This window comes from Vanessa cardui, chromosome 29 (assembly GCF_905220365.1).
Source record: "Vanessa cardui chromosome 29, ilVanCard2.1, whole genome shotgun sequence".
Lineage (NCBI taxonomy): Eukaryota > Metazoa > Arthropoda > Insecta > Lepidoptera > Nymphalidae > Vanessa > Vanessa cardui.
In genome coordinates this window covers 1,567,038-1,624,864 of record NC_061151.1, presented here as the reverse complement: position 1 = coordinate 1,624,864, position 57,827 = coordinate 1,567,038, and the positions used below count along the sequence as shown (strand labels likewise).

General features: G+C 33.8%; 2 protein-coding genes across 3 annotated transcripts in view; one reads left to right on the top strand and one right to left on the bottom strand.

The window, feature by feature from the left end:
- LOC124542029 (acidic fibroblast growth factor intracellular-binding protein) overlaps nt 1–6,844 on the top strand; it is a 10,991-nt gene extending 4,147 nt beyond the window's left edge. Inside the window, exons 5-11 of the mRNA XM_047119986.1 lie at nt 711–856; nt 1,851–1,950; nt 3,867–3,994; nt 4,953–5,021; nt 5,559–5,645; nt 6,094–6,192; nt 6,745–6,844. Coding sequence (XP_046975942.1) covers nt 711–856; nt 1,851–1,950; nt 3,867–3,994; nt 4,953–5,021; nt 5,559–5,645; nt 6,094–6,192; nt 6,745–6,823 — 708 coding nt within the window. The 3' untranslated portion in view covers nt 6,824–6,844. The remainder of the gene's footprint in view (nt 1–710; nt 857–1,850; nt 1,951–3,866; nt 3,995–4,952; nt 5,022–5,558; nt 5,646–6,093; nt 6,193–6,744) is intronic.
- A 3,638-nt stretch (nt 6,845–10,482) lies between these two features.
- On the bottom strand, nt 10,483–44,312 carry LOC124541827 (choline/ethanolamine kinase). Of its 2 annotated transcripts, none has more exons than XM_047119736.1 (9): nt 44,160–44,312; nt 33,550–33,671; nt 27,620–27,779; nt 26,001–26,153; nt 25,163–25,348; nt 24,412–24,541; nt 22,594–22,904; nt 18,882–19,073; nt 10,483–12,237 (listed from the first exon to the last, which is right to left on the bottom strand). In XM_047119736.1, exons 1-9 carry the CDS (start codon nt 44,166–44,168, stop codon nt 12,127–12,129), a joined length of 1,374 nt encoding a protein of 457 aa, XP_046975692.1. In that variant the 5' UTR covers nt 44,169–44,312; the 3' UTR covers nt 10,483–12,126. The 2 variants fall into 2 exon arrangements, with proteins under 2 accessions (XP_046975692.1, XP_046975691.1); XM_047119735.1 differs by lacking the exon at nt 44,160–44,312 and adding an exon at nt 43,354–43,615.
- Nucleotides 44,313–57,827: the final 13,515 nt, after the last annotated feature.

The following is a 57,827-nucleotide window of genomic DNA, read 5'->3' as shown; positions in this document are numbered from 1 at the left end:
TGATAATAGAGATTCTAAACATGATACCAACGCGTTAACGATATTTATATATGTTCATACAAGTCCGTCTTAAGGGCAATAAGCGTTCGGAAATAAGTATTGTTCTGAAAATATTCTCTCCCAAAAAAGAAGAGGTTTTTTAGAGATGTTCTGTTCTTGTTTAGGCTGTTGATGGTTACGTTTGTACCATATCAGTGAGACCCTTCGCTCTGCACCCTTGGTTAAGAGAGGCCTATGTGTATGTGTATATAATGCCATAAAAGTATCCCAATATTTTCTTTTATTAATTACTGTAAACGAAGAGAAAATAATGTTGACTCAAATCAGTTAGTTAGATTTTTTTCCAACTAAAGTTGTAAATTTCCCACAGTTGGGTTAAGGTCTACACCACCACGCTGCTTCAAAGCGGCTTGGTCGATACATATGTGAATTTCATGGAATTTTGACACTTGCATTTGTCACGATATTTTTCCCTCATCGCTGACTCGTACTTCATAACTTGTTACTCATGTCTTTTATGGGAATGGAAGATCTTTGACCGATGTTTATACGCAAAGTAGGTGTCAGCAGTTTGGTCGATACGATACACATATTAATTTCCTGAAATTTAGGCACCTGCATTTATCGTGGTGCGATCTTCCTCATCGTCTCGGCGATGTTGAAGTGGTACCTCATGTCTTGAATGGGTATGAAAGGTCTGAGTATGTCAGGTGGCGGAGCGCTCCGGGGCTCCGCTGCGCTGCTGCCGGCGGCAGTTCGACAACGTGCGTCGCGTTTTCAAGGCCGTCGAGGAGATGCCTGGGAACGTCGTGGCGAACATACGTTCAACGTTCCTCATATCCGAACCCCTCGCTAAGTATGTATCCAATCAGGATTTTTGGGTATATCTATATTATAACATTAAAATTGATAGCTGTTACCCAAGGCCGAGCTTGAGTCGAGATGGCCCAGTGGTTAGAACGCGTGCATCTTAACCGATGATTACGGGTTCAAACCCAGGCAAGCACCGCTGATTCATGTGCTTAATTTGTCTTTATAATTCATCTCGTGCTCAGCGGTGAAGGAAAATATCGTGAGGAAACCTGCATGTGACAAATTTCATAGAAATTCGGCCACATATGAATTCCACCAACCCGTATTGGAACAGCGTGGTGGAATATGTTCCAAACCTTCTCCTCAAAGAGAGAGGAGGCCTTTGGCCCAGCAGTGGGAATTTACAGGCTGCTGTTGCTGTACCCAAGGCCGAGCTTAAAGCAAACGCCTTAAGGTGTACTATAGACCCCCCCCCATGTAAATTCCAACGATATAGTTAATTTATAATAATATTACCTATTACTGCAAAAGTATTGACAAATTTGGCTGACAAAAAGGAAAGTGTTCTACTACACTCATTGTAGCCCAGAGTATCTTATGATCCTCACATTTGGTCCTACTTAATTTTCCTCCCATTTAGATGCAAAGGTTGTCCTAGAAGGGATGACAATAGATCATAGAGAACTCACGATTTTTTACAAGGGCGCGTTAATATTGACGCTTGAAATACATTACATTAACAGTCTGTAAATTTCCCACTGCTAGACAAACGCCTCCTTTCCATTTGAGAACGTTTGGAACATATTCCAAAACGCGGTACCAATGCGCGTGGAATACACATGTGACAGAATTTCGTTGAAATTAGACACATGTAGGTATCCTCATGATGTTTACCATCACCGCCGAACTCTATATTATAAACACTAATTAAACATATGAAAATTCAGTGATTAGAATCCGCGATTATCGGTTAACATGTAAGTTCTAACCACTGAGCCATCTCCGGTCTTGAGACACTGAGATATATTACGTTTCAGAAAATATGGAGCGGTTGTCTTCATAGCTTGTATGAGATTTGAAACGACGAAACGCAAACTCCAGTACCTCTGCTTCAACGATTTCTTCCACTGTGCACAAGTGAGTATCATTAGTATTGACAAATTGTATTTTCCAACCACAAGATGACTGTAGTCCAATAAACATTTGATCAGTGTCGGCTTTACCAATAGGCTAAGTAGGCTGGAGCCTAGGGCGACAGATCACTTGGTGGTAGGGCTTTGTGCAAGCCCGTCTGGGTAGGTACCACCCACTCAACAGTTATTCTACCGCCAAATAACAGTACTCAGTATTGTTGTGTTCCGGTTTGAAGGGTGAGTGAGCCAGTGTAACTACAGGTACAAGGGACATAACATCTTAGTTCCCAAGGTTGCTGGCGCATTGACGATGTAAGGAATAGTTAATATTTCTTACAGCGTCATTGTTTATGGGTGATGGTGACCACTTACCATCATGTGGAACATATGCTCGTCCGCCAACCTATACCATAAAAAAAAGATTTAGAGGGGCGGCAAATTTAGCCCAAATTTGTTATTATCTTACAGAAAAAAAAATTTATAACTATATGTATACACATTACGCCCGTAATCCGTACACTCGTCACTACATAGCGGGTTGGAAAAATAATTAGTAACTGACAGAAATATCACCTAGTTTATAATCATACTAATAACGGGAAAAAACCGACGTAATGGGAACGATAGAACACAAATCGTAAATGTTGCAAGAAAAGTAGGGGCGGCAAAAATTGAATAGCCTACTAGCTTACTGGCGGCAGATTTGTAAATCCGCCACTGCATTTGACATTGAATATTTGTGTGTAATAATGTTTGTTTCAAGCCTTAGGCCGTATCTTTTGTCTAATTTTGCTAGTTTAAGTTTTTTACTACCTGTAGTAACACACTTCAACAACAACAGCCTGTAAATTCCCACTGCTGGGCTAAAGGCCTCCTCTCCCTTAGAGGAGAAGGTTTGTAACATATTCCACCGCGCTGTTCCAATGCGGGTTGGTGGAATACACATGTGGCAGAATTTCTATGAAATTTGTCACATGCAGGTTTCCTCACGATATTTTGCTTCACCGCTGAGCACGAGATGAATTATAAAGACAAATTAAGTACTTGAATCAGCGGTGCTTGCCTGGGTTTGAACCCGCAAGCGTCGGTTAAGATGCACGCGTTCTAACATAATATATAACAATATTCCCGACCACTTAAAGGATTTACCATTTACTATGTTTAAAAAAAAGGTATTTGATTTGCTTTTAAATAAATTGTACTATAACGTTAATGAATATTTATGTGACAAAAATTGATGAAAATATTGAAACTATTTGTATTATTATGTAATCCTTATTTTTGTAATCTAAATTCTTTATTCCTTAATTTTATTTTATTATTTTATTTTATGTTAATGTGATTGAATTTATGGTAGTCTTGCTTTTGTTAATGTTATATAAATTATTATTTATAGCATTTTTAATATTTTGCACACCGATAAATCGGTAGAATATGAGAATTTATATTAATGAACACCTGTATTGTGTACCATATTCTTGCAAATAAATAAATGAATTATGAATTAACCACTGGACCATCTCGACTCCCTCAACACACTTCATTTGTCTGATATTTTGTAAATATGCCGCTGGTGTTTTAAATAAATAAATATAAGTAAGTCTGACGACCTCCATGGTCGAGTGGTGTGTACACCGGTTTTCATGGGTACGCCACTCTGAGGTCCCGGGTTCGATTCCCAGCCGAGTCGATGTAGATTACCATTAGTTTTCTATGTTGTCTTGGGTCTGGGTGTTTGTACTGTCGTTACTTCTGATTTTCCATAACACAAGTGCTTCAGCTACTTACATTGGGATCAGAGTAATGTATGTTATGTTGTCTCATATTTATTTATGTATATAAATATTAATTATCTACGCAGAACCCTGATTCTCAGCATTTGGTCTTAAAATAAAAGATAAATGTAATTGTTGTTTCCAGGCCATAATGGGAAGCTGGACATACAGCTGTACAGGTCCAGAGTATTACGACACGGAGATGGATCGAGAGTTCCTGCTGGAACTACGAGAACTGAGGATTCTTCTCGATAAAGAGAAAGAACATAAACAGTGAGTTGTTTTTCTTTTACTTTGTGGTAGGGTACCCCCCCCATTTACATATCCTGCCTAAACACCAAGGTCAGCTACTTTTTGGAGTGCTTGAGAATTTGCTGACAAATAAAATTTTAGTTTTTTTTTTATGCTATAAGTTGGCGGACGAGCATATGGGCCACCTGTTGGTAAGTGCTCACCATCACCCATAGACAATGACGCTGTAAGAAATATTAACTATTCCTTACATCGTCAATGCGCCACCAACCTTGGGAACTAAGATGTTATGTCCCTTGTGCCTGTAGTTACACTGGCTCACTCACCCTTCAGACCGGAACACAACAAATACTGAGTACTGTTATTTGGCGGTAGAATAACTAATGAGTGGGTGGTGCCTACCCAGACGGGCTTGCACAAAGCCCTACCACCAAGTCTAGAGGAGGAGGAGTCTAGGGAATATTTCTTGGGTATAATTAGGAATAGTTTTTAATCGTTTGTAATTAGTCAGTAATAGTAAAAATTACTGACATTTTCGTTGTAAATGTAGTCAATTTCTTGTCAATTTCCCAATGTTGTGCTAAGGCCTCCACTCCCTTTGAGGAACACAAATTAAGCCAATGAATATTCAGTGGTGTTTGCCTGGGTTTGAACCCGCAATCATCGGTTAATGCGCGCGTTAGAACCAATAGGTCATATCAGCTCAACATACTAACATAAGACTCATATATTCATACATTATTAATGTAATTATATATTGCTTTTATGTATATACATATATACATAAAAAAATGATAAAAAGATTCCTTCTAGGGTGTAGAAATCCGATTAGAATGGATTTCCCGAAACTACTAAGGGGGTAAAACTCTTAGAAGTTTGTGTTTCATAATAACAGTAATTCAGAAATTATGTTTTATAATCTGTGAACTAAATAATTAAAACTGTTTTTTATGTTTTTTTTTTTAAATTTATTTTGCAGTTTGATATGCATGAGATTAAAACCGAAGTTGTTGGAGAAATCTTATCAAGAATTGGAGCTCAATTTTAGGTGAGTTTTTATATTTGTAACTAGCGACGCGCCCCGGCTTCGCACGGGTGCAATGCTGATACTAAATATACTACAGAATTTGTTTATATACGACATTACATTAGAAATATATAAAATTGTCAGTGTTTCGATACTATATTGTCCATTTATATACAAAAACCTTCCTCTCGAATCATTTTATCTATTAAAAGAAATCGCATCAAAAAGAGTAACTACTGAGTATCTTGCCGATTCTTAGTAGAATCTACTTTCCGGTTGTAGCTTCATTTAATTGTTAAATGGCGATTCAAAAGTGCTTTTTTTATGGTATAGGTTGGTGGACAAGCATATGGGCCACCTCATGGTAAGTGGTCACCATCACCCATAGACAATAATGCGGTAAGAAATATTAACTATTCCTTACATCGTCAAAGTGCCACCAACCTTGGGAACTAAGATGTTATGTCCCTTGTGCCTGTAGTTACACTGTGCTTGTCAAAGCTTACTTGAATAGAGTATATTTTGATTTGATTTGATTTGGATGAAAATTGGTTACAGATTATACACGAGGGCGCTGGTAGGTTTGGCGTGTAACCTGCACAGAGGGCGCGAGCTGAGGTCTTTGTTTACGGATCTACTTGAAAGGTAAGCGTTCTGATATAGAGTTTAACTTAACTGTGTTTACTGAACTACTAAGACGATTGATGTTTAAATTTTAAACTAGCGACCCGACTCAGCTTCGCACGGGTGCAATACTGATACTTAATATACTACAGAATTTGTTTATTTACGACATCACATTACAAACTGGAGCCGAGATGGCCCAGTGGTTAGAATGCGTTCATCTTTTTTTTGGAATGCACATGTGTCAGAATTTCGATGAAATTAGACACATGCAGGTTTCCTCACGATGTTTTCCTTCACCACCGAGCACGAGATGAATTATAAATACAAATTAAGCACATGAATATATATAGTGGTGCTTGCCTGGGTTTGAACTCACAATCATCGGTTAAGATGCACGCGTTCTAACCACTGGGTCATCTCGGCTTATTATTACCTTACCATATGTTATTGTTTAATTGTCTTGCAGGTGCATCGAGCCTTTGAGGATGGGTGGCTGGCCCAAAACTGATTTGGCTCAATTCCTCTGCGCTTACGAACAGTGCGCTCTCCAAATGGACGTCTTAAGGTAAGTACGATAATGGGAAAGATGGTGAAAGTCCCACTGCTGGGATACAGCTTCTTATTGATGACAGTCTTAATCTAGTACGTATAGTACTTTTTTTTGTTAAAAATATTGGGCAACATCTCATACATTACTCAGATCCCAATGTAAGTAGCTAAAGCACTTGTGTTGTGGAAAATCAGAAGTAACGACGGTACCACAAATACTCAGACCCAAGACGACATAGACTTATAATAATTTATAAATGAACAATGTTAATTAATTTAAATAAAATGTTTGTGGTAGGGCTTTCTGCAAACTGTAGGTGAGTATCACCCACACATCAGATCCCCTACCGCCTAACAGCAATAATTAGGTGTGTTTGAGTGAGTGAGCCAGTGTTACAGGCATATCAGACATAACATCTTATTTCCCAAGGTGGCGCTTCGGATGATGTAAGGAATGGTTAAATCGCGGTGGTGACAGCTTACCATTACGTGGCCGATTTGCCAGTTCGCCTACCTATACTATAAATCATATATGTATGTATATTAATATAGTTATAATATTTTCCAGGGAAGCAGACTTGAAGAGCGTTTGGGAGCGATATATGCGTGTGGTCAGCCAGTGTTTATTGACAATGTATCATTTGTGAATATAAGACAAAGTTAGACAGGACCGGGTTTGATTGTGGAGCTCTGGTGCCAGAGGAAGGCAGGAGAAAACCCCCAATTAATACTTTAAAAATTACAATCATTAGTAACTTTTAAAATAGTACTTAATATTAGTAAATATTATTATAATGTGACTGTAGATATCTTAACGTATATTATATATTATGCACTCGTCACAATATATATTGGGGGGACCCCTCTTGAGGAAGCTTCGAGGCAGTTGTCCTGTCCAAAATTAGACCCAAAATTTAGATATTTAAACAATTATATGTTTTTGCCACTAAACTTACATGTAAATGTACTATTAACGTATTATGAAAAGTCATTTAAGTTTCTTGGTAATATACAGCGCCATCTATTGACTCCAAGCATACGCCTTTCTGCTCCAATGCATGTAGGAAAAAAGTTAAACAAACCTTTTATTCACGTAACAACAACAACAACAACAGCCTGTAAATTCCCACTGCTGGGCTAAAGGCCTCCATTCCCTTTGAGGAGAAGTTCCAATGCGGGTTGGTGGAGTACACATGTGGCAGAATTTCTATGAAATTTGTCACATGCAGGTTTCCTCACGATGTTTTCCTTCACCCCTGAGCACGAGATGAATTATAAAGACAAATTAACCACATGAATCAGCGGTGCCTGCCTGGGTTTGAACCCGCAATAATCGGTTAAGATGCACGCGTTCTAACCACTGGGCCATCTCGACTCTTTATTCACGTATTTCATGCGATTCGCTAATAACTCAGCTGTACTGTGCACTACTAAGAGCTTATGATTGATATATCTTTATGTATAACACAACACTATTGCTTAACTACTTATATATGCTTTAATTTAACTCCCAAAGTTCCCATAGCAAATTCGTCACTCCAAGTGGGCTCTCTTACGATATATATATATATATATCTTTGGGAATGGGATGTTTTTGATTGAAGGAAATATAAAAGAATCCATGGAAGACACATGGTGATAGATGGGATTGTACAGATAACTAATCAAAAATGGCGGCTGTAAAATGACGTATAATACGACAAAAGTTAAATGTAGCATCGGAAAATTCAACAAAACCGATTACTCCCGATTTACACCCAATAAAAATAACTCCCTATCGCGCCATTCGACGAATATATTGGGTCATATGATATTACAAGTTACGTTTGTGTAAAGATCATATTCACATGAGAAATAAATATTGATAATTTGGGATAGCGTACTCAATTCGGATGTTATATTCTTATTATATTCGGTTTTACGGATTTTGCCGATGCTACATCTGAGTTGTGTCGTACTATACTTGTGTAATGCGTATTCGACGTCACATATCATTATGTGAACCATATGTATACTTATAATTGACACTATGCCTTTTAGTAATCAATTAAATCAGTAAAATAATTATTTAATAGTTCTTGCCAAATTCTATTCAATTAATAACTTAATACAAGAATTATTAATATTAGGAATAATATGTAAATATAATAAAATAAACAAAATCATTGTATAATATTATGACCAAAGAATGGTAAAGATTTGACGAGAACGGTAGCATTTCCCCATTGAATTGCAATTCGGATTCCCTGGGGGGGAGTTAACCTCTCCTATAGAGAAGTTGAGGCAAGAACGGGGTTTTAAATCTTCTAGAATATATTTTGTAACATACGGCACAAACATAAAATCTAAATAGAGAATTCAGTATTTTAAATTTAGTATAACTACTAATATTGCTTTTTTCTTTTTTTTTTCGCATTGTGAAGTGTTTTGTATCTGTGCATAGTTTGGAATTGTTTTTTTTTATTGTTTTGGTTTTATATAAGTGAATTTGACAATCATTTTGGACGTTAATATATACTTTCGTTATGTATTTATAACCTGCAAATGTATTAAATAAATTATTAAACGATTTTTGAAATTTATTTTTGTGGTTTTATTATTAGAATATATTAATATTTTCTAGTTTAGGTTATTATGATCCCAACGACTTAATAATTTAAAAAATATGATATTCTCAAATTGACATAAAATATATACTTAGTAGTAGTTATTCTTTTTCAATTAGTTAATGACAGTTATATATGTTCGTAATACATGCCTGGAAGTCAACAGGTATTAATTCCACGCTTTTTTATCGTCTGTATAATCTCGTATTGAATATGCCTTCTTTCCAGTGTATTTTCAAAAAATGTTTTTAATTTCTGAAACGGCAAATTTAAAAATGTCTGCGGAATTTTATAATAGAATCGGATACCTTGCCCCAAGAAAGATTTATTGAGCTTGCGAAATCAGAAACATTTCGGTTTCGATTTCGCAAGCTTCGGGAAACCAGTTTTGGTCGGACTCTAGTATATATGTTAATGTGTTTAACGCCATTAGTCAGTTGCAAAATACTTCGTGTAAGAGAAATATCTAGCTAACTAGTTTATAATCATACTAATAACGGGAAAAAACCGATGTAATGAGGATGACAGAACACAAATCATAAATGTTGCAAAAAAGTAGGGGAGGCAAAAATTGAAAAGCCTACTAGACTACTGGCGGCAGATTTGTAAATCCGCCACTGGTTATCACTAAATCTCAGAAAATATAAAAACTACAAACTTGAATTTGGCAGATTAGTTCCTTGTAGGGTTCCTTGTAACCCACCCATAAGGGTGATAAGAAACTATACCCATAAGGGTGTATAAAGGGATTGGAAGATTATGTTTTAAAGGAGTCTGAGTTATAATTACAAGGAAATGTAAAAAATTACACGAAACAAACTTCTGTATAATATTATATTGAAAATCTATTTACAATAATTTCAGTAATATTGTTATTATAATTAATACTTAAAGTAAAGTTTATTATTATTGTTTTTTATATAAATATAAGTTTTACTATTAAATAACTAATTTAATATTATTACAGCAGTATTTGTATCATTTAAATTTTACGTATTTATAAATAACATATCTTTGGTTTTACATAAAAGATTTAACACAAAGATATAGTTTAATTTAGGAACGGAAATAGATATATATTGCCGTCCCTTTCTGATTTCCGATAAACCATAAATATATACAGACAGATATAAGTTTAATATCGAATATTTCCGAATATAACATCGAATTTATACAGTACATTGAACGAAACGCGTAAGCGACAGGAATTTCATGGCGCTGACGACGTTTTGGTCGCGGGTGAACTATCCTGATATCATCTAAAGCGATCTAGCGCTTTAAATTATAGCTTTGTTTGGATAATATAAAGCGGATTCAGCGCTGCAGCTTTAGTTCTTATTTTACCAGTGTTTGAACAAATTGTTTATATTTGAGCGTTCTTGTGGATATTATTATGTGTTAGAAAGAGGAAGCAACAGCAAACTATATGTTGTCTCTTTTCTTTATGCTGGTCTTTAAAATGTTCAGTATTACTGGAACTATTTGTTTTTTTTTTTGTGTTTTATACTAATAATAAAAATATACTATTTTTTTGTAATGAAATTATACAAGATTACATATTATCTGATCTAGAATGAAAATGTTTTATTTTTTTAAATTTGATAGTAGAATGGCCAAAGCCAAATGTATAGTATGTAAATGGTTATACGTATAAAACTACATATATCTGTCTGTGTATATTTGCTATAAATAAAAAAAAAATAGCTGCTTTCAATTTAAAAAAAAAATACCTAAACTAATCGAAATCACAAAATCGAGTTACACATAAGTACATACTACAAAAATGCTTTTTTTTTATAATTTTCTTCCTTTTGGGAATGTGGATTAAAAAGTTTTGAATCACTTTTCAAGTACTTTAGACGACGTTTACAGTATATCTGCCATTGTAAACGATTCAGCGACAATCTGACTGACTATGTATACAGTAGAATCCCGATTATCCGAACATCGATTATCCGAATATCCGATTATCCGAACACATTCGTCCCGGCTCTAATTATTAACAAATTAATTTAGACGTGTTACGACAAGTATATTTCCAATAAATAGACTTGTTGTAACACGCCTAAAATAAACTACATACAAAAAAATTAAATTCTAAATATTTTTTGATTTGCTTCGAAATCGATTATCCGGATTTTCGATTATACGGAATACCGGAATAATAATAATATATATATATCCGGATAATCGGGATTCTACTGCACTTGAATCGAGTGAGCCAGTGGACTGACAGTTACAAGGAACATAATATTTTAGAACTTTGGAAGAACATTGAAGATGACCAGAGGACTTCTAACAAGTATAATCAAATGGTCTTAATAAGATATACCTTATTCTTAATAGAATGTGACCAGTGACCAAAATATTTCTTAAGACCCAGTAACGTCACATATCAAAAATCCAAATTAGCAAATACTTGCGTTTTTTTAATTTATTATCAAAAATTTAAGTACAAATATCATATTACAGTATCGCCGTCTAAAGTTATTCGAGATGCCACAAAAACAACACAAAGACATACAAAAAAACAATAATTTAAATACGTATCCGTTACGTCACTAAGGTAAGTTTTAGCAAATACAATTTAAAAAAAAACATTAATCTATGTACAATTTTTTTTTTTTCGTCTAGCAACCTCCAAGGCACGTATTTTTCCACCTGGCAACTTTATTCAAATGTCATTTTCGGTGTAAACTCTTTAGATATGCGTGCATGTTAATTATTAAACATTTATAAATTCATTAATCGTTAAATATAAATAACAGTAAAAACTGTTTTACAATATAAAAAAAACTAGTAGTAACTCAAATTTAAATACATTTAAGTATTCTTTACATTATAACATTTTTTTTATGAGTATTTCCTGTTTTTTTTTTAAATCGAGGGAATGTTTAAAAAAACTTGTGCGGTAATACTGTATTATAAATTAACATATTTACAGACAGACAAATCATTTTCATTACGATTAATATTCACATCATACTTATTTATTTTTTTCATTAATATTCGAAGCAAAGATCGCGTGACGTATTTACAACACCTGTATATAGAAATTAAAAAAAAAAACAATTTACAACAGATCAGTGTGGTAAGATTCATACCAATAAATATATATATTATCAACTGATATATATACATAATGCACATACTATAACGCATATAGCATGTTTAATAATGTATACAAAAAAAAATATTCTATATACAGCGTGTTCAAAAAAATATGAATATCACAACAAAATCGTAATTAAACTTTCCACGACGATTTCACACACGCTGAATGATCAGTTCTTTCTGTCTCGCTCGCACCTCCGATTTTAGACAAGGACTTACTCGCACACAACTCAAATGTCCACCTCACAGATTTTCCTCTTCTGCGGGAAACCGTATTTATCTTTCTTCACGACCTCCTGCTTTAAACGTAGGTAGGTATCAAGCCTGGATAGCGCGTATTCCTGGTAAAGGAAAAAACGTACATCTTAATTATTTACACATTGTTGTAAGTACAAACATAGATGTATATAAGAAATAACATACAGTTCTTGATTAATATATATTTATTTATGATACATCTCTATTACACTTAACTATTTATATACACATACGTGTATGTAGATAATGTCGAAATTGCCCCAACAAATAAAAACATGGTAGGTAGGTATAACATTTTTAATAAATGCAATAATAAAAATCAAATCAAAATAAACTTAATTCAAGTAGGACTCTACAAGCACTTTTGAATCGTCATTTTACAATTAAGTCTAGTTACCACCGGTTCTGAAAGTAGATTGTACCGAGAAGAACCGGCAAAAACGCAGTAGTTACACTTTTTCAACATTTAAAAAAAATACAGTCATGTTAGTTAATACAAGTATTTAGATTATATCCTGCCAGGAAATCAACAGGTATTAACTCCACGCTTTTTTATCGTCTATAAAATCTTGTATCGAATAATATGTACTACTTTTTCTACCAGTGTATTTTACACAAACGATTTGAATTTACTAAACGGAAAAGTTAAAAATATCTGCGGAATTTTATTATAGAAACGGATACCTTGCCCCAAGAAGGATTTATTGACTTTGCGGAGTCGGAAACTTGGCGTTATAAGCTTATCCTTACTCCTAGTGCACATACAATGATTATCACTGATTTTATCAAAGTGGTCAATGTCACTGTGAATATACATAATATTGTTGTAAATATACAACTTGATGTAAGTTTTTGTGCACAATATTTTTATACATCACTCTAAGATAACCTCTGAGACCTCTTTAATGTAAGATCTGAACTGAGAGAATAAATAAGCGATAATCTAAAGTACTGTTTCTTATCTATACTAATATTACAAAGAGTTATTTATTTGTTTGCATGTTCGACGTAATCTCCGGAACTGATGATCCAATTAAAATAATGTTTTCACTGGTTGAAAGCTATATTTTTATACAACGCTAAACGGTGTCAATTATTTTAATATCATAAAATTTACATCATGAATAATAAACAATCAAAATATTTAGTATTTAGCCTCTATTCACCCCTCGCTCGCACACTATCGCTATCCTTTTTCCACGTTGACGTTTTTTAATTAAAAATAAAAACACTAAGTTTTATTTGAAATGAATGTTTAAAACAAGGTCTTAAGTGATAAGTGCTTTGAACAAGTCTATCTGGATAAGTACTAGGTACCGAATATTATACCGTCAATATATGGTCTATTAAAAGATTTATAGAGTGCGCCTATAATACTATGATATATCCTACGTAGTTGGCTTGTCAATGGGATAGTTAAAAGTCAAAAGTCTAACAAATTTGATGAAATTTGCTATGAAGCAAACATAAAGTACAACCTGTAAATTTCCCACTACTAGGCTAATGGCCTCCTCTCTGATTAAGGAGAAGGCTTGGAACATATTTCACCACGCTGTTCCAATGCGGGTTGGTCGAATGCACATGTGGCAGAATTTCAATGAAATTAGACACATGCAGGTTTTCTCACGATATTTTCCTTCACTGTCGAGCACGAGATGAATTATAAACACAAATTAATTTATTTATTTATTTATTTATTTAGTGTACAGGAAACAAACAGTGAAATAATTACAATAAAATAAAAAAAATATAAGACAATTCTTAAACCAAAACAGTTTCCATTTATAAATTAATCATAAGTAAGTACAAAACAAGACATTTTTTATATTTAATAGGTGCATGAAATTATATAATTCATTTACATAATTTAATTTAATATAAATTTAATTTTTAAATCAAGAAAACATATTTTAATAATAAATAATCAAATTATAATTAATTAATTAAAAAAGCATGAGTAAATTAAGGCTCTTCAGAGTATAATATTTCTTTTACTTGTAGTTTGAATTTTTTAAGGGAGAGATGAAAAATATCACATTCAGTAAATGTTTTATTGTACTGTTTAGATGATCTATTAACAAATGCATTTGCTGCATATTTAGTTTTTGTCAATGGAAAATCAAAAATAGATTTGTTCCGACTGCCAGGGCGAGGACACTTGATATTTATTTTAGAAAGGAGATAAGGGGAATCAAATATGTTGTGGATCAATTTATATAAAAACACCATATCACGTTCAAGTCGTCTCTGTTCAGTTGTCGGTATCTTTTCTATTTGATTCAAATTATTTATAGACGAAAATTTTAAATATTTTAAAAACTTTTCCTGAATATTTTCGATTAATTCTATATATTTACTATACTGTGGATTCCAGACAGTGCAAGCGTATTCTAGAATAGGTCTCACAAATGATTTATATAAAAGAGCAAAAGTTGAAACACGCTTAAACTCTCTGGAAATCCTCAGCACAAATCCTAGCATACGAAACGCTTTAGAAGTTATGGAATTTATGTGTTCAACGAAAAGAAGTTTAGAATCGAGTGTTATTCCAAGATCTTTGACCACTGATACACGTTTTATATCATCTTCCTTTAATCGGTAGTTGTAAATGATCACTTTTCTTTTTCTGGTATATGTTATACAACTACATTTCTTTATATTCAAAAACAGCGAATTGGTAGTACAATAATCGCTAAGTAAGTTCAAATCTTTTTGCAGACTAATACAATCATCAACACTCTTAATAATTTTATAAATTTTTGTATCATCAGCATATAACAGAAATTTAGATGATGCAAATACCGAAACAACATCATTTATATATATATTAAAAAACAGTGGTCCAAGATGTGAGCCTTGAGGGACTCCAGATGGAACGGGTAGAAAAGATGAGCAATACCCTTTCACAGTCACGGCTTGACTTCTATTCAATAAATATGACTTGATCCATCTAAGGAGGTCACCATGTACACCGATGAACTCCATTTTTGCTATTAAGATAGAATGAGAGATTTTGTCAAACGCTTTGGAGTAATCGGTGTACACAACGTCCACCTGATATCCTTTGTCCATTGCAGTCAAAACATAGTCAGTGAATTCACACAAATTAGTTTCAGTTGATTTCTTGTTAATAAATCCATGCTGCTGGTCAATAATTATGGGACGTATGCTTGGAAAAATTTTGTCATAAATTATACGTTCAAAAAGTTTTGGAATTGAACTTAATTTCGAAATAGGTCGATAATTTTTGATATCATGTCTATCTCCATTTTTAAAAATAGGCACAATATAAGACTGTTTCCAAATTGAAGGCATAGTACATGTATGAAGGGAAATACAAAACAATAAATGTAAAGGAACAGATATAGTCATATAGCATTTACTTAGAAAAAGAGGTGGTATACCGTCGGGTCCGCTACCTTTTTTATTATTTAAGGTTTTCAGATACTTACGAACATCAGCAAGTGAAATATCGACAGATGACAAATTAATTGTATTAGCATATCCACTATTATTTTGACTGTTACAGGAAAAATTGTTAAGATGTGTACTATGTTCAAAGGATGTATAGAAATATTCATTAAATAGATTGCTTATTTGCCGACCGTCACTTGTTGAGATATCGTTATAATATAGCCGCTCGGGTATGTCATTTGTGTACTGTTTGGTCTTGACAAATGTCCAAAAACACTTAGAGTTTCTCAAAATATTATTTTCCGCAAAATCAAGATAGTTATCATAGCATGTCTTTTCAACCCTTTTTTGTCTATCACGAAGTAATTTAAAAGTACTGTAATCACTGTAATTATCATACATTTTCCATTTTTTGTGATATTTTAGTTTTTCTTTAATAATTTTAATAAGTGCAGGAGAATACCACGCTGGATACTTACTAAGATCAACAACCACTTTAGAAGGAATATTCTTTATAATTATATCATTGATTATGTAATAGAATTTCTCGACGGATGTGTCAATATCATAGTAATCAAAAATAACCGACCAATCAATGTCAGCCAATAATTCATTAATTATTTTATAATCAGCTTTATGAAAAAGTTTAACAATACGAGGAGGGCTAGGAAAGCTACTAATGTTAATATCCATTAACATAATATCCAACGTGGGATGGTGTACATCTTCCTTTACTAAAGGTGTTTCACAGCGCATTACCCTACAATTTGAGTTACTGAAGACAAGGTCTAATTGGCGATTATTGATGTTTGAGACTGAGTTAAATTGGGAAAAGTTATTTAAGGACATGAAGGAAGACATTGCATTGACCATTGAGTTTCCAATATTCTCACAGAGCTCAGCGGATGTGGACGAAGGAGACCAAATAGCACTAGGAACATTAAAATCACCAACTATTAAAAATATGTCTTTCGGATTCAATATCACTAATTCAGAGATACGTTCATAAAAGTTCAACTGATCTTGAAATTGTGAACCTGACTGGGGAAAATAACAACAAAAAAATCTACAATTAACGGGCTTACCTTTTGTCCTTAAAGCTACGCATAATGAAAGAACGTCACAGGAAACGATATCGTTTGACGGCAAAAAGACAGGGTCTTTAACAACGAGTCCGTTACGCACCGCAATCAGTACACCGCCTCCCATTTTATCGTTACGTTCATTATAGTTACGATCACACCTATAGACCGAGTAGCGACTATCAAAAATTTCTGAATCAAAAATTCCAGGTAATAACCATGTTTCAGTTAGACAAATTATGTCATGTTCACAATTTAATATACTCGAAAAAAACTCAGAAGTTTTTGTTCTAAGACCTCGCACGTTTTGATACAAAATAGCTATTTTGGGTACCATTGCGAAATAACTAATTTACAAATCATATAAGACTTAAGAATTATACTGAATATATTCAAACTGATCATTTCATCTAAATTAATTATAATAATTCTCCCCTCTAAAATCATACAAGTAGAATAAACCTTAAACAGATTTAGTAGTTTCATCTCTCTCTCAAAGCCTAATAAAATTACAATTAAATAGAAAAGCCAACATAATTTGAGTAAATTTGTAAAGAAGCCAACAAACGTACTTATATATAATATGTTGGATAAATTAATTGCGCGTATTACAATTTTTTTAAATCACATTCGTTAAGTATATGAATCACAGGGCTAGTATCAGTTTTTCTAGCCATAATAGAACAGTTTTTTACCCAAATATACGTATATTTTTTATCGCGAGCTATATCTTTTGTTTTACGAAGAAGCGCCTTATTAGCACTTGTTAGATGATCGTTAAAGTAAACACGATTAGTATTTCCCACGTAGCCAAGGTCGCAAGCCCTGATATTCTTCTTTGCTCGTAATCTAGCAAGGAAATCATCCTTCTTCCATCTAGACAAAAATCGAATAATTACGGGTCTTGGTTTTTTAGAATCATTGTTTTTAGGGGCCACGCGGGTTATAAAATCGATGTCCGAATGACTGTAAGCTGAGTGATCCACCAGTTCCGATAACTTATTCATTGTTGTCATTAAATTTTCGTTTTTGGATTCGGGAAGGCCAATAATCTCAACATTAGAACGCCTGGACCATTGTTCCTTATTATTAATTTCATTTTGGAGGTTTATCATAGATAATTGGCAGTTTTTCACATCGGAATATAATGCATCACACTTTTTTATCCCATTCTCAGCTGTTTCTAGTCTCTTAAGAATCGCATCATGAGTATCACTTAAAAATTTCACGGAGTTTTGGAGTGACAAAATTTCCTTTTTAACATCCTCAAGCATATTTTGAAATCCAGAAAAAGCCTCTTTAAGCTCAGATTTAATTATATTTCGAATTTCTTCTTTAGATATTTGTAGCCCAGTGAGATTTACCTTATGTATATTTTTTTCAGAAGACGTACTCTTATCAGTTTTTTGCTTGGACCGCTTTGTGACATTGCGAATTGGGGTATTAGATTTGTTGTCCCGAGAATTATTTGAGGTACACGATGAACACCGCCAGGAGAGTCTAAGATCATTGTCCGGTTCTTGATCTTTTAGCTGTAGCATACAAGCTACATGGAATTCCCTATCGCAAGATGTACATACAATAGGATCTTCAGCATCATTTATTGATTTGCTACAGCAGGCGAACTCCATATTATTACTTTGTAACAAAAAAAAAAAAAAAAAAAAAGAAGGTAACAATACGCACAAGTGAGATTCGAACCTGTGTCGACCGCGTTTGCGTTGCGTTCGAAACCTTTGTTCCAACAACTGTTTAACGTAATCGGGCAAAAATAGTTAACAGTTTGGACGTTATTTATGTGTGGTCAATGACCTATCGGTTGCAGTATGTTTTTTTCAATATGAAGCTCATTAACGTCTTGACGCACGAAGAAGTTCACGATGCACTTGTCCAAAGTTAAACATATGTAAATCACTTTTATATTTGCAAAGTTATTGTTGAAAACTATTATATTTTGGCACTGAAATTCTTATAAGTTTACTTATTCTTTGAAACGAAGATATGCTACGTATTTAGATCTTAATTTTCGAGAGAACTGTTAGCAAAATCACTGATTTTTACAATAATATTAAAGCACCAATAGCTAATACGTCTTGTCGCTATGTAACAAACAGCGCAACTTAAGCACATATATAGTGGTGCATGCCTGGGTTTGAACCCAAAATCAACCCCAAAACTCGAGCGAAGCCGCGGGCGATTACTAGTAGCAAATATACCAATATTCCACTTACCCAGTATCCGAAGGGTATCTGACTCTTGGACGCGTTCACAATCGACCAGAGGCACCAGAAGAAGTGACTGGCCAAGGCGAACGCGTCGACCTCGCACAACAGCTGATTTATGTCATCGATCGAGGGTTCCACCTCTTTGTCCTCTGATAGATTCGTGTGGTAATGCTTTAGGTACTCCTTGATGAATATCTCCTGAAAATATGGTTAGGGTGAGATCCTTGGCAACTTGGATACGAACGTGTAAAGCTGTGACTCACTTTTTATAAGTATATATATGGTTTATCAAGTATTCAATTAAACTTTTAATAGTTTAGTTAGATTGTATTCAAACCATAGAGTAATGTGTATCATTTATCGTACTATTCACAAAATATAGCACCATCATACTTGGCATTGAATAATTATTCAAGAAATTATTTATTTTTAAATATTTGAAAAAAAAAACAAACGGAATTCAAATTTGTAAAAAAAAATTAATTACCAAATATACCGATGTTTTTAAGTTTAAAAAGTTAAAGACGAGATAATTAAAAAAAGTCATTTACGATCATAGATTAAATAATGCAAATTAAACTCATTTCCTTCCATGATAAAACGCGACGCCATTTTGTCATAGACAAGGGCAGAGTCTTTCCATAGTGTATGGTCCTCTCCGGCGGCCATATTTAATGCGGCAGCTAAAAACCAAGCATAAACAAACACAAGCTGCGTAGTGATTGTTTTAGGCCAGTTATATTAGCTATGTCAATTTTAAAACACCTTTATAAAAAAGAAATCAAAAACTTTTGATTTTCAATGTAAATATTTAATATCATAATTCATCGACATAGCTAATAATATATTTATTTTACGAATGATCAAACATATTTTTTTTAATTTAGCTTTTTTTAAAATCTGATTCCATATTTGCCCTCTATCAAACACCATGTATTTAAGAATTAAAAAAAAAACATTAATCAAAATAACTTATAGTCTATTCCAATCACGGGCGGAGCAGAGACAAATAAACAACTTTGACCTTGAAATGACGCGTTATCATTGGTCGAGATCTTGAATAGTCTATGATATTCACTATGGCGTCGGAAAAAATGTCGTTTCGAATCTTACAACTTTCGAAGTATTTAAGGTAAATAAATATATATTAATCAAGAACTGTTTTCAGTACACAATGCAACAACAAAATCAACAACCGCCTGAAACATTCCCACTGCTGGGCTAAAGGCCTCCTCTCCCTTTAGGGATAAGGTTTGGAACATTTCCACTACGCTGTCCCAATGCGGGTTGCTCGAATATAAGCCGAGCCGAGTCGAGCACGTTGATGAATTATAAACACAAATTAAGCACATGAATATTCAGTAATGCCTGGGTTTGAATCCGCAATCATCGGTTAAGATGCACGCGTTACAACCACTGGGCCATATCGACTCTCACTAGCTGATTGATTATGAATCAAAAGTTTGTATATGTTGCCTGGTCCTCCTCGATTGAAATACTATATATAGTTTATTACAATCGAACCACCAATTGGAAGAAGGGTATAAACGCCACTTTTCGACATATTCACTTTTATACACTCTTACATTCTTTAGACGTAGGGCTAAATATTATACATTTAAGGCAGGTCTGTCTGTGAATAAATCAGGATTGATATTTTCTTCATTGATGTCCAAAAGTTTATAAGTTGAAAGCAAGAAGTTATGAAGCTTTTTTAGTATCTCCGTTCCTATTTTTTGTATTTATTCCCTTCTTCCAATTGATGGTTCAATTATGATGAAGTTTTGGCATTTGATAGAGGTATTTTAAAATCAATTGATATACAACGAACCTCACCGCTTTATCGCGGACGGTGCTTCCGTACTCTGCAACTTTAAAAAACATGATCAAAGCGATGGGCTTACGAGCGATATTGTATATGTACTCTCAATTATCAGAAAAAATCACTACATAGTATAAAACAAAGTCGCCTTCTTTATCCCTATATCTGTATGCTTAAATCTTTAAAACTACGCAACGCATTTTGATGCGGTTTTTTCTAACAGATAGAGTGATTCAAGAGGAAAACACTGATAACTTTACAAGCTTTATAGTGATGTCATAATTTTTTTTTGCGATTAATTTGCAAATTTCACCCGTTCGAAGCCGGGGCGGTATATATATATATATTGGACAAATACCTTTGAATAGGTAAATAATATATTATAAATACAGAATTGTTCATAATGTTACTGTTTGGTTAGTTTTTTGTTTAACTGACATTCACTTTGATAGTTTATAATATAGATAAAAATTATGCATCTAATTGAAAGCAGTACGTTATAGTTTCCAATCTCAGATATATTATAATCTAATTAAGTATTTTTCATCACTTTCGTTAATATACTAATTTTTTATACGTGTCATATCGACACATTTCAAGCCACACATACTCATATATATATCAATACTAACGACTCGGAAAATATATCAGGAATAAGGTAACTTTTAACCTGTTTTTAACCTAAATATAATTCCAATAGTATTTTTTTTATAATTCGATTCTTAGTTCAACAAATGAAGTAAGATATTTGTATTGCTTTTGCAGTTTGTATTACAATATCGCTCGTTTAAAATAGCCCTTATGGTAACCACAATAAGGTTGATTCCTTATCAAGCTATTCATTGTTCGCAAGCATGTGTCATTATTAAATTCGAAGCGTACGCAGTATTAGTAAAATGATTTCGATATGTGACAATCAATATATTGAATTTACATGTCGATGGGAGATGTATGTTTTTTTATATGGCAACATTTTAGAATTTCTCAAATGACAATACCGAAATCTCTATGGATTTGACTGTATTCATAGACATAGAATCAGTGAGATATTTAACTATTAATGGACATCTGTTTAGAAAGAGATAAAACGACAATGCTATGTTTATATTTCTAATATCTGTGTCTCTTTCACACTGTCGTCTTTATTTACTATATAAATGGATGACTAATAGTGCTTATATTACTTTTTTTATTTACTTTTTATTTTAGGGTCAGTGCGCATATAACTTCATAATTCCTAATTCTACACTCTCTAGTAGAGAGAAGTGGAGAGCGAGATTTGTGTTCGCACTCATACACCGTTGTTTCATTTTTGAACGTTGTTCGCTATGTGTCAGTAGCGTCAGAAGAACGAGTACGGTTTATACAAATACCGTTTACATAAAAATATGTCACTCAAAACTTTACTCAAATAAACTTATTAAAATAGTTTCTCACAGACGCTGTTGAATCGTGGTTATATAGGAATTGTAATAAAAAGCTGAGAAGGACCGCATATAATTTAAGTAGTTACTTGTTTTCTTGAAACAAATAAATTGGTTTATACTATATAACAACCAATGCAGACTAACGTCAAGCTCCTATCTATGAGCTATACTTTTCTTACATATACTATACATGTATTTACTAGCAAACTAGCTGAACCTACGATTGTAACCTCCCCCTACCCTCACCCCCTTTTAACCCATTGAGAGCTGAACTATAAAACGCCTATGTATTTACGAGGCTCAAACTACATCCATACCGAAAATCGATTTATAACATAAGTATAAATACAAAACCGTCTCGGAATCGAAATTATGGCAATGTCATATCCATTCCACACAACACCATCTCCCATCTGACAGCCGAAAGAAAACCCATACAAAAAAAACCGACCAATTAAAAAAGTCCTACCTTCTGTTCCAGAGTCGGAGAATTCTCCTGATTCTCATAATAGAAGGGATGCTCGGGGTTCGTGTAATCGTACGACCACTCCTGGAAGTGATTCGCTATATCGAAACCCCTGTAATTGTATGCACAGTATTCAAAGTCGATGAGGACCAGTTTCGGTTCGCCAGAGTCAGATATGTGACTGTGTATCGAGTCAGACGTGTTTGTGTCATCGTATTGCGTCAGCACGTACTGACTCTTCTTCGTTTCATCGTATGTGTAAAGCTCGTCGTCTGACGCTGATTGGATCTCGTCTTCCAGGATGAGGATGTTGCCTGAAACCGAAAATATATCTGTCAAAGCATCAAAGAGTTTCATTAGGAAGAGAGAGCTGGAGAGCTTAGATGGCCTAGCGGTTGCGGGTTCAGACCCAGGCAAGCACCATTATATATATGAGATTAATTTTTTTTTATTTTTCTCTTTATTGTTCAAAATACAAAAGAAAATACAGCTTAGATTAACTATTTAAACTGCCACGAAAACCCCTAAAGGGTTTATCTGGGCAAGTTGGATTTGTGTTTATAATTCATCTCGTGCTCCGCGGTGAAGGAAAAAATCGTGAGGAAACCTGCATGTGTCTAAATTCATCGAAATTCTGCCACATGTGCATTCCACCAATACGTATTGGAACAGCGTGGGAGAGGAGGCCATTAGCCCAGCAGTGGGAAATTTACAGGCTGTTGCTTTACATTTTTATGCTGGTGACGTCAGAATGACGTAGAACACATGACAGCTGAAGAGTCATATTTGACGGAATATTGAAAAGAGAGATGTAACGAACGTGAACGACTAGTCTTATATTTCGAATATCATTACGTCTGAAAACGAGTATATGCTTAACTGCTCTTGATATATACATATATATAGCACTTGGTGGTATTTGGATAGGTACTATTATCAGGTACTGTACCACGAAACATTGGTTCCCAAGGTTGTTGAGTGGCGGTGTAAGAAACGGTTAATATTTCTAACCAGCTCTGCTCGTGACCGTCTACGCGTTTGAATTTAACAAAATAAATATTGTAGCCGAAATTACTCCTTATTATCTCAGTTATCTGACAGTGAAAGTCCCGTCAAAATCGGTCCAGCTCGCTCTATAGGTTAGCCGGAACAAACAGACGGACAAAAATTGCAAAAAATGTTATTTTGAAATACGTACCGTGTATACACACATATGCAATTAGTAATAAGCGCTTATTTTAATATTACAATCAGAGACATCAATTTTATTATATGTATAGCTAGCACCAATGTCCATAGCCGGTGGTGACGACTTGATATCAGATGGCAAATATACCCATTACATACTAACAAAAAGAAAAAATTGTATTTGGACACTAATAATGATGACATTTGAGATACAGTTATTAAATATCCTATTATACTTTCTATTATATTTATTAATAATATTATATTTATTTTTATTACATATACTATATAGATATATGTATGTATATATGATTTATTTATAAATATCTATAATCTGCTTTATATTATTTGTATTTTTTGTATTTATGTATTTGCTATATTTATTGAGTTGTATTTGTTATTATTCCATAATGTAAGTTTTTACTGCACCACCATATTGCCGTCTTTCATACGCATTATCCTTCTAACCCAAAGGTTGTCTGGAAGAAATGGCTTATAAGCCATAAGACCGCCTTTTGCTTGGCCAATTTTGTTTGAAAGAAAAGATATTTTGTGTCTTTATGTATATTTGGTGTGCAATAAAGAGTTAAATATATAAAAAGACACCCAAAACTTCCAAAGAGTCCCACTCACCTTCCTGCATGTCATTATGACAGAAGACGACAGGGGACTCGACTGACGCGAGGAACTTCTTCAACCATTCAACTTCCTTCTCGTAATCGACCGACTTCAACTGTTTTATTATGCTCTGTTCTTCGTCGTTCTAGAAGATAAGGAACACAGATTATAAATATATAACAATAACAGACGTAAATGTATTTCTGTTCTGAAAAGTTTCTTTATTAAATCTCAGAATCTAAAAAACGGAAGTCCCAACGACGGGGGAACCTTCTAACTAGTGGGGGGAGATGCCCCCCCCTTTTAGAAATTTTATAATATAGATAAGTGGTTATACGGGTACACTACATCTAGGCTACGCACGTGATTCTCCCTGACCGTATCTATTAACTAAAATATATTTGTGTTAAATTACAATTTATATAATACTATATATAGGTGATTATGTCGCTTTTTAGGCGTAAAATTTATAATATTTTACCCACAGCACACAAACCATCAATAAGAATAATAAGTTTTAATTGAACAAAAACAACCCTTATTACATAAGCTATCTGCGAGTGAAAGTCCTATCAAAAGGGCCCAGCTGTTAAAGAGATAAGCCGGAACAAATCAACAGATTTTTTTACATGTATTGACTTTTAATAACGTACGAATTACATCGTCTACAGTATCCTTGTAAACTAATTCATTTATGTATTTATTGTAAATATCAGCGTCAAGCGAAGTTGTTAATGGGTTAAATGCCATAAATGCTATGGTATACCTTGCCAGTCGCATTCTGCGCGAGCCTCTCATCCTTGACGGTCTTCATCCACTTCCCCATGGTCTTCCAAAGCCAGTTCGGTTCCTTGGAGAGGGGCACATCCATCGAGTGTATGGCGGCCATCTTCTCCGCAATCTTCATTGACAGCGCCGGTTCGGACAGTTCTTTCGTGAGAAGTGAACGCGCCTGAAAATTTGTAAACATAAACATATAGATAGAAAGAAAAATGGCGTTTTGAATGTTTTAGGGGCTATACCATTATATTAAGTCCCTAATTTATTTCTTTATGAAGTGGAGGTTAAGCGGGAAACAAAATAATAGTCATTGTTTGTTGCGGTATTTTAATTGGCGTGTTCACATTATGACTTCTTAACACTAACTGAATACAGACTGAATATTCAATGAATACTCCATACACATTTCGTATTGCATGCACTTTTATAGGCACATTTTGTCAAGTAGTGTTTGTTACATACATTATACACTACACACACTACTACAATTATTGTGTCCCTACAAATGTCGACGAAATTTTCGGAAAAATACTACAAATGGTTGAGCAGAATATTATTGCAGTAAATAAATATATATAGTGGACAGCATCACATACATTACTCTGATCCCAATGTAAGTAGCTAAAGCACTTGTATAATGGAAGATCAGAAGTAACGACGGTACCAACACCCAGACCCAAGACAATATTGAAAACTAATGAACTTTTGCATATTCACTTGATGGACATGCGTCTCCAACAGTGAGAAGACCTTTTACATGTAATAACGATTGGTATATACTATGGACAGATGAATCAATCGAGAACCAACATATATATACTTACAGGAATATATTCTTCGATCCTCCCCCCAGAGAAGACACCATGGAGCTTCGGCCCCAATCTCCTCTCAGACAGCAGTGTGAATATCACAGATTCAGTCACGATAGCATCCATCGCACGCTCGCCATGGACTTGTCCGTAGATCCTCAGCAGCACCTGAAAGTCGCACCATATTTTAAAACGCCCTACAGTAGCGGCACGCTATGATGGCCGTTTTGACGTTTGCCCGCTCATGAAGTTTCGTATTTAATAAATAACTACATCAAAGGAGCAAATTGTTGTTCTTTATTGTCAATAGTGACGTGCAGTTTGTCATAAAATTTATCGAATGTGATTTCTAAGCTACAAATGTTAGGGTACCGCGAAGATAACTTTTTTTTTGCGTAAACGAGTACCTCACACTCTAACACTCGACCTCGTAGTCGGTGTTATATTTGTGTTGACAGTAAATATTTTATCTATTTTATAAATTATTTATTTTATTTAAGTTATTTATTCTAATTCCCATTTTTGATTTAAATTGATTTCGTTTGAATATATTACTTAAACTTATTTTATATATTTTTTAATAAACCTTTTTAATAAGATACTACTTGCAACAAAAACTTGAATTAAATTACGTGCAAAAAAGATTTCAATATATTATATCGACAATAAATTTACATTTCACATCACTTTTTTGATGTGTCAAAACGGCCATCGTATCCCGCCGCTAGAATAATGATGATCGTGTCCTCTTAACAGATTTGACATTTCTAAGGGAGACATCAACGCTATACCTATACCTATACATATACTATACCTATTACATCGATTGCCTCATTTTTAAATACAAGCTTGTTTATGTTTTTTGGGGTTCTGGGTTCAAATACAAACCCAAAGACAAGCCGATATGATATTGTTCCTCGGAATGTAAGAAGAGCCTTTGGATTTTTTCGGCAAATCGACCCAACTCAGCATCAATCAATTGATGGCACAGTGGTTCAAACCCAGGCGAGCATCAGTGAATATTCACGTGCTTAATTTGTGTTTATAATTCATCTCGTGCTCGGCGGTGAAGGAAAACATTGTGAGGGCACAAACCTGCATGTGTCTAATTTCACAGAAATTCTGACCAATACGTGTTGTATTGGAACAGCGTGGTGGAATATGTTCCAAACAGGAGGAGGATAGCTCAGCAGTGGGAAATTTACAGGCTTTTGTTGTTGTTGGTTTGTTGTAAATAGTTACAGTTGAAGTGTGGAATAGAGGTAGCTTCAACCCTGACTTAACATATAGGCTGATAATTACCGGATACAATGCCTCACCCCTTAAAACATGAGATATAAATATACCTCTTATTGTTGAACGTAATACTATCAAATATAATATTATTATTAAAAAAAAATAGATAAACAACAATACAAACACCACATCACATCGACTTTGGTTTCTTAAGCGTTACGGGGTCTAATACGCCTCGTACCTGTATTGTGACAGATTCCATACGAGGTCTTTAAGGCCCCTTAGGAATGGAAAAATGATGCCGCCTCAGCCATAGTGTTAATCAACTCAAACTCAGTCTTTTTGTGTATGTGTTGCGTCATGTATAGCTGTTTGTATGTGTGTGTGATATCACAAACCTTTTTCGGCTCGTCCATCGAAAACGAATGGGAACTCAGTATTGGTTTCTTCACCAGCCGACTCTCCTCCGTCTCCGGAGAGTTCTCCCTCGCGTACCCACCGAGCTTCGACGTGTCTGACGGCAGGGCGACGTAGTACAGGAAGTTTGAAAGGCCACCACTGAAACAAATATCATAATTATAAATCTTCGAAGACCCGAGGTGGTCCAGTGGTTAGAACGCTTGCATCTTAACCGATGATTGCGGATTCAAACTCAATCAAGCACCACTGAATTTTTAAGTGCTTAATTTGTATTTTTAATTCATCTCGAGCTCGGTAATGAGAGTTTTGTGTCTGATTGGAACTACTGACTTTCTTGCCAGATCTTCTCGGTAGAATCTACTTTCCGAACTGGTGGTAGCTTCACGTAATACAGTTGTTAAACGACGACTCAAAAATGCTCATAAAAGCCTACTTGAACAAAGTTTATTCAGATTTTTTGATATCATCACAGTACCCAAGGTTGGTGGTAAATTGAAGGTTTAGTCTTCGTTATTCAAGAGAGCTCTTATATTTTCAGTATCCGTCTAGGTTACTAGTATGTCTAGTAATCTAGGACATCGATCAAGGTTCGGATACTTAAGTGATCAAATATTAAAATTGAATATTTAATTTGAAAAGAAAAGGGTTTGTAGTTTATTCTTAGTTGATCGATATTCCGAATCAGCAGTGTTGTGGCGTTAATAAAAAAATGGGTTTCTACTACTGAATGTTATAAACTCTGACATACGAGAAAAGGTGTTGGAAAAGGAACGTTGGTTTGTTAAAATATATTTCAAAGAGTTCATAATTTTTTAGACAATAAGATGCCTTGGAAATAGAACAATCACATCCAAACGAATAGCCGAGATGGCCCAGTGCTTAGAACGCGTGCATCTTAACCGATGATTTCGGGTTCAAACCCAGGCAAGCACCACTATTTTCATGTTTGTTTGTGTTTATAATTCATCTCGTGCTCGACGGTGAAGGAAAACATTGTGAGGAAACTAGCATGTGACTAATTTCATTGAAATTCTGCCACATGTGCATTGCACCAATCCGCATTGGAACAGCGTGGTGGAATATGTTCCAAAATAATGGCCTCCTCTCCCATTAAGGATAATGGGAGAGGAGGCCATTAGCCCAGCACTAGGAAATTTACAGACTGTTACTTAATTTTTTACATCCAGAGGAATTCAAATGAAAAAAAAACAATAATAAATCGAATTGTAAAGAAAAAAAAGGTTTTTGAAAAAAGAAACGCCATATAAAAAAAAGAACCGTCAAGTTCCTTCAACCATTTCTTATCAAGAATTTTGACAATAAGTAAGTGTTCTACTTCTGTATTGAATAATGATTTTTGACATTTGACTTTAACCGATTCAATGAATATACCGAACAGACAATAATATTATAAATATTGTATATTGTTGCTTCAACGTCTCGTCATATCGATCCTATATTTCCACTGACCTACTCTTGGATTCGTTTATCATACGACGTGAAGAGATTACGTTAGTGGTAACACGACTCACTACTAGTATACGTATAGTACGACATCTTAGATGTAGCGTAGGCAAAATTCGTAAAACCGATCACATCCGAATTGAGTACGCTACCCCAAATTATCAATATTTATTTCTCATGTGAATATGATCTTTGCACAAACGTAATAACTTGTATTATCATATGACCTAATATATTCGTCAATTTGACACGTCGATGTACATTTACTTGCTTTCTCTGACGCGAGAATCTATAGCGACAAATAGCGTCGAATGGCGCGATAGGGAGCTATTTTTATTGGTTGTGTAAATTGGCAGTAATCGGTTTTATTTTCATTCCATTGCATTTTTCGATGTCGTACTTAGTTCGGATGTGATTGGTTATACGAATTTTGGCGATGCTACATCTAAATTGTCGTACTATACTTTTAAATTGAATATAGATGCTGATTGGACATATGATAATGACCATTTTGACGAATGGGGAAATATACATAGGACGGTGCAGTCATTATCCCTTCACTTTAATTGTCCAAAAGGAAGGCATCCTACAGGACTGCAAGAGAACAGGTGCTTTCCAAGGCACGGGCATATTCTACCGCCTTAAAGATTCCGGGAAGTTATTGAGAATCTTTCAATACAAATCTCCATAAATTTGGACCTCGGAATCTACCTTGCATCTAAATCTACCAGACCAACAAGCATCGCGAGGCAGACAGAATTGACATAAATAAACAGCCTTAACCTTGGACCGACGTGACATCATTGGTCGAGTTCTTGAACAATCTACGGTATTCATTATCGTATCGTGATAAAATGGCGTTTTGAATGGCGGCATTTTTTTTTACTGGAGAAGTTGATATAAGTTTTTATTCTCTTAATAAAATTTATTATTCAAGAAAATTTTCTCCTCTTTAAAGAAAATTAATCAATACCTACGTAGCACAAGCACGCACGAGCGGTGATGGCTCAGTGGTTAGAACGCGTGCATCTTAACCCATGATTTCGGGTTAAAACCCAGCCAAGCACCACTATATATATATGCTTAATTTGTGTTTATAATTTATCTCATGCTCGGCGGTGAAGAAAAACATCGTGAGAAAACCGGCATGTGTCTAATTTCATCGAAATGCCACATGTGCATTCCACCAACCCGTATTGGAACAGCGTGGTGGAATATATTTCAAACCCTCTCCTAATGGGAGAGGAGGCCTTAGCCCAGCAGTGGGAAATTTACGGGCTGTTACTTTACTTTAGTTTACTTACATAGCACGAACTTAACGCTTTTTATCATCATTTGGATGACTAATACTTCTCTATTTAATAAGTTACTGTGTGATATACAATTATTATTATTAATAACATAATTTCAAGATCAAATGCAATCTAGACGCAAATTCCAGTCGTGACAAGTGCTAACACTTGACAGATTAAATATATTAATACAATAAAAAACAACTTAACACTGTTTTTTTCTCAAAGTCGATTAAGGAAAAACTACATTTACCAAGAATCCTATCCGCTGTTTAGTAAAAAGTTGAAAGAAAAACGACCATACCACGACATAAAAATGGATACCATTGATCGCTTCATGGGCTGTGGTTTAAGTCATAAACGAAATAGTTACACAGATACTGATTCTGACAGCTGCTGCAACTGTTCATGATGGAAAAGGGGATGACTATATCATCTTCCGTCTGTCTGATGACGTGTAGGAAGATTTCATAATTATCAGTTGAGTAGTTTAGACTTGAAACCGTAACAAGTAAACGAACTCACTTTGCACTTCTTTGATTGGTCAGAATTGTCCGCTAACATTGGGACTATAAAATGTGTGCCTCAAAACTTAGGCACTAATCTATTTCTTGTACCATTTACCCTCTAAGCCGAAAGGATTTCTCCCAAATATTGCAATACTGCGTACTGTTGTTTAGCTGTAGAATATTTGACGAGTGGGGTGGGTAGTCAAATAAGCTCCAAAACTTGCTCTAATAGTCGTTTTGCAGCTGTTCTGTCTAGTTGGTGTAGTAGCTGAATGTCTATTAATAAGATATATTAGTCAAAAAAGTTGCCGTATTAGACGATTACTTGCAGCGATTCTGCGTCGTTGATCTGGTATCCATGTATCTTTTTACTAAACATATGTATGCTACATATGTCTAGTAATAAGTTATATGGCCGCAGGTCCTGAAGTCCTGGTCAAACCAGGTCAAGTCTGGAAAGTGGAAGCATACACTCCGATTCCTTGGAAAGCACGTAATACTGTTGGTCTATCGTCTGAACCCTTTCGCAGCCGTGTCAGATTTGGTGTTCCATCGTATTATAAGAATGAGTGAATATTATGCACTTGTTTTTGCGGACTACAATATAATCTTCTGCGTAGTTAGCTGGTCTTTCTTGAGATTTAGCACCGTAGCTGAAATCGATTTTGAGAACAGTTCAAGTAACAGCCTCGCTGCTTGGCTAAGACCCCAGGCCTTTGTGGCTCTCCACAACCGTCTGTGTTCTAAACCATCTGGTATGGATCTATGTGGTAGATATATATGGTATATGGTATTTATGTGGTAGAATTTCGTTGAAATTAGACGCATGCAAGTTTCCTCTTGGTGTTTTCTGTACCTTTATTACAAATACAAATTAAGCACATGAAAATTGAGTAGCGCTTGCCTAGGTTTCAATCCACAATCGTCGAATAGAATACAAGCATTTAGGAGACAGTCATCAACCATTCCCGAGCTATTACTTCTCAACTTTACAAATGAAACTAAGTAATTAAAAATCTCATAACTTATCACTTGCGTTACGTCACAAGATTAACTCCCCAAGGTCACTTGTTTGTTTACGTTTTTTCCTCATCCATTGTGGAAATCGAAGTGACTTTTTAGTGGATATTGTTGTAATTTTTTTACCCACCACAATGGCATGTTTTATACACCTATTGATGTAGTGAATTGTCATTAAAAAACACCAACCAACTTTCCAAAGGTTTTCGAAGGCGACATTGTGTTCCATGTTTTCAATTCTCCGACCGTCGAAAAAACATTTTTTGCGGTACAGTCGTTAGTTTTTAGTATCTATTCCAATGGATTTATTTATTGAGTTCTATATTTATATCCAGCTGCCTGGACCGACTTTTTAGCGTCAAAATTATTACAATGTCAGGGCACTTCTCAACATAATTTCCAAAAAGCATTCCCTAAAGAATACCATATAAGATATATACAAAGGAAAGGAAAATATCACCCGATGATTAATCAAGAAATCCCAGATCCTATAACACCGACAAGCTTGAAATTTGGCAGGTGGGTTCCTTATAGGGTGTAGGTATCCGTTAAGAACGAATTTTACGAAACTTCGTCCCATCAAGCGTGATCGGAAGTTCGTGTATTATAAAATCTAGTAATCTATAATACAATGGTTGTATTTTGATAAGTCAAAAGAAACGTTTCTGTAAATAAAGATAAAGCTAGACACTTTGTTTGTTAAGCGCACTAATCTCAAGAACTATGTTTGATTTGAAAGATTATTACATGATATCTAGTTCATTTACAGTACCCCCCTTCCCCACTTAATAGGCTTTATATTATTTTATTCTAGATAACGGACACGTCATAGTTGTTAGAAAACGTGATTCATCAAAGATAGCGAGTTCAGATCTAGACGAGAACCAATCAAAATCGACAGATTCTGTAATAAATTGGGCATTCATGAAAGCACTTTTCGATCGTCACGGTACATTGATCAGATAGTAGATAATATCGATAAGAACTGACAACAAACTCAGTACTCTTATTCATCATTTTAATCACAGAGTATATCAAGAAAATACAATCATTATCATTACATAGTATAAAACAAAGTCGCTTACTTCTTTCTGTTTCTATATATGCTTAGATCTTTAAAATTACACAAAGGATTTTAATGCAGTTTTTTTCAATAGATACATTGATTCAAGAGGAAGATTTATATGTATAATACATGCAAGATATAGTAGAGAAATGGTTATTTTTTAGAGGATTCTTTAGTAATGTATTACATAAACTCATTTATTTAGTGTCTAATGACTAAAAACTATGAATAATATATATGATGACATTCTGTTGTATATTTAGTATCACTATTGCACCCGTGCGAGGGCGGGGTGAGTCGCTAGTTTAACATATACATAGCATGCCTGGAAATCAACATATACAAAGTCCACGCATTTTTCAAGAACATTAATCTCGTAATGACTAATATGCCTCATTTATCAATGTTTGTTTTGACATGGCACTAAATTTTCATATCTTTCATTTGTGTTAATATATGTTAAGCTTTATTACCTTTTAATACTAAGAACATTTGTCCCAGCAGTGGGAAATTTACTATCTATTAAGTAATGTTATCTATATGAAGTATTGGCTTACCTGATTCGTCTGAAGTCAAGATCAGTTGGATCGACGCTCTTCCAGGCACCGTGGAGGTAGTTCCTGCAGATCCTACCCGCTATCTCTCTCATTTCCGCTTCGGTACCGCATAATTGGAGTTTCTGAAACGTATAAAACTAATATTTTCAAAATGCCAATGAATTATGAATGAATTATGACGTACGTGTTTTTATAGCAATGTGCACTGTATGCATCACATACATTGTGTAACACTTCGAAGACAATTTTTTTTTATTAATGATAATTTGTATCGTCATATAGTCTAGTCTTCAAATACTATGTATGAACGAATTATATAGAAGTTGGTTAGAGAACATCTTCATTGATCTAACGTAAGAACCATCGAAACTCCTTCCCCCTCCTTCCACCCCTTTATAAAAATATATTAGATAGATACTTTCAACTTTCATGGATAGCTCCAACTTTTCATAGAAAGCTCAGAATTTTGCTTGCTATGTTGCACAGACAAAATTCAATGGAAGTTTGTGCTAAGTCCGTATCGTGTGGACTTACCATTGGAATCGAACTGAATTGCCTTCTGATCTTCTGACTGTACCTCAATTTATTATTTATTTGACTAACCAAAACGATTTTCGACGTTCCACTGTCGGGTAACACTTCTGGTGTGTCTGATATCATAATTAATGTCTAACCAGACCAGACACACAATAATATATAATTGTAATTAACTAACATAAATGGTTTTTTAAATGTTGAAAGACCGTAACCACTAACTTTCCGATTCTTCTCGGTAGAATCAACTTTCTGATCCGGTGGTAGCTTCACTTAGTTGTTAAATGAAGATTCAAAAGTGCTTATAAAAGCCTACTAGAATAAAGTATTATTTGATTTTGATTAATTAATGTCTTATCACAGCATTCAAGAGATGTTTACGAAACGTATATAGGCAAGCTTTTGACCTACACCTCGTAAATTTGTTAAAAATATTCCATTGATAATCCAATTGTTACAATGAAACGTCACACAAACGTAATTTACAATCAAAATAGTTTTTCTCGTTATCTCTTATCTAAATCCCTTACCTTGTCAGATAATTGTTCAAATAAGATAAAAAAACGTGACACACACAAGTCATAGAACTTATCTAGTGTTATAAATATATCTATTTCCTTCCAGAATTTAGGGATTGGGCAACACTTGCGCGACTGAGGGAAGCGAACGAGATAATATATATTTTTACTAATTTTAATAAAATATTTGAATTATATACGGAAAGAGATTTAGTATAACTAGCCTTTTACTTGGTAGTAAGGCTTTATGTACATCAACATATATTGTATTCAGTTATCGTTTGAAAGATGAGTGAGCTAGTGTAACTACAGGCGCAGACATAACACCTTAGTTCCCAAGGTTGGCTGTCGGTTCAATGATTTAACTTCAAAGAAGGTCTTAGGCAACGCGTAACGGCCTACCGTCGCTGTGTATTTATTTGACTTTTCTATTCTTACGGTATATATATTACTAGATGTCGCACGCGGCTTCGCTTACGCTTTAGGGAATTATTTGTCATGTATGAGGCAAAAACGCCTATGTCCTTCCTTTTACTCCAAGTTTGCTTCATACCAAATTTCATCAAATTTGGTACAGTGGTTTGGTGGTGAAAGAGCGAAAGACAGACAGAGTTACTTTCTCATTATTATTGGTATAAGATAGTATACTAATAAAGACTACATACAATACAAGAAAATACCTAAATTTATAATTTGAGGGTAATCTCTGGAACCAAAGACCCGATTCTAAACATATTTCACTGGGATAAAGCTACATTATTCCTGATTGATATATCATGTCATTTTCCTTATTAATATATTGCAATCATGAAAAGTAAAAGTAAAGTAACTTTTTGTAAATTTCCCACTGCTGAGATAACCACCTCTTCCATTAAACCTGGTTTTGAACACGTAAGCACCGGTTAAGACGCACGCGTTCTAGCCATCTCAGCTCAACCGTGAAAAGCCTTAGTACATATTATTTTTATTTACGATCGGCACGCGCCCGATTACCACAATACCAGATTAGTATCAGAGCTATTTACAGATTATTCGTGGATTATCGAAATAAAAGGCCGTATAGGCATTTTTAATTTTACAACATGATAACAAAATAGGTACCTTACGTGTCATTGATAAGATATATACACATACTATTTATCAAACATTATTCAATACATGACACGCCAATTCTAATGCAGTATTTTTGAGCAATTATCATTTAAAACAATACAGTTTAGAATAACTTAAATGCGAATTCCAAAATGTTGTAATTACCAAACAAAATGAGGGTAGATTTCATTCTGGTGAATGATCTCTTCCAGTTTAGGCTTTTCTGAAGTTATATAGTTTAAGATCCTCACTTTTATAAGCCGATGGGACAATAAATCGGGTACGAAAGGAGTTCAGGCACAACCAATGGCTTGTCTTGGTTTTGCTATGAGTTTAATTAGAATATGGAACTGAAGCTGATGACCAAGATAAGCAACGCATAATCAAAAGTTTTTGATGAACGCTGAGAGTTTGACCAAGTTTTCAGACCCAATGTGGTCCAATCGAGTGAAAACATCAAAGATATTGATCTTGGATGGGTTATGGTTATGATAGATATGGATCTTGGTGACAATAATCATAACCAGGATGTGTTCTCGCTCGAGATACCACAGGGATTGGGCTTGGGCCTTTTGGACACTTGGGTTCATCTTCGCTGAGTTTCAGTACTAACCAATGAATGCTTGATTAATTATCATAATCTAGGCCTATCAAACGAACACTCACAAATTTAAGATAAACATACCTTATACCTGTTGAATATATGATCTCTAATAAACGCACCGAAGATTACATATATATAAAGATATACAATTGTAAAACAAGTGATAATTTCCTAGTTATGTGATAACATCATCATGTTTTATCAAGTTGATATATGGATGTTGTTTTACGATTTAAATACGTTTTAAGGATTAAGACTATCTTATCCGAGGTTGGATAATAATTTTGGAATCTGTCGTCATGGACTGGACATCGTTTCAAAACGAATCTGTTTTGCTAGAAAAGTCAAAAGTCATTGGACAAAATAAGAATTGAGAGAAGTATTATATGATAAAATTACCATAAATACAAAGTAAGTCTTGTGGTTTTATTTTTGGGGTCATAATATTAAGTATTATTCATATTTCGGTCACACAGCGTTTACCAAATAAGTTGAAGAAGTTGATTGTGGTAAGCAAAATGAAAAGTGGGATAGTTAAAAAAGTCCACGGCGAACATCATGCTGCTGGTGTGAGTACTAGCTCGAAATAACATCTGCAATAAGGATAGCTGAAAATATACTGCGACGCTGGATCTTCAAAGCCACCATCTTCACTGACGAAGAGAAAGACCACGATATTAAGTCTTAAGACTGGAAGAAATTGATGCATAATAATTAAGGTAGAAATTGCCTGATCAAAAAGAGTGGGCACCACCAAATTCCTAACACTATAAACACTGGTTAAATAATTGGACTGACTGAAATAAATGCAAGTACATCCAAAATCAGAGAACCGTCATGGAGAAATGAGCTCTAATTGGTGATATTCATCTCCTCAACAGAATGGTTTCAAAAGGCTTATGTCCGCCAAGTTTTGAAGAAGATCCACAATTCATTAATTAGTTGTAGAAAATTTTTGGGCTGCTTTTTTACCAATTTCCCGTCTTATTTAAAGTATTCAAATTGCTTGTGATAAATACTAATTGAAATCAAAACGACTACCACAGCATATTGAATACGCCATGTTAAGTGACACGAACATCAATAAAGTCCAAACATACTTTATTTAAGTAGGCTCTTTCGGGCGCTTTCGAATCGTCGTATTACAGAGTAAAATTTCATTTAAAGTGACCACCGGTTGAATGTAGTTTGGACTGAGAACCAACAAGAAACTCAGTAGTGGTAACTCTTTTAACTCTTTAAAAAGAACTATTAAGTTAATGACGAATACCAAATGTCAGTTCAAGGTCACATCACTCACACACAAGGTCTTTACCACTGTAATACAGAACAGTTTTGTGATTAACGACTACAATAATCTAAGAATTAATTTATTAAAATAAGGTACTAAGTTAACGATTGTACTTTTCCAAGTATAACACTAATTAGTCATAACTAAAGAATTGAAGTATTATCTATTAGTTTTTCCGAAACAAACCTTTCACTAATGAAATGGGATTCCTGGTAAATTGTTAAGTTCTCTCTCATTCTCCAGACAGTCCTTTATATCTGAAGGGTATAGTCCTGGTGCTGGTAAGAAGTAAGGGTATCAACACCAGGAGAACGATTGACATTATCTGTATAAAGTAGTTTAATACCTTTTTCTTCTGATATAATACAACCAATGCTACAAGATTGAGGAATGTTTTCAACCATGTATAGTCCAAGTACACGTCATTACTATTTCCTTCAAACTAACCCATTAGAGTAAATATGCTTTAAACACCGTCTACCAATATTTAAAAAAAAACGACCTATTCCTCACAGACGTATCGGAAAATTACTCAAATCAAAAATTCAAGTGACAACGCCTCCCAACCAAAATGGCCGTTAATTAGACAATTAAAAGTGAATTCAAACGCATTCAAAACATCGCAATTATTTAATTTTACACGTCAATCTGAATCGCCTTAAGTTAAACAAAGTCAAACGATATTGACGTTTATTAGATTAATTTTAAAGGTCACAATCGTGTGCAGTTGTTCACATCATCTTAATAGAAGATGACGCGGTTTTGATGTAAAAATATTATATGTTAATGAAACAATTGCTTTGAATTATATGATTACTGATGATAACAAAAGGCTGCAAGACAAGATGCCTTTGTCTAGAAATAAAAAAAAAGTTTACTGTCTACATCAGAACTATTACTATAAATTATTATTGTATATGTTGTCGGACAAATGGACCTCATGGTAAGTTATCATTGTCATTGACGACGCGTGAAAGTTTTTTTTACGTATATTGCTCATGGACCATCAATATTGGGACAGAGATGTTATGTCCATAGACCTTGGTACTAGAAGAGTGCTCTTCACAGCTGGGTTAAATCCTTTTCTCCTCTTTGGCATCAATTTTGCAACGACATCTTAACTTTGAAGACTCAGATCGAAAACTTCATAATAATTGAGTATATGTTTACTATTATAAATGAAAAACTGCATTAAGAACTACCTGAATATACGACTTCACCCGCGCGAAATATTTTAACTACAGCAAATAATTCGACGACCCCCCCCCCCCTACATTTCTTCCATGAGACTTAAACTCAAACGTACCAAATTTGATCCAAATCTGTTCAAGCGTGAAGAGTTACTTTCGAATTTATGACATAAGTGGACTTCAAACGCATTTCGTAGAATATATTACTATACATTATTATCTAATAACAGAAATTAGAAGATGCTCCAGTGGAACCAACTTTATGGTAGGTCCACACGAAACAAAATTGGTCTATTGAATTTTGTCTGTGCAAAAAACAGCAAAAGTTGGTGTATTGGAAAGGTCTCAGTTAAAAAAAATGTTCAAAGTCTGTATATTATATTATTACTAGTTGTATCTTCGCTCATTCATTAGGCAAAAAAATAAGGCATAAAAGTAGCCTGCCTTTTCTTGGAGTTCAAATTTTCTTTATAACGTCGTGAAAGAGCGGCTGAGGCATACAGATTTACTTTCACATTTATATAATATGATGAATATAGACATAACTGCAAAGAAATTTGTTTGAAAAACTCTGCATCCTCAAAACAAAAAGTCAGAGGTAATTAAAAGTCTTTTCAGACATTTTGTCTATAGACTTTTACTTAGACTAAGTTTGTACCACAAAGTCTGTGCCAAATCCGTGTCGTGTGGCAGTACCATTAAATTTAGCCCATTGACGCGTCTAATATAAAACCGATGTTCCTATCATTATTAGTATATATAAATTAATGTAACATATATATTAACACGTCATTGTAATGTATTTGTAACATGTTACTATGTTACATAACATATTATGTTTAATGATTGACACATGTTATTACATTGTTACATTAATTAATCAAGTGCTATGCATAATTACTAAGCAATTATAAATAGCTTGATAAGCTATGGTCGTTAAGCTTATCCTAGATGCCATATATCTTGGCTGTATCGTAAACACGGAGATATCCGTTAAAAATTATTCAAATTGTTTTGTTAAGTTCAAATTAAGTTGGTTGGTTATTGTAAGCTAATAGTAATAATAATAAATAATAATAGCAGCCTGTTAATTTCCCACTGCTGGGCTAAGGCCTCCTCTATCTTAGAGGAGAAGGTTAGGAGGATATTCCACAACGCTGCTCTCGTCCAGGTTTTCACATACGGCAGAATTTTATTGAATTGAAACACATGCCGGTTTCCTCACGTTGTTTTCCTTTACTCGAACTCGAGATAAATTATAAACATAAATAAGCACATGAAAATTCAGTAGTGCTTGCTTGGGTTTGAATCTGCAGTCATCAGTTAAGATGTACGCGTTCTAACCACAGCGCCATCTCGAACTAATGGTATTTAAAGTATGTTCCATGTGAGTGAAAAAAATAATTACCCCAATTATTTTTACGTGCGATGTAAATGGACTTCCTTAATTTTTGTAGTTTTTTTCTGTATTAGTGTTATGAAAATTGATTCAGTAGTTATTTTAAGTTACACATTAACATAAATGTTCATTATAATCATTAATATAAATAATAGAATATAAAGACTTCATCTCCTCGCTTATAAGTCTAAAGATTCAGAGGTTCGAACGCAAGATCGAAAAAATATATTGAATGTTTTTTCGAAAGATTCTCAATAACAGTTGTGTCCCATGCTTCGAAAATTAGATTTGCTGTCCTATCTAATTATGAGAGGCGGAAATAGAGAGCGTACCTGTGTTCTGTATTTGCATACTTGTGCGCTATAATATGCCAATTGGTCGAATTTGACAGAAATAGTGGGCAACATAAGAAATCTGGTCGACATTATCGTTTTAGAGTTGTGTGGATTGTTCAAATTCAATAAAATACATTATTAATTATGTTATTTAGGCTCAGTAGGAAAAGTATACAAGTGAAGAGTAGAAACCCAGATTACTGAGTATTTCCCAACCAAAAACAATTTTTTTCCTGGTGGTAGAGCTTTGTGCAAGCCCATTTGATAAATTCTAATGCCAAACAGTATTGTTAAGCATCATTGTGTTTCTGTTTAGGGATGAGTGAGCCAGTATAACTAAAGGCACAAGGGACATAACATCTTAGTTCCAAAGATTAATAGCAAGCAAAACCGTTATTGCTTTAAGTACTGATGTTGTTGGTGAGAGCAACTATAAAGTCACCAATTTGCCATGCCTCTTAAGACATGTCTGTTATAACTTTATCAAATTAAAAATAACATTCAATCTTGTAATTTATATTTAGAATATAGAAAATAAACTATACAAAACAACATGCAGTCAGCATTGTTAAATACAAAGTACTGACACATTAATATATTTACACCGCAGACTCATGACTACATTTTAAAATACATATAATTTTACCTATTGCACACAAAATTGCACTTGCGGAGCTATTGTTAGCCTTTATCTAAGTAGGTAGAAAGATTCATCTAAAACGGTTTAGCTGTGTCGCTGTGGAGATATAACCAACAGTTACTTCGGCATTTGTATTATTCACATAGATTACTATATAAAATGGTAAATTATATACAACTGGTCAATCATTTACAATTACAATTTATTACTTATATAATCTTATACATATTCAGTTTACTTAAGTAAATAATTCATTATAGTACGACACAACTTAGATGTAGCATCAGCATAGTAAAACCGATCACATCGATCTTTATTTCTTGTGTGAATATGATCTTTACATAAACTTAATAACGTGTAATATCATGTGACCTAATATATTCGTCAATTTGACACATCGATTTACTCTCTCGGGTTGAACTGACGAGAGAATCTATAGCGACGAATAGCATCGAATGGCGCGATAGAGAGCTATTTCTATTGGTTCTGTAAATCGGCAGTAATCGGTTTTACTTTGCCGATGCTACATCTATGTTGTGTCATACTATACATATTCAAGTAAATTTAATAGATTCTAATCCAGACAAAATAAGAGGTAGTTTTTATACAATTCGATGGATTTGGTAGCACTGGCTTTAATTATCCAATTTGTTATTTAAATTATCCATTATGTAGACCTCTTAGACAATATTCAGAGGCAATTTTAAGACCATTGTTGCAATGAGATTCTAGCACTTATATATTAAGTAATTTTGCAATGAGGAAAACAACAACTAAACAAGCCTTCTCTATATAAGAAAAGTTCTTAATGCCATACTGGGATATGTCTATAACTGTATTTAAATCTAATTAAATAATTAATGAAGGAGCTGAGATGGCCCAGTGGTTAGAAAGTGTGCGTCTTAATCAATGATTGCAAGTTGAAACCCAGGCAAGCACTACTATATATATGTGCTTAATTAGTGTTTATAATTCATCTCATGCTCTACGATGAGTGAAAACATTGTGAGGAAACCTGCATGTGTCTAATTTCATTGAAATTCTGGTGCATGTGTATTCTACCAACCTGCATTGGAACAGTGTGTTGGAATATGTTTCAAATCCTCTCTTTTATGGAAGAGGAGGCCTTATCCCAGCAGTGGGAAAATTACAGACTGTTACTTTTCTTTACAAAGGTGATGGAATTGTTATGAGAGATGAATTTTAACTAACAACTCTGAGTTCAAAGCCTTAATTTGTGTTTGAAATTTAATTCATAACGAGAATATGACATGGTTCCAACATACATTGGCATAAACTCAAAAAGGAAGAGTCATACATCCTGTCTATTCCCTACACTATACTTTTTTTACATTTAATTTGCAAAGTACCTAATAAAATTTCTATTAATCAAGGTGAGCAAATTAATGAGATAATCAGTGTTTACAAATGATTTGCATTATGGAAATAAATCAAGAATGATCATTTAAATTTTATGTATAAAATGTTTGGTGGCATATGTATCAAAAACAGTATAATAGTCAGAACACAATACTGGTTTTCAGTACTCTTGACCACAGATATTAAACAATATTACTTTATAAATTTACTATGCAAAAACAGGTAGAAAAAAATTGTTTTTTAAATTAAATAAAATGTCAAATTGTCTATGATGTAATTAAAAAAAAACAAGATCATGGTTAGGTTTGCATACTGCCACATATAATATAGTATTTACTAACTATAGTCACTGTATATCTTCAGTTAACATATAAAGACACAGAGAATACAAAGTTATCAGAAGAGTATATAAATTATTATGTTATACTAGTCATTTAATAGATAATGCTATATTTTACAATGTTTAGTTTTATCATGAGTGAAACAGGTATATTAAAATTAACCATTAATAAAAAAATTAAAACACTAAGATATAGAAAATTTAACTGCTTTTTTTTAACTTATAGCTAATAAGCAAAGGTGTTAATTTGTAAGTCATTTAAAAAAAACAATTAGTGTTATATAATCATTAGAAAATTTAGTATATTGAGTGGAAAATTATTTCAATTCAGTCATTAGTAGTGTTAAACAGGTAAGGTCATAATTTTCAGATAATAGTTGATAAAACACGAAGGAAAACGCCAAGGTTATAGTAAGGAATGTAAATGGTATATTCTCTGCGTTATAACGATTAAAGAAAGAATCAAATAACTGCAACATACCCAGTATCGGCTCCGATTCATATCAATAAATCTTCTATAATTATTTTTAACACACACTATTAAATTTTTAATATATAAAGACATTAATATATTTCTTTAACTTCTCTGTACCTGCGCGAATTGAGTGTGCGCGAAATTGTTGTATTATCACATACGAGTATGATTCATACACGAAAGAGAACGGTTCGTGTATAAATTTCGTACTTTCATATGTTTATTAGAAAATTATTTTGTACTTAGGTTAGCGGTACAGTATTTGACACAATTTTCCTTACTATTTGTGATTTCATTTTGTATTTTGATTTGTGACATACAAAAAATGTTGCCCGTATCAAATAATAACTATAATTAGAATGAATATTTATATAATATAATAATAAATTAAATGCTTTGTTGACATATTCGTAACCGTTTAAATAACAAGTTTATTTATTTATCAATGAATCATTTCAAAACAAATTAATATATTTTATTATTACGAGGAAATGACGTGAAATTGGGTTTTTTATTTCATCATATCATGCACATCGTAGTTATTCAATATTTGTTAATTTAGATACATTTACTTTTTTTATATTGTTAAAATATTTATCATATAATTACATTTTTGGATTTTATTTTTTTTTAAGTTTTAAACCGCAACACGACATCACTAACACAGTTTTTTTATATGTTTATTGAAAGTTTAAACCGTTGTAGTTATCTCCTTACCATACGTCACAGGGTGGTATGATGTTCGTATAAAAAAATAATATTATAATAATATCACTATAACTATTTTATTCATTGCAAAACAAACAAATTACCTTCGCCATAGTTTTTATATATCTTCAGTGTGTCCTATTATATAGTATAGATAATTTTTAATTCAATTGTAAGAAATCACCGACTTTATAACGCAAGTATTACGTCTGTACTCCGCAAGTTAAAAATATCAACTGAAGAGCGAGACACGGCCGATAGAAATTCAATAGGGCAATATAGTAGAGATTATCGCGAGTGCGAAAGAGACGGGTGATGCGAATTATTACGAGCCTTGGCGAATATTGACGAAATGCAACCCTTGTCGTCCAACGTGTCTGCACGTCATTATAAACCGACCATTTTAAAGACACAACCATGTAGTATAATAATTCACTATCAGAACTCAAAAGGTTACATTATTAAATTTAATTGCGTTCTATGTTAAGGTAAGTAAATAAGTTAATATTTTATACATTATATTCTACGCATTTTAAACTTGTAGCCATTAACCAGCTATGTTTTGGATCATTAATAAACGGGTTTATAATAAAATTGACACTGTTTACAAATCTTGAGCCATTGTTTTTCCTGGAATTCAGTTGGTTTTGTTTTGAGATTAATTTTTATTGCTTCGTAATATTTTTTTTCTGTTATCGGACGGTGTAATTTCATTGAAGTGAATATACTTAATTTATCAATGTTTGTACGTGTTTTATCGTTAAGTGTCTAAACGTTGTTTGTTAAGATCTGTGACATTCATTGTGTATTTAATTTAAAGTTTATAAAATATAATAATTACTCAATATGTGCTACAGATCTCATGGTTACATATAGTAGAAAGTTTTTTGAAAGTATTTATGTGATCAAATTAATGTGGTATTACAATATATTGCAATTTATAAACTAAGATTTAAACACATCTGATTTAAATCGGTGTCTTTTGTAAGACGCTAAATAATGCTTCGCCATCAAAATTATGCTAAAATAGAATTATTTGTAATGTATTTGTTGTTATTTTGTTTTGTTTTTTCTAAGTTCTAATCTTGCCAAGTGCCTTGTTTGGAATTAGAGTCGGTAAACAACATTAATTTATGATATTTACTCGTAATGTACCTACGTTGTTTGCGATAGTTGGAGACGGTTTAAAAAGTGCATAAATCAGGTAACATTTTAATTAGGTACGTATAACAATAATCAATATTTATGTATTGTGCATCCCGCGCTGATTCTAACTATAGAAATATTGATACGACCAACGACAAATATGTCAACATTAATATTACATACGACAATATATATTTACATACTAATACTAGCGACACGGCCCGACTTCGCACGGGTGCAATGCTTATACTAAATATACTACAGAATATCTTATAACGTTCACTGCTTCTTTGTCATTAGAGAATACAAACCGCTTTGTTCCTGTATTTTAAATCTGTAATATCTTCGAAAATATTCAATTAAATGACATGCTGTAAAGGGCCATATGAATTAATACTAAATGCACAATATATTCGTTGGATAAGGATGAATGTTGTATTGCTTGAAATCACTTCGAAAATAAGCCATTATTTTTTTGTATTGTGGGGTATCCATAAGAGATAGGCATGTTATACTATCGCAGACTTTTTCGAAGACTTTTATAATGTGTACAATTGGAGTACATTATTTTGATCAATCTTAGGCAGGTTTGCAATGTAAGCACAAAAAAATTACTATATTTACGACATCACTTTAGAAACCTCTAAAATAATAACTGTTTCTCTACTATATTGTGCATGTAATAATAAAAATAAACCTTACTTGAATCAAAATCAATCAAAATCAAAATACACTTTATTCAAGTAGGCTTTTACAAGCACTTTTGAATCGTCATTTAACAATTAAGTGAAACTACCGGTTCGGAAAGTAGATTCTACCGCAAAGAACCGGCAAGAAACTCAGAAAGTAGTTACTCTTTTTCAACATTTAAAAAATTCAGTCATATTAGTTAAATACAACTATATATGCATGTAATATATCCTGCCTGGAAGTTAAAAGTATCAACTCCACGCTTTTTTATCATTAAAATCTTGTATCGAATAGTATGCCTTTTTTACCAATGTATTTTTTACAAACGATTTGAATTTACGAACCGGCCATGTTAAAAATGTCTGCGGCTAAGCTGGGGCCATGGGCCCTATGTCCTGGTGTTTTTATTATAGGCCTTTTATATTTACGACCATTTACAAATAATTTGCTTACAGTCAGGCATGTAATGTAAATGTAGTTTCAAAGAAATGGTGCGGTGATTTTCGTAAATTCTCAGAATTTGATTAGTCTTACAATGTCTATGGTATATCTATTTCTACCATGAAGAGTACGCCTATAGCTTTCTACTTTTAATACTTGGTGGTAGGGCTCTGTGCAAGTCCGCCTGGGTAGGTACCACCCACTCATCAGATATTCTACCGCTAAACAGCAGTACGCAGTATTGTTGTGTTCCGGTTTGAAGGGTGAGTGAGTCAGAGTAGTTACAGGCACAAGGGACATAGCATGTTAGTTTCCAAGGTTGGTGACGCATTGCCGAAGGAATAGTTAATATTTTTTACAGCGTCATTGTCTATGGGTGATGGTGACCACTTACCATCAGGTGGCTCATATGCTTGTCCGCAAATCATTCCATAAAAAAAAGAAAATAAAAAACAAAAAATATCGACTATCGTCACCAGTCTTTTGATAAATATGTTAGTAAATTTCTAATTTTAAAAATATTGTAATTTTGAAAATATACATAGCAGTCAACTTGAGCACAAACGTGTGAAAGAAATCGTTGGTTCTTTGGGGCCCTCTCAGAAATGGGGGCCCTGGCTCGGTATGGTAAAAGACGGTAATGCAATCCCTAAAACGCTTGCTGCGTTTTAGGGATTGCGGGATTTTTTTAGTTGTGGGTAACAACTAGTACTATTATATATTAGTTTTCGCGTTTCTTTACTATATTGTCCACGTATTATATACAAGAACATTCCTCTCGAATCAATCTATTAAATAAAACAGCATCCAAATCCGTGTCACGTTATTTTAAAGACCTAAGCATACATAGGGACAGACAGCGGTGAACGACTTTGTTTTTTACTGTGTAATGATGTTGAGAGTTATAATTATTTGTCAACTGTTATATTTTGAGCTAATTGTCATGAATTTAAATAATAAAAACGAACGCGACCTTGATTCTCTGTAAAGCAATAGTCTATGGTAATTTTTAACGATTTCCGTAAACAAAAATCGCTCTTTGAACAGTACCTATTTTTTGGACTTAAGATCATCGTTCCTTGCCCATAAAACATATTTGTATTTGTTAAAAAAGCATTTTCCTTTCTAATCTGCTTTATTGGCAGCATATTATGATCCTTTACTTTTTATAAGATATCCGTCATACAGTGGCAGTGTTGCCAGATGACTTGCATTGGCGATCTTTAAATCATTATAACTACATACTATAAAACAAAGTCGCTTACCGCTGTCTGTCCCTATATATGCTTAGATCTTTAAAATCACGCAACGGATTTTGATGCGGGTTTTTTAATAGATATATTGGTTCAAGAGGAAGGTTTATATGTATAACACATGCACAATATAGTAGTGAAACACTGATAACTTTAGAGGTTTCAAAGTGAGGTCACAAAATAAAAACACATGCGTTTAAATTGCAAACGCTGGCTGAACACTACGAGATAGATCAAAAAAATGTACTACAGTATTGTACACCTTAAAAAGGTCTTCAAAAAAGTCCATGATGGTATATGTCTATCTCTTATGAATAACCCACAGTAACCATTTTTTAAGTAACTCGAACAACTGAAGATAACTACCAGACTATCCACTGTATGTTATCAACGAGCTCTGAGATATTTTGGTCATACTGCCCGGAGACAACCAGACAATCTGGATAAACTCGCGCGATCGACTACCTACCCGCTGGTCCGACCAGATTCAAAATATAACGGGACTCAATATTCCTACTGCCCTGAGAATAGCCACAGACAAAGTGGAGAGGAAGCTAGTCGACACATCGGCAAAAGCATTTTAGCACAAGCACGACCTTCAGTAATGAAGCATATTGACGACCTCCGTGGTCAAGTGGTGTGTACGCCGGTTTTCATGGGTACGCCACTCTGAGGTCCCGGGTTCGATTCCCGGCCGAGTCGATGTAGATTACCATTAGTTTTCTATGTTGTCTTGGGTCTGGGTGTTTGTGGTACCGTCGTTACTTCTGATTTCCATAACACAAGTGCTTCAGCTACTTACATTGGGATCAGAGTAATGTATGTGATGTTGTCTCATATATTATATATGATATAAAAACTGTAACTAATATATACGTAAAAGAGGAAAAAGAAGAACCATTTTTTATCCTTCCAAAAAGCAGAGACACAGCAGTTTGTATTGTCTAACGACAAAAAGCTGAGAACGTTGTAAGACATTATGTAGTATATTTAATAACAGCGTTGGTGTGTTTATATAAATTCGCAAAACAAAAGAAAAACTTGACATTAGCATTGGTCTGTTATAAATTTCTCAGTAAATAATCAGAACAACCTATTTACACATACAAAGCTCGATATAATCCATTTAATCTTTCATAGTATATTGCAATCGAAGATAAAATAAAAACAAACCGATTTGCTAATAACTTTACTATAACGTACGTCATTACCAGTCCTTGATTAATATGTCACAACAACTAGCTTGATTAGCCATTCAATTAAATAACTAGCATCTTTACTAAACGGCGCTGTTCAACCAGCTTATTATTTTTCTCGTTGGAAGAACGTGTTACGCGTTTTCCCCACTTGATGGAAGTGGGGAGGTATGTGGGACTCCCCGATGGCCCGGACGCCTAGTGCGCCCAGGTACACTGCAATACCCACTAAAAAACCAGCGGTACCCTCTCCGTTTTACGGTGGGCGCCACGGGATCGCTTTCGCATGCTACCGTAACGCCCTGACATCGGTCCGCCTATGCGGGCCTGCAATACCTAGGGGGGATTCTCGGGGTACTGAGACACCCCTGGTCCCTGCTGCCGCTGTTCAACTAGCCTTAAACCAACCAATCTTAGCCAATTCAACTTCCGTGCATAGCATAGGGTTTTATACTCTCCTTTTTTATAATTTAGGTCGTTTCAAAGATTTTGAAGTTACCTTCGATGCTACGAGGTGCTTTCGTACCTTAGGTTTCTTAAAGAACTCTCTAGACTTCTAGAGGAACCACTCACAAAACTATATTTTGTCGGAGTTAACAGAGTCAGTTTTGAGAATTATTCTAGAGCCTTCAAGAAAAAATTATAAGAAAACAAAACCGCACATTCTTGTAATTAGGGACGACACCACGACCATATAAAATACTTCTAAAGCGGAATTCTGAACACAAATTTTGTTGCTGAGGTGGCGATGATATCATAAACTTTAAAAAAAACACCGTCTATGCTGTTAATTGATTGGCTAATTAGGGCAATTGGCTGCGATATAAATATTTATAATACAACACCTTTCCCCTTATCTTATATATAGCTATTATTTTTAACGTTTTCATATTAGCTTCATCAATGTCGTATCAGTATTATGCTAATACATGGTATCACCTCAATTCGATGTTGGCTGTTGTCCTTTTGAGTGTGGCATAAGGTTTTTTTATAGTTTATTGTATGAAACATTAAGTTATTAGATGTAAAAGTTCCCAATACATTAAAATTTGCTAATACCTTGCCGACACATAAAACATATTTTACTTTTTATTTATTATAATCTGTGCCCTCTTAAAAATGAAAGCAAAAAAAACACACTTGTTTGTGTTCGAAATCTTTTACATAACCAATCAGGGCTGTTATTCTGGACAACGCGTTTTTCTTTATGCTTTATTTACATAAGCGATTTGGATATTCTGGTTAAGCGGACAGGCGGTTTTTCCGATCCACTTGGGAGCTTCCAGGAAAGAGCCAAGATATTAAAAGCGGGTAATGCTAGGCCCCCGATGTTGAAGACGTTAATAGCCGGTGTTGCTATCAGCTGGTAAGCATATTATACCATAAAAAACGTCTATTTGTCTGTATTTCCATTCAAAAAATGGTTCTTTTTTATTTTAGTGTGACGGAAAACTTATAATTGACGATTGATAAATTTGATCATGTACTATTCATATACTTCGATCGTACGTCCAAAAAAATGTTGTACACCTGGCAACACTGTACAATGCATTCATTCTTTTTCTTTTTACTTCTTTTTGCTTTATAGATATCATGTTTATGATTTTGTTTTCTGTGCTCAATACTTTTCCATTGTTTTCGTGTTCAATTAGTTTGTTTTGTACTTTATATCGTGGAAAAATTATTTTTTTATATTAAGAACTGGGCTGAGGGCAAGGGCCAAACTGGTTCATTTAATAAGAGTTAGTCAACATTGGCGTAAATAATACGAGCTTAGGACGAAAATAAACGTCATCACTACCAATCTCAATTTTTGTTTACTGTTTTAAGAAATATAATTTGTTATAAATAAATAAAACCTCATTTATCTTTCGTATTTTTTTTCAAGTTTTAGTGTTCCATTTTTTGTGTCATAAAAAATGGTTCATGTGGGTTACTGAAGACCTTTTTAAGGGCACTGTACATAAATCAAATCAAAATCAAAATAAACTTTATTCAAGTGGGTTTTTACAAGCACTTTTGAATCGTCAATTAACAATTGAGTGAAGCTACCATCGGTTCGGAAAGTAGATTCTACCGATAAGAACCGGCAAGAAACTCATTAGTTACTCTTTGTCCACATTTAAAAAATACAAAGTCATGTTAGTTAATACAATTATTTAAATTAATATATCCTGCGTGGAAGTCAACAGGTATTCATTCCACGCTTTTTTATCATCATATGAAAGGTACATACAATTAGTGAGTGTATGCTTGATAGCATACCTTGGGAATAGGCTATTTGACAATGTGAAAATTATTGTAATCAGTGTATATTATGAGTTTAAAAATAGCTATTTACTAACGAAAGTTGATAATAATGCTTAATTTATTCAAAAATCCATCAATAAAAATGCATTTTTTCAAACGTTTGTCACGTGACACAAAACGCTCCCGATTGGCCGGGCTTAGATGGAGTCACTTTCTTGTTTACCTTGCTTTTCTACTATATGTTTTCTACTACAGATTAAAATACAAGAAAGTGACGTCACCGACCCCATTGCAGCGCCATATTGTCCAAGTAGCGTTTTTGCGCGCTATTTAAATATGGAATTTTTAATATATAATAATTTATTAATAATTTAATAAGATAATTTTCGGCAAATATGTACTAGAAATAAAAAACAGAAATTATAATTACTGGGTTCCTGAACTTCTACTAAATAATATAAAATGGATTTTAAAAACAGTCAAATAGCCTATTAAAAAATCGCCTCCTGGCTGTTTCTATTAATGTAGAATATGTAACTAATTAATTTGACAAAAGGAAAAACGACCCTCTGAGTTTCTTTCGCCAGTTCTTCTCAGGTCAGGGTGTTCCTTTTTCCGAACCGGTGGCAGTGTTTAATTTGGCCATCAATAAGAAAGTGTAAAGATACTTTTACCTTGAATAAAGTAATTTGAGTTTGATTTTGAATATATTATTTATTAATAATCTGGAATGCACTTTACAAAATAGTTATAACATTTTTGTAATGGTATTTAATGTGGTTCTATTTTTAAATAAAGAAAACTTCAAAATATAACATAAATAAATCACGGCGTTCTATTTATTATAAATATGAAATAATTAAAAAAAATACATAATATATATTTTTAAATACATTCAAATATTTGTTCTGTGATATAAGTGTACACGAAATTAATACCACGCAATAAATTATAACATAAAAGCGTGAAATTGATAAAGAAGACAATATTCGGTTCTTTGATAATTAAAATAAAAAAAAATAGACTCATATATTTCGATGCGTTCTAAATTTAAATTTTAATATTCGATTATTTTGTAGTATTGACTTATTGATAGTTACATTGTATTGTATTTATTTAGAAAACAGATAAAAAATACATATACTCGTACATCAATGGGTAACAATTATAAAGTAGCAATAATTGTTATTAGTCATTAGTTAGTCTATACGCCATGTTGGTTCGTAACATGGAAAATTTTAACAAATGAAACCAACAGTTATCTTAAGGCCTCACGCGTCGCATTCTTTGCCTTATCTGTTACAATACGTTTAAATTTAGAATCAATATTATTAATTGTTAGGATATCGAATAAATAAACGTTCACATTGTTATTATTTATTTATTTATACTGTACACCATAGGAAAATAGTATTAAAGTGATTAGAAAGAATTATTATTGTTTAGAACAAGGGATTTATTTAGATAACTGGCTTTGTGCAAGCCCGCCTGGGTAGCTACCACTCACTCATCAGATATTCTACCGCTAAACAACAGTACGCAGAATTGTTGTGCTCCGGTTTGAAGGGTGAGTGAGCCAGTGTAACTACAGGCACAAGGGACATAGCATCTTAGTTCCCAAGGTTGGTGGCGCATTGACAATGTAAGGAATAGTTAATATTTCTTACAGCGTCATTGTCTATGAGTGATAGTGGCCACTTACCATCAGGTGGCCCATATACTCGTCCGCCAACTCATTCCATAAAAAAAACGGAATTTGAATTTTACAAATATATACAAACGAATACTTGTAAGCAATAAATAAGTAAAATAAGTTTATTTATTTTATTTATAAAATAAATAAATAAAATAAACTAAATATTCATGTTATATTACCCGATTCATTTATTTTGAGGTTAATATAATGTCAAAACATTTCAATGACCGTTTACGTGAAAGGTTTATTTTTAATGAGTAAACAATCAAAAAATCAAAATTGAAATCAAAATATACTTTATTCAAGTGGGCTTTTTCAAGCACTTTTGAATCGTCATATAACAATTAAGTGAAGCTACCACCGGTTCGGAAAGTAGATTCTACCGAGAAAAACCGGCAAGAAACTCAGTAGTTACTCTTTTTCAACAACGCAATATAATGCAAGACAGACTGCCATATGATAACATTAATACATGTATGCATATGCATATATGTATTAATGTTATCATATTACAGTCTAACCCACACCACAAGGATAAAACACTGCCGGGCTAAGGCCTCGTCTCCCTTTGAGGAGAAGGTTTGGAACATATTCCACCACACTTATCCAAAGTGGGTAGGTGGAATACACATGTGGCAAATTTTTATGAAAGTAGACACGTGCAGGTTTACTCACGATGTTTTCCTCCATTGCCGACTTCAAGATGAATTATAAACACAGATAACAACAACAACAACAACAGCCTGTTAATTCCTACTGCTGGGCTAAAGGCCTCCTCTCCCTTTGAGGAGAAAGTTTGGAACAAATTCCACCACGCTGTTCCATTGCGGGTTGGTGGAATACACATGTGGCAGAATTTCAATGAAATTTGTCACATGCAGGTTTCCTCACGATGTTTACCTCCACCGCTGAGCACGAGATGAATTATAAAGACAAATTAAGCACATGAATCAGCGGTGCTTGCCTGGGTTTTAACCCGCAATCATCGGTTAAGATGCATGCGTTCTAGCCACTGGGCCATCTCGACTTCAGATAAAGCACATGAAAATTAAGTGGTGCTTGCCTGGGTTTTAACACGCAATCATCGATTAAGATGCACGCGTTCTAGCCACTGGGCCATCTCGACTTCAGATAAAGCACATGAAAATTAAGTGGTGCTTGCCTGGGTTTTAACACGCAATCATCGATTAAGATGCACGCGTTCTAACCACTGAGTCTGAGAGATTTTGATGCGTTTTTTTTTAATAGATAGAGTGATTCGAGAGGAAAGTTTTTGAACATAATACATGGACAATATTGTAAAGAAACGCTGATAATATTAGAAGTTTCTAAGCTGATGTCGTAAATAAACTATCTCTGTAATATATTTAGTACTAGCGGTCGTCCGCGGCTTCGCCCGCGTAGATAACGGTTCATAATCAGTCTTCTAATATCCCTACTGCTGAGGCACGGTCACATTTGAAGAATTACTGCAACCGGCGCTTGGATCTATTGTGATAAACCTCAAATTCGTGATCACAACACCTCAGCCAGACCAACATCAGCCACGAATCTGATGAGGTTCTTAGGGTCGGAGGCCATTATGCCCTCTAAGGACCGGAGTTAGAACATTTTATAGTTCTATCTTTTATAGTTTGGGCATCATACGCAAAAAATCAACTTTTTTGGTAGATTTTTCCTTTTTTGTCCGAAAAACCCAAAATATCTTACGGAACCCTATTTTTTTTTCAAAATAAAATTTAGCCTATGTTATGCGGGATTAATTTAGCTTTCGAATGGTGAAAGAATTTTTAAAATCGGTCCAATAGTTTTTGAGCCTATTCATTACAACCAAACAAACAAAGTTTTCCTCTTTATAATATAAGTGTAGATCAGTATTGTACTCCACTAGTTTATGATATATAATTAACAGTATGTCTTGGGTCACCTAGTCTTATGACATTAAATGCGTATGAATAGAGAGATGAAACGGTTAGTAGCCAAGCCGGAAACCGGATGTCCGATGAGCTGTAAGTTCGGTTAGCCGGATTTCCGGCGGTATGGTATTCGAGCTATTAGTGTATTTATGCAATTAGGGCTGAAGTTCATTGATTCATTTCACCTTGCGTTTCTCAGAGAATGCAATTGTATTTTAGAGAAGTATGTTGTTCAGTAGAATAAAAGTAGAGGACGACCAAGGAAACGATGGATGGATTATGTGAAAGACGATATGGCTAGAAAGAATGTTTATTGTGAGATGATGTCTGACAGAGAAGTATGGAAGGAGAAGACATGCTGTGCCGACCCCAAATAAAATTGGGATAAGGGCAGAAGAATGATTAATGATGATTTTGGTCAGTAGAACCTTAATTTCAAGTGAGGTGGCGCTTGTTACGCGGCCGTCTTAGAAAAACGGATGCATTTACATTTTTCACTATAGTGATTTGCGAAATTTCAGTAGTAGAGATATATCTCTACTACTGAAATTTCGTAAACATATAGTTTTAATAAATCATTTTAAAGTAATTTGTTTAAACGATATAATAAATATACATGGTTATGATTAATAGTAAGATATGCGTACAATTAAATCTTAAATAAATAAATTTAATTACTTACCGATAAGAAACACACACCACAAACATATGCTAACAATAAAAAATAATAATAATATATATATACATACATAAAATATCTATCTATATAAAAAGTATGTACATAAAAGTCAGTAAGGGCTATAGACTCCCGCAAGAAGACATCGACGCTGCTTTTCGATCTACAGTAGTTAATAAGCTGATAATGTTAGAACAGTAACTACTGTTAATCTCCGTACGCCAAAAATTGTCACAAAAATATTAAATAAGTTAAAAAAAAGACACGGGCAACTGCGAGCCCGTGGATGTAGCGTAAAATAAAAAAATAAAAAAAATCATTCCTACATTTAGTAGTCGCCCGCAGCTTTGCTTACGTTTTAGATTGTTGGTTGTCATGTGTCCGGCGAAAAAAATTGTCCATGTCCATCCTGGGAGTTCAAGTTTTCTTCATACCAAATTTCATCAAATTCGGTTGAATGGTTTGGTCGTGAAAGAGCGACAAAGAGACAGACAGCGTTACTTTCACATTTATAATATTAGTATAAATAATATAGACTAGAGCGATGTAAAAACTCCTAGTATAATATTTATAGCAATAGCGTCTTATACCGATACTGCTATTAATTTCTGAACGTCAAAAAACTTTAATGTAATGAAACCTCTTTTCATTCAATTTGATTTTATTATAATATTAGTAAAGTTTGTATGGTTTTTTCTTTATTATCTTTATCCATATAGTATGGAAAACTATTTTTTTGTTAAGTTTTATTAATAGTTCTTATTTTATTTTATTATTTATAACAATAACGTTAGTTTTCAAAATAAATATGACGCTTTCTCCTAACTTATTCGACTTATTTCTAAACTATTTACTTATTATGTAGTTTAATACATTGTTATATGGTTTAAAATAACGAAACAAAACAGTTGTTTTTTTTAATTATTAATAATGCGATAACCGTTTGATAACAATTAAAGTAATTAGTTAATTATTTCGGCTTTAACGATTTGGATTTTCTATGGGGATGATTAGTTAAACTATAATTAAACTAAAGTTAAATACATAAACAATTCTATATCCTTTTGAATGAAAAATGGTGATCTCCGTCTTAAGCATAATGAGCGATCGGGTGAAAGAAGTTTCATGGAAATATATCTTCATATAAAGTCTTTTCAAAATATATTTCAAAGCGCCTCGCTTATGATCCAATACTTGACTGTCATCTTCGAAGCACTTAGCTCACCGTTTGTTGTTGTTGTTTCTTTAATTTTGTTTTCTTTTATTGCAAAAAACAGTGCAATAAAACTAAACAAAATTCGAGAAACGTCAAAATTTACTTAGTAAATTAATTAAAACAGTAAGTCCTGTACAATGACCATATGGTGTAATTGTATAAGTTGCTATTGTTATTAACAAGTGGACTGTAATTGTCTTAAATAAATAAATTATAATAACTATTATTTATTCTTTAAATTTAAATTATAATAATTATTATGAGTCGAGATGGCCCAGTGGTTAGAACGCGTGCATCTTAACCGATGATTGCGGGTTCAAACCCAGGCTAGCACCGCTGATTCATGTGCTTATAATTTGTCTTTATAATTCATCTCGTGCTCAGCGGTGAAGGAAAACATCGCGAGGAAACCTGCATGTGACAAATTACATAAAAATTCTGCCACATGTGTATTCCACCAACCCGCATTGGAACAGCGTGGTGGAATATGTTCCAAAAACCTTCTCCTCAAAGGGAGAGGAGGCCTTTAGCCCAGCAGTGGGAATTTACTTATTTATTTTAGTTGTTGTATAATTGTATAATTTACTTATTTATTTTTGTTGTTGTATTATTTATTTATTAAATAACCAAGAGTAAAAAGGTATTTTTGCACACTTTTTTTTATATTTGTAATGCAATAGGCGCTTGTCTTCCATCTTACTTGATGGAAAGTGTGGACAAAGACGAAGGTTCAAGGTGGTACACGCCTATCCAAAAGAAACATGTCCACTCTTAAAGACTCCACAGTTCTACATTTTACATAACCCAATCAAATCAAATTCCTATTTTTTAATATTAGTCCATTGAAATGTTACATCGCCTGAACATTTTTTTGAGGACGCAATTTTATTTCATAAACCTGTAGGGGGGGTCAATATAAGCTGAAAGCCAACTTTGTGGATGGCGCCCTTGTCCCCCGCCCGCCATATTGGAAAAAGGGGTGAGAACGTATTTTTTAATATAACTTAGATTATCATTGAGGAATATCTATATTATAGGCGGCTAATGTTGTGTCATATCCTGAAAAATCGTGAAGAAATAGCAAATTGTCTACTATTATAGTTCCATACATAATGGTTGAGGAGCTATATAACTAGTCAGATGATTGGCCTCAATTCTCGTAAGAAACAATAATTTCTAGACTTCTGGCGTAAAAATAAAAGAGTCAGTAAGAATTAAAAATAAAGTATAAATGAATGTTATAATTGCCGGAATAAATTATTTACAATACGCTAAATTATTAAAATATATCT

Bases quoted from the DNA above. Each gene is read 5' to 3' on its own strand.
- LOC124541827 (XM_047119735.1), bottom strand. From the start codon at position 43,437: ATGTCTTTATATATTAAAAATTTAATAGTGTGTGTTAAAAATAATTAT. The intron at 27,780-33,549 runs GTAAGCCAATAC...TATTTGTTTCAG, and splicing joins CTTGACTTCAGACGAATCAG to TGGTGGCCTTTCAAACTTCC. The intron at 12,238-18,881 runs GTAAGTGGAATA...TTCCTTTACCAG, and splicing joins AGATACCCTTCGGATACTGG to GAATACGCGCTATCCAGGCT.